General features: G+C 37.5%; 1 protein-coding gene across 1 annotated transcript; it reads right to left on the bottom strand.

Annotated features, from left to right (window-relative positions):
• Positions 1–16367: 16367 nt before the first annotated feature.
• On the bottom strand, positions 16368–65957 carry LOC144367616 (olfactory receptor 2AE1-like). The gene is made up of 2 exons (XM_078024694.1): positions 65261–65957; positions 16368–16582 (listed from the first exon to the last, which is right to left on the bottom strand). The coding sequence occupies exons 1-2, from the start codon at positions 65955–65957 to the stop codon at positions 16368–16370; spliced, it is 912 nt and encodes a 303-aa protein (XP_077880820.1).
• Positions 65958–72089: the final 6132 nt, after the last annotated feature.

Here is a 72089-nt window from a genome sequence, read left to right as displayed (position 1 = left end):
CAACCAGAGAATAGATTTTCTTCAAGTTCAGGTAGAAGAATTGGCTGACATAGTACTTTTAGGCTGCATTGACCAACGTGCACATTTATGTATAACCTCTGTCAGATTTAATGATTCCAGGAATGCTTCTCACATCATTGGTGGATATCTGGCCGGAAATTGGTCCATGGAAGCGGAAGACATGATCCAGTCTCAACTAACCCAGATAGCTGTCTTGAATAGTACCCGTGTCGATCCCGTGACTCTGGGTCAATTCACCAATTGGATATCTTCTGCTTTTTCCTTTTTTAAAGAGTGGGTGGGAGTAGGCATTTTTGGTGCACTGTGTTGTTTTGGTATGTTCCTCTGTTTGTGGTTTCTCTGTCGCCTTAAGGCTCGTAGTGCTCAAGATAAGGCTATGATCATACAAGCTCTTGCTGCTTTAGAAACTGGCAACTCGCCACAGGTCTGGCTTGCGCATCTTAAGCACTAAACTTTTGACATGGTCATTGCACCCCAAGTTATTATAACATTGCACTGGGATTGACATGTCTTTCCTCGTTATTCTCTTAGTGTCAGAAAGCCCTTGCACTCTGCCGGTCTTGCTACCATTGCACGCAGATGGGTTTCTACACTAGTGCCTTTGACATGGTCGTTGCACCCCAAGTTATTATAACATTGCACTGGGTACGACATGTCCTTCTTTTGTCTTTCTTTTAGTGCTGGAAAGCCCTTGCACTCTGCAGGTCTTGTTGCCATTGCACGCAGAAGGGTTTCCACACTGGTCTTTATCTATCACTTTAAAGTCTGTGCCTTTCTTTCAGGGTGCTGCCAACTTGTTTGTAGTTGTACTTCTGCATGGCCACAGTTCAACCTCAGCTATTCCCTCTTATTCACCATCGTCATGATACAGGATGCGAGGCAAGGCACTGCACTTGAGTGATCCATTGAGAAGAGGGACCTCAAGGGGAGCATGTCCTATTGCATGCGGGTTTGACGTGTCTCCGCCCCACCCCACGAAAAAAGGCGTCGGCTGATATGGTGTCAGATTTGGGGAAGGCGCCCCCTGGGGCTGGCCCATACTATGCAGCCACTTTTGCACAGTGGGATAGGACCTCTACTCTCGCCTGTATTGTCTTAGTGAAACAAAAAGGGGGAGCTGTGGTGAGCCGTTCCTGCGGACTGTGGTCGCCATTACATGATGGCGCTGGCTTCGTTGTGGTCTGTGAAGGACAACTCCATATCAAAGAGAGTTGGCATGTTCCCAGCTCCTTATCAGAGAAAGTTGGCGTGTCATTTTCTAGCACCCTGTGAGAAGGGTACACGTGGCAGCTTCGCATTGGGGTTTGCGGTGCTTTATTAAGGCTGGGAGGGGCATCCGAGGGAGTAGTAGAAGAATTATTAGAAGAATATCAAGGGCCTGAATAAACTGCTGAAAGAAGATTCCTGAGTCGCGTCTTCCTTGCGGGCAAGGGGGGTCGCGACATATGATTATATCAATAGCTGCAGAAAAAGCACTAAAAAAACACAACACCTCTTCATGTTCAAAACACTAGAAAAACTATAGAAAATTTGTATATAAAAAATGGAAGAGTATTCTGCTGTCATGTATAACTAATTATGTGATAGCCAAGCCAAAGTGACTCCATTGTGTTTTGTAACTCCATTTTGTAAAACAGCCATGCTGAATAGAAAGGTCATCACTGGGGCATTGTTTCTGTAACTAGGGTAATGTGGCTCTGTTTCTGTAACTGAGGTGAAAGGGCTAGTTGTGATTGGCTAAGCTTCTGGCCACCTGACTGCATACTCCTGATTCTGTAACTTGGCTTTCTTGCATTGGCTAAACCCACAAATGCCTCTTTTGTGGTTTTAAGGCTTAAAAGTAGTGTAAACAATGTGATTCTGCAATCTGTATTTGGGGTAAAAATGGGAGTTCATAACCCACTTGAATCTAATGTATGAAATATAATATGTCAAGAGCTTTGTAATGTTTTGAATAACTAATAAAAAATGAAATTAAAAAAAAGAGTAGTGCCCTTAAAATTGTTCTGGGCTGATCAGGGAACAGACTTTATGTGTGCTTTAATAAAGGTTTAATTTGATTACATACTAGAGTTCTGGAAGTCAATTTATGAAATCCCAGATGTTGCTTTAACTATAAGAATTAGAATATACAAACAAAAATAAAAAATAAATAAAACTAGGGACAGTAGAAAAATACTTCAATATTGTGAAGGTATCTATGCTAAACCCAGAGACAACATCATTCTAGATGAAAAAAAAATGAAGAATTAAAAAAAGACAAAGATGCACTCTCCCACAACTTCTATTAAACATAGTTGAAACTGTAGCCAAAACAATCAGAGAGACAAAATAAATTAATTTGGTAGAAATACGTAAAGAAAAACTCAAAGTATCACTTTTTTTTTCAACATGATTCTATATTTAAATGTTCCAAAAAATTCACCAGAACACTTCTAAAACTATTATGAAAATTCAGCAAAGTAATAAGATATAAAAACAAACCCATAAATCAAAACATTCCCATATACATTAGTGATAAATCCACTGAAAGAGAAATTAGGAAAACTAACCCACTCATAATAACCACAAAAATATGAAATACTGGGAGCTGGGAATTTGGCTCAATGGTAGAGTGCTCATCTGGCACTTGCAGGGCACGAGGTTTGATCCTCAATAAAAATTGGTGAAATAAAGGTGTTGTGACCAACTACAACTAGAAAAAAATTTTTAATTAAATACTGGGAATCAATCTAACAAAACAGTTGAGAGACCTCAACAAGGAAAACCATAGAGCACTAAAGAGAAGGTGAAGAAGACCTTGGAAGATAGAAAGATCTCCCATGCTCTTGGAAAAACAGAATTAATATATTCAAAACGGCCAAACTACCAAAAGCATTATCCAGATGCAACACAATTTCTATTAAAATTCTTCACAAAAATAGAAAAAGAAATCATGTCATTTATTTGCAAAAGTAAAAGACCCAGAATAGTCAAAGAAATCCTTAGCAAGAAGGATGAAGTAGAAGGCATCACAATACCAGACTTTAAATTACACTACAGATCAATAGTAACAAAAATGTCAGGGTATTGGCACAAAATTAGAAATACAGACAAATGGTACAAAAGATAAAGACAATCCCAAACGAATATGGTTATCATATATAAAAAGCTGCCAAAACCCATCCCTTAGTGAAAAGACCCCTATTCAAAAAGTGGTGCTGGAAAAACTGGAAATTCATACGTAAGAAAATGAAATTAAACCACTATGTTTCACCCTGCAAAAAAGTCAACTCAAAGTGACCCAGAAGCTGAGGGAGTAGAAAAAAATGCACAAAACAAAAGAAAAGGTAGGCCCAAACACTTATTATGTTAACTTAAGACTCCACTTTTTAAAAAAAGGCTCCTATAGCTCAAGATGTAATATAAATAACCAATGAATGTGATTGATTCAAACAAAAAAATGTTCTCATCCACAAAGGATACAATTATGTGAAGAGAGAGAGTACAGAAAAGAATAAAATCATTACCACACACCTCAGATAGTCTTAATCTCCAGGATACATAAAGAACACAAAAATCTTAACACCAAACCCACAAATACTCCAATCAATAAATGGGCCGAGGAAGTAAGCAGAAACTTCACAGAAGAAGAAATACAATTGATTAAGAAACACGAAAAGTGTTCAACATCTCTAGTAATTAATGAAATAATATCTAAGATTTCATCTCACTCCAGCAGAATGCCAACTTTTAAGAATATAAGCAATATTAAGTGTTGATGAGGATGTGTGAAAAATTGTACAATCATACATTGCTGGTGCTGCAAATTTTTGCAACCACTATGAAAAGCAGTATGAAAATTACTCAGAAAAATTGAAATGAAACCACCATTTTAATCAGCTATCCCATTCTTCAGTTTATTCTCAAAGGACTTAAAATCAGAATACTACAGTGATGCAGCAACCTCAATGTTTACAGCAGTTCAATTCACAAGAGCTTAACTACAGAAACAACCAAGATGCCCTTCAACAGATAAATGGATAAACAAAATATCCTACATATACACAGTGCAATATTACTCAGCCTTTAAAAATAATATTATGTAATTTGCAAGTAAATGGATGTAATTAGAAAATTATTGCTAAAAAGAAATAAGCCAATCTCCAAAAAACAAAAGCCAAATATTTTATCTTATTAGCAGATGTTATTTCATAGTTGGAGTGGTAGTGAAAAATAAAGGAACTTTGGATTATGTAGATAAGAGGGAGGAGAAGAGTTGGGGTGAGGGTAGAGAAAGGATCATACAATGATATAGACATCATTATCTTATATTCATATATGATTACACAACTTCTGTGACTGAGCACCACGTATAGTCAGAGGAATGAGAAGTTATGTTCCATTTGTGTGCAATGTGTTAAAATACATTCTATTGTAATGCTAATAACAAATAAAAATAACAATTTTAAAAAGTGAAATTAGGAATTTCACCCAAGGCCACCCTACTCTTGAGCTGCATCCCCTGCGCTTTTGATTATTATTACTCTTTTTTAGACAAGGACTCCCCAATTTGATTAGGGACTCTGTAAATTTCTGAGACTGGCCTCAAACTTAACATCTTTCTGAATCATTCTTACAAATTAAGTAGGATTACAAGTGTGCCTGACCACCCTGGATTTGCAACCACTTTTAATACCAAATGTGTAAAATTGCACAACAACCAATATTCCAACAACTAGTAGTCTAATAATTCAACACCGATACCGCTTAGTAGAGATTCCACAAGTTTTGGGTTCACGTCTGTCAAATTTGACTCATCTGAGTTATTAGTTGCAAGCCCCAGAATAAGATCTATATTTCTGATGAGTGTTTCATAAATCAGGGTTCCTACAACTACACACTCAAGTTACATGTTCTAATAAAACTAACTACTTACAGAACAAATAAAAACAATTTACTTATACATACCAGCTTCTATAAAATATGAAACTCAGGAAGTTGACAATGAAAAATACGTAGAGAACATGAAAAATGTTAGAGAGAAATAGAGCACATAGAAAATTTTAGTAAATAGAAGGTTGAAAAAATACCCTCTAGTTTTGGTATTTGCTTCAGTAGGAAAATCTCCCTTACCATCATCATTAAGAAAATTATCCCTATTGAAACTATGGTGATTCAGACACTCACACTACAATATTTCCATTTTTTTTTCATCAAAACCAATTAATTTAACACTTTCATATTTAGTGATCAGAACAAAATATTGTTTATACAACCTTACCTTAAATTTGTCTTCTATGTTCTACCCTTTGTACATTAAACCATGTGATGACAGCCTGTAGCAACATACACAACTTTTTTTTTTTTAAATCTTCTAAGTATAGGCTGGTTTTTGTGTAAAATACTTTTTTATTTTGAATTTTTATTTATTCTTTTGATAATGGAGCATTCTGCCACTGAAATATATTCTTAGTCTTTTTAATTAATTAACTAATTAATTAATTTTTTTGAGACAATGTCTTACTAAGTTGCTCCACTAAGTTTGAACTTGTGAACTTTTTGCCCTAACCTCCCAGTAGTTGTAATTATTGGAATGACGAAATATGCCAGTGGATATGAAAAATTTATTCTTCTTTGATGCATTCCACTTTCAACTTCTTTATTTACACTTCCCTCTAAAAACAAGCCATTTACAGGATAAATTTTGGGATGCATCAAGATCTTATATTTGATGCTTTCCCATTATTGCAATATCCATTTAGAATTTTAAAAATTCACTCATTATGCATATCTGAGTTTGTCTAATCTGATATTTTAGAAATAGCTCCACGACAATAAAAACATAGCCACATATATTATTAAGAACTAACTTAACTGTAATAATTACACAGGTGTTGATATTCACTAGGCAATTCATCAAACATGGCAGCTGTGGGCAACTTGGATTACCTTCATGTAGTGCTGACACTTAGTTTGTGTATGATTTTAATCTGAAATTACCTCTATCTTTACTCTTAGGAAAAATTTGCATATCTTTTTAATACCAGCCATAAATTACATTCCATAGCTAAGAAGAAAGTAAAACTAAAATGAGACAGTCTCTATCCAGCATTTAATTGGCTTAAATATTTGGTGACCACCCTGACCATGAGGCAATACACTATGCCTTCCTATCTGCATGTAGTGAGTTTTCCCTTGAAGACTCCTGCACAATTAGTGTAGAATTGTTTTCCTGATTTTTGTCATACTTTATTGTCATTCTGCATTATTAGAACTTTTAATCTTTCCTCACTAGATGGGTAAAAGAAAAATAATAGTGATCATTTTTCCCTTTCTCGTTAATTCCAGAAGCTAAGTGACTGAACTGCAATGTGTTTCTGGGGAGCTGAATCTAAAATTAGAAGACAATTATATTAATATTTCAATACATGTTATATTTATATAAAACCTATACAGTATATTCCTGTAATCTCTAGAGTAACCAGCAAGTCTGACCAGATGATCCATTTCACAATAAGTTGCTTTGTAGAAAGTAATGATTACACAGGTGTTGATATTCACTAGGCAATTCATCAAACATGGCAGCTGTGGGCAACTTGGATTACCTTCATGTAGTGCTGACACTCAGGACCAGTAAAAGACATGGCATTCATTGAAGACACATCACACTCTAAAGTTCTTTAAGGGGGCCCTAAACCTGCTATCCATTCTTTCAGAAGACAAATAGATAAGAAGTTATATGATTTTATATTTTGGTACCAAAAATTGAACCCAGGAGCGCTTAAGCTCTGAGAGACATTCTCCCTTTTATTCTCAAACTTGTGATCCTCCTGCCTTAGCCTCCTGAGTTTGGAATTGTATTCATGCTTTCTCACATGGCATTAGATTCCAAACTTTTTTTTTTACAGTTTCAAGTGATAACCCTATTTTTCTCTCTTGTGAATGTACACAAACATATTTTTTAAAAAATTTATCCAGAACTCAGAGAAAAAGATGAATTAAAATGTTATGTTGAGATGTACAATGGAGAAGCATACTTCCTAATATAGTGAGTTAACTGAGAAAATATGGCATTTAGGAAACTCATGCTTACCATACTATTGAAAAATACACAAAAAATGTTGGTAACACCTGGGAAGTAAATAGAAATTGAATACCTAATGGGCCACAACTACTCCCAAATATGAATTATTTACATCAGTCAGAATTCTCATGTCATAACTATATATTTAATATGTGCTCTGAAGGTGTGTGGCAAGGAGGTACAGAGTTTAAGCCAAGGCTGAGGCCAAAAATCTGGCACAGGTCATAAATGTAGTATCCTGTCAGGCCTCATTATGTGGCCCAGAGATGATGGAATATTGAGCCCTATCAAAATTTGACTCCAAACCTGACCTCAGGAAAGTTAAATTTCCCACAATTAGTTCTATTTTCAACTGGCCCCCTGTCTTCTGTTTCAGAATACCTCCCTGCAGACTTATCATTTCTACAAATACTCTAGCCCCTGAAGGTCAGAGTGAAAGAACCTGTGACAGAACCTCCGAGGTATCACAAAACCTGATGGATCTAGAGATTTAACTAGACCAGAGATAAAGATCTCCCAGAATTTTGAAACTTGTCCTCTATTCTTTGGTTGTTTATGATTGAATAATTACCATCACAATCACCTCTGATTGGATAATTTTTAACTGAATGGACAAAATACCTGCCTCAGACCCCTCTGCCACTGAGTGACAGGTGAAACAATTAGAACTCAGGGTGCTGCATCAATGATTGGCAGGTCCTTGGTTATTTTCTTTTTCAGATAGAGCTTTCTATGTGGAAAAAGACTTGGCCATGCAAGAGAACATTTATATTTAAGGTGAATATAAAGTTATGTCAATTATCAATAACAATAATATCAACAACATAGATTCACAAATGCAAATAGTACATTGAAAATTACTTTACATTTTTTTGGTTTTATAAACTTCATGCTTGGGCTTCATGAGGTTTATGTTTGTTTGTTTTATTAGTTCCAGGGATAGATCTCAGTGATGCATTATGGAGCCATATTCCCAGTTATTTTCAAAAAGTTTGCCCAGGTCTACCTAAGTCACTGAGGCTGGACCTCAGCTTGTGATCAACTTTTCTAAGTGTTCTGAGTCACAAGAATTACAGGTATGCACCAACACATTCAGCTCATATGCTGGAATTTTGGAGATGCATCAGATCTTGAAAAAATAGACAATCTTCTACAGCATCAAAGTTCAGTAGAAGTAAGTGAAAAATATATGTGTAAGTAAATTTTTAGAGTTCATAAGTAAAACAATTAAAATAAATAATTATAATAATTTATTACTAAATTACTATAAATTCTTATAATTTATAAGTTGTCACAAAATTGATACTTCATAGTAATTTAGAAATTATAAAATATCATAAAATTTTATTATATAATACAACTGATTATTATTTGTAAGTGAACCATAATTCTAACCCAATATATTTGAAATGTTATAATTTTAATATATTACTAATAAAAATTTTTAACAACATTTTAACATTTTTTAAAAAATAACTTTATTATATATTTATTTATTTATTTTTATGTGGTGCTGAGTATTGGACCCAGTGCCTTGCATAAAGTAGGCAAGGACTCTACTGCTAAGTCACAACCCCAGGCCTAATACATTTATTTCTCATTAAACATTCAATCCTCACTGTGTTTTACATTTCAAATACTTCTCAATGTATATCATCCATATTCCAAAAACTCATTACCCACATGTGAGAAATGGCTGCCACATTGAAAGTGTACATTACAGGGCTCTGGTTCTTCTTACCACAGAAAAATGAATGACTTAAACCTTCTTTTTTATCTTATGTCTTCCTGACCAATATCCCTCCTTTAGACCAAATGAGCAAGAAATGATTTCTATTAGAGTACAGGAGGGTGATATGAGATGAGAGTTCACAAAGGCAATCCATCTTTCCAAATGACTACCTGGCAAATCTCAGTCCTTTTAGATATTAGAAAGTGAACAAGGGGAAGGATTTCTATGTCTTCACATGTGTCTACACCTTGACATCAGGATTTAGATATGAAGAAAAAAATTAAAACTTTTTATCTTGCCATTGGGCCATGATCCTAGTAATCTGGCTATGGTTGTCTGGTTCATCTTCTTGTAATAAGTATGGTGTGAGTTTAAGTTCATGTCTGCACACATTTCTGCATAACTCAAAATCATTTAATATGACTTCCAACATTAAATCAGGGGGAAAATCTGTACTTCTTGCATGCCCAATTCAATTTAGTGATTTTGAAATCACCCAAGTGTTGAATATTGGATATATTTGTTGATTAGCTATCAAATATTACAAAGTACACAAAACTTACATATTCATGATTGAAATGATCAGTGTATGAGAAAGCCCCTTTTAAACTGGGTTAAGCTGGGCTATTCTGATTTCAGCTAGGAACCTTCCTGCATATGCTCTGCTATTTGACATGGTAGCCCTACTCCTGGAAGAGAGATGGCTGTCCAATGTGGCATTTTTCTTCTCATCCACATGACCTCTTTTTCTTCACAATCATCATCATATTAGCTTCTCTTCTTGAGATGGTGGGGTACACAAAGAAAATCAGGAAAAATTCAAGACACTTTAGGCCAAGGCATAATACTAGTACATTTTTATACTCACTATATTTTAATGGGTGTAATATAAGCCATTCTAGATTAAAGTATTGGAAAACAGATCCTACCTGTCAATAAGAACAGCTACAAAAGAACATTGTCAATTGCCTGGATATAGAGAAGGATGAAGAATTAGAACTGTTTTTGCAATTCATACCTTTTTTTTCTTTGCTTTTAGATGACATTTGTGTGACAATTCAAAATTAATCAAATTTTATTAAACCATAGGTACTAAGAGGCTAGTCAGGATTGGGAATCATAATAACTACTGCCTTCCTCAAAAACTCAAAGTTTTGCTAGGCAAAAATAATTATGCAACTTCTCTAGGAATTTAAGTAACTGAAGAATTCCACCTCTCCCAACACCACATATAAATAAATAAAACAAATGTCCATTGACAACTAAAAAATAATTACACTGAGCCAATTTGAAATCTAAACCAAATCACAAATTGTTCCCAATATCCTTTTTAAATATTTATTTTTTAGTTGAGGTTGGACACAATAGCTTTATTTTTTATTTATTTTTATGAGGATGAAACCCAGGGCCTTGCACGTGTCAGGTGAACCCTCTACCACTGAGCCAAAACCTCAGACCTGTTCCTAATATTTTGAGATACCTAATAATTTCACACACAGAGCATTTAAAATTCCCATGGAAATATATTATACATATAAAAACACACAAAGCATCCTATAAAGAAAGGTTCAGAAATTATCCAAAAGTTAACACTTTTTGAATCACCCTTGCTCAGGACAGACCATACCATTTTTTTCATCTTTGATCTCAGAAAGCAATCAAGATCTTGTAAACCAGTATAGAAATTTTTTATTACATAAATGTAAAATGTAATTAAATAAATGTTAAAATATACCAGTTATCCAAATTCAACATCTGCTTATTACATGACATGTTTTATTTCTTCTATGCTTCTACCAATTTTCCAACTTAGACCAGCCCCACTATTTCTATATTTATTTTTGGTGAGGTCAAATATATGTGCCTTTAATGTCACATATACTAAATATACAATTTTGACTAATAGAATAATAAAAAATCACCATTTTTAGCAGAAAATATTTATATCATCCCAAGAAAACTATAATTTTTTTCCAACAAAATTTTGTTTTCCAGAAAGAAGGTACTATACTGGATATTTAATCATACTTTCATTTTGCCTGACATCATTCAATATAATTTTAAATCCAGCTGTTAAACCATGCAGTATTAGTGAGAGTCTATCAGCATGTGTGCTTCAGTAATGTGTTCCTTTGTAGTGAGGACTACTATTGTATTTTATGGATGCACTACAAATTATTCATTTCAACATTCAAGAACATTTGACTTATTTCTTATTTTTTTTTCTTATTTTGGATCATTAGTACTACTGGTCTTTAAACAAAAATTTAAGTCAAATTATTCTTAAATAACTATTCTACTCAGTTTATTTTTTCTTAGTATTTCAATGACACAATATTTTATTTTTACTGGTTGCTATGAGAATAATTTCCATCTTAACAACTTAATTTAATTAGAATCAATATTATATGAGTTTACTAAGTACAAAATATATAAAAACCTTACTGGAGACTGTTTAGATTGTTGTATTCTTTTTGAAACTACTATAAATGTTTATCTACACATTGTAGTATCAAAAATATACTTTATATTTGTATTCAATATAATCATAGGTTTAAAAAACCCTAAGAGGAAGAAGAATTAATTATAAGTTTGCTAATATATGCCAGACACAGAAGTACATGCCTATAATACTGGTGGCTCAGGGTGCTGATGCAGGAGCATCATAAGTTCAAACCTAGACTCAGCAACTTAGCAAGGCCCTAAGCAACTTAGCAAGACCCTGTATTTCATAAAAATATAAAAAGAACTAGGCATGTGGATCCATGGTCAAGCAATACTGGGTTCAATCTCTGGTTTAAAAAATGCTAATATATTATAAAACTCAGGAAGGTAAAAACAGTGAAAATGATATACCATGTACAGAATTTAGTAGGTAATACTGAGAAATTATAAAAATGTATTAGTGACATTTTTGTCAAAATATTAGTTGATAAGTACTTCATGGAAGATTTACTTTTCTATATGCCACATAATCATAGGTATGTATTTTCAATGTTATTATTTATAGTCTAAGAAACCTTTTAAATAGCAGGATAAATTATTTGTTATTTGACTGTTTATTGTTCTCCTGAATATTTTTCTCTCAGCTTTTTAAAGTTATTGAAAAGAGAATTAAAATATAGGTTCAATGTCACTGAACATTGTAATGTAAGAAGTGCACAGATCTCTTAATAACCCTGATGAAAACTCTCAGACAAGTTAGAGATGAAAAAGAGTTCTATATGTATATAGTAAAATTAATTTAAGTCTTGACTCTCGTTTTTTTTATCCACACATATGACAACTCACCTTAGAGATCATTCAAACACAAACTCATCACCTTATTCATATTGTCCAAAGCTTAAGCACAGGTGCTTTGTTGGCTTTTCCATGCCTTCTCATTTTTCTTACTTTTACATACTTAATTTTTTGTAACCTTGAAAATATCCACTTTGAAAAACTCTGTTATTTGGAGAAAGAACAAAATTAAGATAGCAAGAGACACAAGGAAGCTACGTATACCTTATTTTGACCAAGTCAAAGACATTGGTGGGAATCTCACAAACTGTACTACCTGCAATTCAAAAACAAAAAGACATGACCACAAATTAGACACAAACACATTTACTCAGAAAAAGTGTTAAAAAAAACCAAGAGCCAGCAAAACCCCTGTTCTAAATCAAGTAGAAAACAGAAGTAAAAAATAAATCTGCTAATGTAAGAAAAACAATTCTGATCAGAAAATTTCTGTCATAATCTACTCTTTTGCTCACTGCAAATAATAAAACATATTACACTTAGTTTTTGGAAAGACAATATTTTATAAATACCTATCACTTTAGCATAATTCCATTTATTAACATAGCCAAGTAAAGTCCAGAAATTCCTATTGCTACTAAGTGACAGATTAAAAAAACAGAAATTTATTTTTATAGTTATGGATGTTTTTATTTTCATGAAACAGGATTAATATCAAAGTGTTAAAAAAAGCTACATTCTTTCTAGAGGCTCTAGAAGAGAATCATTCTAGCTTTTAGTGACTGCTTGTGTTCCTTGTTTTATAGTCACAAGTATTTCTCATGGTGATGCAGCCTACAAAAGTATAAAGACAAACTAATTTTCTGTAGAACATGATGGTACTGTAACAGGTTACAACCTTCAAACCTCACAGAATCTGGAAGTCATAGCATCATAGATGGCAGATCCTCTAATGAGCTGATCTTTGCACAAAATGTTAGATAGAATTACAGCAAAGGAAATATCATGCCCAAGAGAATAAGAAAGTGAGAGGACCCTGGGTCAGCAGAATGGAGCAGGACAGGGTAAAGATCCACAAATTTTAGCTGAATAAAGAGTGGTATCATATACTGCTTCAAAAATCCTGAAGAGACAAAATCCATAGATGACCAAATATAAGTTCATTCATTTGAGAGAGTGAAACTCTGATGCGGAACAGAAGACAGTATCATGTCCAGGGAGTAGTCTTATCATGTTTTGCCTGGAATGTGAAAATTTTTTCAATCATTTTGGATAATTCCAATTAATAATCTATTTACACTTTGTGCATGACCTTGTTCATCCTCTTACAATACAAGTGCATGGTACTTAACTGAATACTCTGAAGGGGAAATCTACATATACCATCTATCACTGTTACTCAACTTCTAAGACATTTCCCTGTAAATTTTTATGTATTTATATCTCTGAAGGCCATTTAAAAAAATTAGTTCAATGTACATCCAGTTATCAAAGCTGGAACATGAAGTGAGAGAAAATATTTGTAAAGTGCATATGTAACAAAAGATTTGTATTGCAGAATAAATGAAGTGTTATACTTGTGAGGAAAAAAAGACATACCAAAAGAGTAAAGGACAATGAAAGTATTTGCAAATGGACTTCACAAAGAAGGAAATAATCAACTGGCACATAAATATACAAATAGGAGTATAAATCATTACTATCAAGAGAAGTTAACACAAAAGCCAATACACTATTGCATATCCATGAGGAGGAAAACATGAAATAAAAAGGCAAAAAACATCTAACAAAATAAAATGACTTAAAATTACAAACATGTTAAGCAATGGCAATTTTCAAATCTTTTGTTGGTGATAAAAATTTTTAGAGCCACTATGAAAGTTTATTTTGTACTAAATACATAGTCATATATTATGAGCCATGATTCTATTCTGACAGAAAAAAATTACCAAAATATTCTGTGAATACTCCAAGTGGTAGCTGCCACTGCTGCTTTCACCAAAAAACTAGACTGCAACTGTCATAACTTTCCACAGTCCAGGCCCCCTAACTCAGAGACATAGTACACATAATTTTCACAAGTCTATGCTCAGTCCCACAAAAATGTCAAAGAAAAACAAAGAAAGTGACATAGTTGAAAGTCAAGGATCTGAAGAAGTAGATAGTGGAAGAAAATAAATACTGTGCAGAGGAGAAGCAAATGTGGTGAAGTAGTAGGAGAATAAATCTGAGGAGCAAGAAAAAAACTGCTGAGGAGGCATAAGATTCAGAGATGAGAAAAAGGTGAATTCTAAGAGGGAGAAGACAGAAAATGTGACAGCATGACACTTATGCCACTGGCCTCATATTTGAAAATCCCTAAAGACCAGGAGTTAATGGGGTAATCAGACAAGTATGACACATATCTGGCTCCCTGCTATTGGAGATATATTAGATATGACACATTCATTTTTATTACTTTCAAGCCTTGTAATTTCTTCCTCTCCAGGCACTGTTCAACCAACTTAAATATGTTGTTGCTCCACTTTCTGACCTGTTGCATCTGAGGTCCCCAGCTTGATGCCAGTAACTCACATCCCATGCTTTTCTTTTTCTACAACACATTCCACTCATCCTTTTTCTCAGATAACCTGTCAGAACCACACTCTTAATGCCCCAACTCTGACATTCTGAGCTATTCTTCATTCTGATCATTGGATTACCCTCACATTTACTCCAACAATAAAGCATCACACAAGATTATGGTCAGGTTGGTTTTCTAGACAAGAAACAGTCTACCTCCTTTTTTGGTACAATTAAATAAAGAAATTGTCTCACTTCTGTCTTTTCTTTTTTTTTAAGGAGATAATAATTTAAGATCCTTAGATGTGACTAAAGAGTTGTTACCAAAACCAAGAAGATATTCTTTAGCATCATTAGTGTTGTATTCCTGATAGAAATACTAGTTATTTTGTATGTTTCTGAAAAATCTGTCATGTGTCTAAGTTAAAATTAATAAGAAATCACACTAGCTGGGGTTTTATCTCATCAGTAGACCACTCTTCTTGCTCATGTGGGGTCATGGGTTCAATTCTCAGCAATAAATAAAAAGACAAACAAATAAAATAAAGGTAATGTGTCCACCTACAACTAAAATTATTTTTTAAAAAAATCACAGACGATTAAATGATAAATTTACAATGAAACAATTCATTAGCTAAATATTTGTTTCAATATTTTGGGAAAGGCAATTTTTATACAAAAAAGTGTAAAGGGAAAATAATAAGAAAAAATTGCACACTACTTATATATTATTCAATTTAACATATATAGTTTTATATAATGATGCTTCACTTAATGATGCTTATACATTCTGAAAAATGTATCATAAAGTGATTATATTATTTTGTAAACGATTCAGGGTCCTGCCTCAATTCTAGATGCTATAGACCACTACAAACCTAGGTTATTATTTATCTATTAATGTACATGAAGTTCATCATTGATGATAAAAGATAGAAAACTCACTGCAATAATAGAAAAGAAATGACATCCTTTTCAAAGAAAGCTCCTGGGACACTAGAGTATCTGCTTGGTACAAAATGCCCCTAGTTTCTCTCCTGATATGACTTAACAGATCACTCACTTGTCAGAAATACTTGAATAAAAAAGGATAATAGAAGACACACCAAATTTATATTAAGAAATGGATTTAAACAGTGTATATAGTTGTATATGACTATAACACGAGGAACTTGGAAGAAATAATCATAAAAATTGAAGGATCAAGCTCAGCTTGAGCAACTTGGAAGATTACTCAAAATAAACTTTAGAAAGGACTGTGAATGTGGCTGACTACTGTGGCATGTCTGTTTTCAATTTCCCAAAAGAATAATACTAATAATACAAAAAGATGGTTATTTGTTTTTAAAGTTAAATACTAACTTTATAACAAAATTGGGGATATTAAAATAAGTTTCATACACACAAACAAACACACACACACAAGATTCCTTGAAAAAAATGTACGTTGAAGTGACAGGTTGGGAGAAAGTAACTGCCTCACATGTAACAAAATACTCTGAAACAGAAAAAAAGGAGAGTAAGGCAGGAGGATCTCAATTTTAAAACTAGTCTTAGCAACTTGTTCAGGTCAAAAGAAAATGAATGAGACCCTGTCTCAAAACAAAAAACAGAGGAGAAGGAAGATGGCGGCAAAGGGAGTGCATCACCCCAGTGCGCGGCATCACTGAGCGGGAGAAAGACGAGGTGAAATGGCTGAAGGCTATCTTGTTGGGAATTTCCAGTGAAATCGAGGTGCTCCAGAATCTAGTAGACGAATTTCCATCGCGCGAGGTTTGGCTGCGGGAGCTCGATTTCTCCACACGGAGGGTGGGTCGCATAGCCTGATCGGCGATCGCCCTGCGGCTGGAGTCTGTGGCGCCTGCGGGGAAGTGGCGATGTTCGGTAGCAGAGGTGCAGCGATACGGATTCAGGGGGGCTCCCGCCAGCGGTACAATGGCCGCGCTTAATGCTGATTCCGGCTTTGAGACAGAGGAGAGAAGTGGTCCAGTTCAGTTCCCGACACCGGTCGGACCACGGAGGAGGTCAGCAGCCGCCATCTTGGAGAAATGATGTAATCATCCCTGTTTTCTACTGATCTCAGCTCATTCAGCTACGGAACAGGTGATTTCAGGCTGGTATTTGCCTGCGTCTCGAAGACAAATTGCTCAGGCTCGGGACTGGCTAACCTGTGGAGAACACTCCTGGGGGCTCGTTTCTGGCAAGGCATGTGCCCGGCTCTGAGCGGCCAAATTCTGGTTCCTGGGGCTAACTTGGCCCAGGGCTAGGGAACCTGCGGAGACTGCCTGTGGAGGCCAGCTCCAAGTGGAGCATGCGCTGAGCTTGGGGCAACTGGATTCTGACTCCTGGAACAGTTTTGGCCTGGGGCTGGGGAACCCGTGGGGGTCGCTCCTTGGAGCCAGCTCCCAGCAGAGAGTGCGTTGGGATTGGAGAGGCCGGGTTCTGGCCCCCGAAGCCGCTTTGGCCCAGGGCTGGGGAACCTGCGGTGACTGCTTCTTGGTCTGGGTCCTGCTGGGTGCTGTGGGGGCCAGAGGGGCAGAGTGGAGCTGCCGCCTGCACCCAGAACAGGCCAAGTGACCCGCCGGCGTGGTATCACGACACCCCAACTGCAGCTGGGGCCTAAGAGAGTAGCCGCCCACGCCTAGAATAGGACCAGCAACCCCACAGCGGGGTAGCCAATTAACTTCATTTGGAGTAGCGGCTGTGCAGAGCTGCCTCTGAGCCTGTAGGGTAGGCAGACTTGTGACCCCCTGGCAAGACAGGCCCAGTAGCCTGCCAGCATGGTGGGCACGTAGCACCAAGGCAGTCATGTCACACTAGTTGGAGTTGGGGTGGAGCTGGGCTGCCACCCGGGTCTGGAGGGGGCTCAGCGACCTGTTGGAGAGGTAGTCAGGTACCCCCATTGGGAGTGGGGGCTGTGCAAAACTGCGACCCACCGGCCTAGAGGCCTGCCAGCATGGTAGACACGTCACACCAATTGGAGTGGGGACTGAGCAGAGCCGCCGCCCACATCCAGATCAGGACCAAGGACCCCAGGGCGTGGTAGTTACGTCACCACAATTGGAATGGGCCCAGAGCAGAGCTGCCACCTGCGCCTGCAGGGGGGACAGACCTGTGACCAAATAGCGTGGTAGACAGATCACCCTAATTAGAGGAGGAGCACAGCCACTACCTGCCCTGCAAGGGAGACTTCCCAACTATACAAGAGCAATATAAATAAATAGGGGGTAAATTTCAAAAACACAACAGTTTCACCAAGCAGAAAGAAATGCGAGCAGAATGAAAAGAGACAAGGAAAGAAAGGGCCACAAGCAATGCAGGTCAACTCAACTTTAGAAGAGGTAATAGCTGCAACAGATGGAATGTCAGATAAAGAGTTCAGGATATACATGCTTCAGATGATCTGGAGTCTCAAGACATGAGACAGCAAAATCAGACAATGAAAGATCACATTGACAAGGAACTACATAAACAAATGCAGGAAGTAAAAGATCAATTTCACAGGGAGATAGAGGTAATAGAAAACAAACAAATAGAAATCCTAGAAATGCAGGAAGCAATAAAACAACTTAAAAACTCAATTGAGAATACTACCAGCAGAGTAGATCACTTAGAAGATAGAACATCAGACAATGAAGACAAAGTATTTCAACTTGAAAAGAACATAGACAGTTCAGCAAGTCTGCTAAGAAACCATGAGCAGAACATCCAGGAATTATAGGATAATATTAAAAGACCAAATTTAAAAGTCATTGGGATACAGGAAGGCACAGAGCTCCAAACCAAAGGAATAAACAATCTACTCAGTGAAAAAATACGAGAAAACTTCCCAGACTTGAAGAATGAGACAAAATCCCAAATCCTAGAAGCCTAAAGGACGCCGAATGTGCAAAATCATAAGAGATCCACACCTAGACACATTATAATGAAGATGTCCAACATACAGAATAAGGAGAGAATTTTAAAAGCTACAAGAGAAAGGAAGCAGATTACATTTAGGGGTAAACCAATCAGGATAACAGTTGATCTCTCAACACAGACTCTGAAAGCTAGAAGATCCTGGAATAACATATTTCAAACACTGAAAGAAAATGGGTTCCAACCAAGAATTGTGTATCTGGCGAAATTAAGCTTCAGGATAGAAGATGAAATTAAAACCTTCCACGATAAAGAAAAGTTAAAAGAATTCGCAGCTAGAAAACCATCTCTTCAAAAAATCCTTTGCAAAACATTACAGGAAGAGGAAATGGAAAATAACATTGAAAACCAACAGTGAGAGGTAGGACAGTAAAGGGGGGAAAGTAATCAAAGAGGAAAACAAATCAGGTTTAGTAACATTAATAAACAAATATGGCTGGAAGAACAAACCATATCTCAATAATAACCCTAAATGTTAATGGCTTAAACTCACCAATTAAGAGACACAGGCTAGTAGAATGAATCACAAAACAAGACCCAACAATATGCTGCCTACAGGAGACGCATCTGATAGAAAAAGATATACATAGACTGAAGGTGAAAGGTTGGGAAAAATCATACCATTCATATGGACTGCGGAAACAAGCAGGAATGTCCATACTCATATCTAATAAAATAGATTTCAAGCCAAAGTTAATCAAAAGGGATAAAGAAGGACACATCATACTGCTCAAGGGAATCATACACCAACAAGACATAACAATCATAAATATATATGCCCCAAATAATGGTGCAGCTATGTTCGTCAAGCAAACTCTTCTCAAGTTCAAGAGTCTAATAGACCACCATACAATAATCATGGGAGACTTCAACACACCTCTCTCACCCACTGGACAGATCTTCCAAACAAAAGTTAAATTGGAAACTATAGAACTCAATAACACAATTAATAACCTAGACTTAATTGACATATATAGACTATACCACCCAACATCAAGTAGTTACACTATTTTCTCAGCAGCACATGGAACCTTCTCAAAAATAGACCATATATTATGTCACAGGGCAACTCTTAGACAATATAAAGGAGTAGAGATAATACCATGCATCTTATCTGATCATAATGGAATGAAACTGAAAATCAATGATAAAAGAAGGAAGGAAAAATCAAGCATCACTTGGAGAATGAACAATAGGTTACTGAATGATCAATGGGTTTTAGAAGACATCAAGGAGGAAATTAAAAAATTCTTAGAGTTATATGAAAACACAGACACAACATATCGGAATCTATGGGACACATTGAAAGCAGTTCTAAGAGGAAAATTCATTGCTTGGAGTTCATTCCTTAAAAAAAGAAAAAACCAACAAATAAATGATCTCATACTTCATCTCAAAATCCTAGAAAAAGAGGAGCAAAACAACAGCAAAAGAAGTAGAAGGCAAAAAATAATTAAAATCAGAGCTGAAATTAATGAAATCAAAACAAAAGAAACAATTGAAAAAACTGACAAAACTAAAAGTTGGTTCTTTGAAAAAATAAATAAAATCGACAGACCCTTAGCCATGCTAATGAAGAGAAGAAGAGAGCAAACCCAAATTACTAGCATATGGGATGAAAAAGGCAATATCACAACAGACACTTCAGAAATACAGAAGATAATCAGAAATTATTTTGAATCCTTATACTCCAATAAAATAGAAGATAGTGAAGGCATAGATAAATTTCTTAAGTCATATGATCTGCCCAGATTGAGTCAGGAGGATATAGACAACCTAAACAGACCAATAACAATAGAGGAAATAGAAGAAACTATCAAAAGACTACCAACTAAGAAAAGCCCAGGACCGGATGCGTATACAGCAGAGTTTTACAAAACCTTTAAAGAGGAACTAACACCAATACTTTTCAAACTATTTCAGGAAATAGAAAAAGAGGGAGAACTTCCAAATACATTCTGCGAGGCAAACATCACCCTGATGCCTAAACCAGACAAAGACACTTCAAAGAAAGAAAACTACAGACCAATATCTCTAATGAACCTAGATGCAAAAATCCTAAACAAAATTCTGGTGAATCAGATTCAAAAACACATCAAAAAAATTATACACCATGATCAAGTAGGATTCATCCCTGGGATGCAAGGCTGGTTCAATATAAGGAAATCAATAAATGTTATTCACCACATCAATAGACTTAAAAATAAGAACCATATGATCATCTCGATAGATGCAGAAAAAGCATTCGACAAAGTACAGCATCCCTTTATGTTCAAAACTCTAGAAAAATTAGGGATAACAGGATCATACCTCAACATTGTAAAAGCAATCTATGATAAGCCACAGGCCAGCATCATTCTGAATGGAGAAAAATTGAAGGCATTCTCTCTAAGATCTGGTACAAAACAGGGATGCCCTCTCTCACCACTTCTGTTCAACATAGTCCTCGAAACACTGGCCAGAGCAATTAGACAGACAAAAGAAATTAAAGGCATAAAAATAGAAAAAGAAGAACTTAAATTATCACTATTTGCAGATGACATGATTCTTTACATAGCAGACACAAAAGGGTCTACAAAGAAACTATTAGAGCTAATAAATGAATTCAGCAAAGTGGCAGGATATAAGATCAACACGAATAAATCAAATGCATTCCTGTATATCAGCGACAAATCCTCTGAAACGGAAATGAGGACAAGTACTCCATTCACAATATCCCCCCAAAAAATAAAATAATTGGGAATGAACCTAACAAAAGAGGTGAAAGACTTATACAATGAAAACTACAGAACCCTAAGATAGATATAGAAGAAGACCTTAGAAGATGGAAAAATATACCCTGTTCATGGATAGGCAGAACTACCATCATCAAAATGGTGATATTACCAAAAGTATTACTTATATTACCATAAGTTCAATGCAATGCCAATCAAAATCCCAACAGCATTTCTTGTAGAAATAGATAAAACAATCATGAAATTCATATGGAATAATAAAAGACCCAGAATAGCAAAAACAATGCTAAGCAGGAAGTGTGAATCAGGCGGTATAGCGATACCAGACTTCAAACTATACTACAGAGCAATAGTAACAAAAACAGCATGGTACTGGTACCAAAACAGGCAGGTAGACCAATGGTACATAATAGAGGACACAATAACCAACCCACAAAACTACAACTATCTTATATTTGATAAAGGGGCTAAAAGCATGCAATGGAGGAAGGATAGTATCTTCAACAAATGGTGCTGAGAAAATTGGAAATCCATTTGCACCAAAATGAATCAGAATCCCTTTCTCTCACCATGCACAAAAGTTAACTCAAAATGGATCAAGGAGCTTGATATTAAATCAGAGACACGGAGTCTGATAGAAGAAAAAGTTGGCTATGACCTACATACTGTGGGGTCAGGCTCCAAATTCCTCAATAGGACACCCATAGCGCAAGAGTTAACAACTAGAATCAACAAATGGGACTTAATCAAACTAAAAAGTTTTTTCTCAGCAAAAGAAACAATACAAGAGATAAACAGGGAGCCTACATCCTGGGAACAAATCTTTACTCCACACACTTCAGATGGAGCCCTAATATCCAGAGTATACAAAGAACTCAAATAATTAGACAATAAGATAACAAATAACCCAATCAATAAATTGGCCAAGGACCTGAACAGGCACTTCTCAGAGGAGGACATACAATCAATCAATAAGTACATGAAAAAATGCTCACCATCTCTAGCAGTCAGAGAAATGCAAATCAAAACCACCCTAAGATACCATCTCACTCCAGTAAGATTGGCAGCCATCATGAAGTCCAACAACAAGTGCTGGAGAGGATGCGGGGAAAAGGGCACACTTGTTCATTGTTGGTGGGACTGCAAATTGGTGCAGCCAATTTGGAAAGCAGTATGGAGATTTCTTGGAAAGCTGGGAATGGAACCACCATTTGACCCAGCTATTCCCCTTCTCGGTCTATTCCCTAAAGACCTAATAAGAGCATGCTACAGGGATACTGCTACATCGATGTTCATAGCAGCACAATTCATCATAGCAAGATTGTGGAACCAACCTAGATGCCCTTCAATAGATGAATGGATAAAAAAATGTGGCATTTATACACAATGGAGTATTACTCTGCATTAAAAAACGACAAAATTATAGAATTTGGAGGGAAATGGATGGCATTAGAGCAGATTATGCTAAGTGAAGCTAGCCAATCTTTAAAAAACAAATGCCAAATTACTCCTTTGATATAAGGGGAGTAACCAAGGACAAGGTAGGGACGAAGAGCTTGAGTAGAAGGTTAACATTAAACAGGGATGAGAGGTGGGAGGGAAAGGGAGTGAGAAGGGAAATTGCATGGAAATGGAAGGTGATCCTCAGGGTTATACAAAATTACATATAAGAGGAAAGGAGGGGTAAGACAAGATAATACAAGTGGAAGAATTGATTTACAGTAGAGGGGGTAGAGAGAGAAAAGGGAAGGGGAGGGGAGGGAAGGGGATGGAGGGGGGGAGGATAGGACAAACAGCAGAATACATCAGACACTAGAATGGCAATATGTAAATCAATGGAAGGGTAACTGATGTGATACAGCAATCTGTATACGGGGTAAAGTTGGGAGTTCATAACCCGCTTGAATCAAACTGTGAAATATGATATATTAAGAACTGTGTAATGTTTTGAACGACCAACAATAAAAAAATTTAAAAAAAAAGAAAATAAAGGTCCATTGACAACTAAAAATATTTTTTAAAAAATCATGAATCATTGGCAAAGGCATAGGTTATTCAATAAATAGTATTGAGATAACTAAAAATTTGGGGTTATGCAAAGACAAAAAGGATTATGCAAAGGATCATTCTTGTGGATCTCCCCAGGTCTCCCCAGAGTAAGTTGGTGGTATCCAGAGGCATCCAATTGCTGCTTCTCCCAGAGTCTACAAGTGCTGAACAGTTGGTCTTCCCAGACATTCTCTAAAGAACCAGGCACCAAGCTGGGGATAGTCATGCACACGTGTAATCCCAGCAGCTCAAGATTCTGAGGTAGGAGGATTGCAAGTTCAAGGCCAGCCTCAGCAATTTAGTGAGACCCTGTCTCAAAAGAAAAATAAAAAGGGCTGAGGATGTAGATCAGTGATAAAGTACCTCTGGGTTCAATCCCTAGTACCAAAAAAGAGAGAAAAAAATAATAAAAGAACTTGGCATTATGGCATACTCCTATAATCCCAGCTGCTCCAGAAACTGAAGCAGGAAGATCCCCAAATTCAAGGTCAACCTAGGCAAGTTAGCAAGATTCTGTCTCAAAATAAATTAAAAAGAGCTGAGAATGGATCTCGTTGGTAGATCACTCACCCAGCATTTGCAAGACCCTGGGTTCAATTTCAGTATGGGAGAAAAGAAAAAGAGCTGGCACCCAAATTCAGCTACACTTTCAGGGTCACTCCCATGTTTGACCACAGAGCACCCTGGTGTGCTCAAGCAAGAACATTTCTCTTCGGAATGGTAAACATGGGCCCTGTGCATCCTTCAGAACCTTCTATTTATGAATCCTGTTTAAGCCACAGAGTGTTTGCAGCTGCTTGCTTGGGCCCTTTGCTTGAGGAAATGGACTTAAACCCTGACCTTACATTATGCACCAAAATTAATTCTAGATAGTTAGCAAGTTAATAAAAGTAAATCACAACAGTAAAAGCAAAATTAAATAACCCTCAAATATCTGGAATGTGTTACAAAATCCCGGGCTTCATAAGAATATGACAAATCTCAAATAAAAAATATTAATCAAGTCACAAAAAAAAAAGAATGGGAACAGTGAAGCCAGGGAGGTAACATGTAGGCCCTAAATAACAAAAACAAAAACAAAAAACAAAACAAACTCCAATGGCTCTAATTACATATGCTCATCATCTCCTCTCTCACATTCCACAAAAGAGACCACAAAAGTCATAATAGTTAGCTCAAAGCAGCTGATTATTGTTGAGTTCCATCATTAGGCTCCCAATGCTATAGTGAATATCTGATATAAGTCCCCAAACATGAGTTTGAAAATTCCTGAGCCATTCAGACTAGATTTCTTCCAGGTCACTTCACTCACTGCTGTCAATTTAGGAAGCTGAGTTGATGCCATCATGTTTCCCCTCTAGTGGCCTCCATTGGGGGCCATCCCCACTCTGGGACTTCTTAACTGATCAAACAGGAGTATTATCCCACTTTTTTGTAACTCCTATATGGATGCCTTTTATTGCATCCCTGGTCCACATTCTCCGTTACTCATCTGCTGTAAGAGATTAAGAACACTGGTATATGGGAAACTGTTGAGTAAGAATAACCTGCTGGGCAGCTATATTTAAAGACATGTGCAATCTACGTCATGGTTGTATGTATTAGATTAATATTCCTTCAATTGTTCAAAAAAATGAGGCCATTTTTAAACAGGTTGTTTTTCACAAATACAAAATCCAAGGGTCCCATTTTGACCTTCAGAATGAACATGAGGAAATTACCTCAAAGAAATTGTACTATTGAACAGAATAAAATTAAAACATTTTCATTAATTTTACAATGCCACTGGAGGGAAAATAGATGCAACAAAAGCCTGAATATTACCCTTTATTTCAATTGTTACAACCAGGTTTATATTTTCTATTTTCACCTCATTATGAATACCTACTCTTGTAAAAGTGGATTTAAGATAGAAGTCAAAGGTCTCCTTGGGGCAATGTCTTCTACCCTCAGTCAGAAATAACTGCTCTCTTCCCATGCTCCATGAAACCAGGAGTCCCTCTATTTAAAAAAAATATTTTTATAGTTGTAGGTGGACACAATGTCTTTATTTATTTATTTATTTATTTTTATGTGGTGTTTAGGATTGAACCCAGTGCCTCACACATGCCAGATGAGCTCTCTACCACTGAGCCATAAGCACATCCCAGGAATCCCACTATTTAAAAGAATTCTTCTACTAGTTGGTTTTATTCATGCTCGTGTACTGGAATTTCATAAGCAAATATTTAAAATACAAAAAGGGCTTGGAAACTTCTGTCTCTTGAAGCTGTCATTAGATTTCAAATCAAGGGAGAAACAAATCTCTACACTGATGCTAACTTAAGAAATAAAAGTTCCAAATTTCTCCCAGGTCTTTGCTCAATATTTTTATCATTCAGCAGTAGTTGCATATTGCAGCGTGGAGCATTTGAGTGTTTGGAAGAGGGCTATTCCAGAGAAAGGGAAGATAACAGAGGGAAGAACTGAGTCTGAGCCTGTGGTAGCACCTGAGCTGCACTTCATGCATTTTACAAATGGTGCTGGGATGTGGGTGGAGGAGCAAGAACCACCTGTTCCACAGGATACAAGCCTCCTATATGTCTCTTCTAGTGCACATAGAACACAAAAGATAAACAATGACACAGAAAGTTGTGAAGACCCCTCTTCACAAAGTAATGCAAAGGGTGCATTACTTTTCCAAAGGTGTCCAGTTGTTTGTAATCTGCATCTACTGAACTCTTCTGGTTGATTAATCTAGGTTCAAACTGAGACTCACTCCGAAGTTCATCCTCCAGATCAGATCATATCACTAAACCTCCTAGTCACAGAAATGGGAGGTTTGAAGAGGATAGAAACTGGGATAGTTACTCACAGATAGAGAAGCACCAGGCTGATTCCCAAGAGAACCCAGGTTTCCATGGAATAGTTTGGGATCAGGTCCATCACTACTGTCCTTCCAGATATGTGATCTATAAGTGCCAAGCTTGCCTTCTGTGAGCAGCTGTGATTCAATGATGTCAAACTGGCATATTTACATGCTGGGAAAGAATGTGGGTCTGGGTGTTCAACCAATAGAAGAAACTATCTGTGCTACACCCATTATTGCAGAAGCCAGGTGCCCCCTCCACCTTGGCAGTTGGAAGTGTGATATAGAGACATGCCTATTTTGATCTTTGAGCTCAGATTTTATAAAAAATTATCTATAAAAACTTCGATGGGGCTGGGGTTGTGGCTCAGTGATAGATTGCTCACCTAGCATATGTGAGGCACTGGGTTCAAACTTCAGCACCACATAAAAATTAAATAAAGATATTATGTCCACCTACAATTAAAAAATAAATATTTTTAAAAACTTCAATCAATCAGTGTAATCATTATGCCCAAAGGTAATTGCTTCTTATCAGAAACTCAAGTGAAACATTAGAATTAAATGTCCTCTACTTCGTTTTTGTCTCTATGAGTGGTTTCATTACAAAATCCTTGAATTCCACCCAAAAAATTATATCTAAATAACTACTCATGCACTTTCCTCTGCTTTCAATGCCCTCATGCCCCATAGAAGACATTTTAAAAAAATAATTTTTAGTTGTTGATGACATTTATTTATTTATTTCTATGCAGTGCTGAGAATCAAACCAAGGGTCTCACACATGCTAGGCAAGCACTCTACCACTCAGATCCAGCCCCAGCCCAGAAGACTCTTAATGATCCTTTAAAACACAGCTCAGTCAAAATTTCATCTGGTAAAGGCTTTCAACACCACCTCTTCACACGGAGCCACGTCCTCCCCTGGACAACTTCTAGTATCCCTGGAACACATTTCTCTTGTTGTTGTTCTCTTAAATGTCCTACAACATAATTGGATTCCACTTTTGTTTAACTTTCCAGAATGTGAACTTTTCTGGATCAGAATCTGTGTACTATCCACTATTATGCCCCTAGTCCCTAGCAGAGTTCTTTACAAAGAGCTGGTATCTGGGACGTTTGGTCATTGAGTCAGGTAAGGTTGCTGAGTCTCTGCAAGTTCTTTCCCTTGGAGTCTCTGGTGACAATTTCATCTTCCTGGTTTATTAATACAGAAAGATGATTTGGCTTGTTTGGGCCACAGCCACCTTTCAAGCACATTCAGGCTGTGTGCCAGTACCCTGATGGCTAGAAGTCCATTAAAAAAAATTGGGATGAACAACATGACACTGATGGATGCACTGAGTAATGTCAATCCATGCTACTTCCTGTGCAGACAGTAAGAGATCCCTGCAGTAGCCAGCATGTAGATTGTAGAGCAAAAAATAGCCTCTGTCTCTGAAAATAATGCATGTCCATGACCAATGGGTGTGAAAGGAAGAAGAAAACAGCATCCTGCATGGCCAGATGAACCACAAATCTCTACCCACCAATCTCATTGCAGATATCACTACAGAGAGCACATAAAGCACCCAAAACTCCAAAAAAAAATGATCCTAGATTTTTCATTAGGGCAAGAGGTGTCTGAGCAGGTGGCTTCCTGCTTTTTGATAAATGGGTGATTGTGGGTGGAGAGCAGACCCTGAGAGCTGGTTTAGGAGGAGTCTTGTAAGAACAATTGTCACTTCTGAGACTCTCAACAGATTCCTGATGAAAGGGATGCCATGTCTGAGTGTTTGGAAATTATACCAGTTCATTATCTCAAGCCTGAGTCAAATTCTTTGTCTGATTAGCCTGAGAAATGGAGGATTAGGTAACGAAGTCTCCAAGTTCTCAAAACATAACAGAATGAGAAGACATTCAAGTCTTGTGTGCTTCCTTCTCTCTTTCTTCTTACTCTGCACCAACTGATACTCACCCTTCACCAAACCCTTCCAACATCTCTGGCATGCATTCAAACAAGGAGAGATTACAGTGTCATTTGATAACTATTGACAATTTACAGGCTTCAAACAGACTGAATTTAGAGGCACCCCATCTGAAATTGGGAATGACTTCCTCATGCTGAGAGTAGGAGTTGGAGGGCCATGGAGCTTCCACCTCCCACCCTGACATTCACCAAAGAAAATGGAAATGAAAATTTCCTTCCTTCTGGGACAACACAGACTAACTAAATCTGCATCTGTGTATTTCCTTCCTTTTTTTCCAGATTGCTCCCTCTTCAGATCAACCAAATATACACATGTCTATCACCTGGCTTTTGTTTCTGTAAATTATAATTGTGTCTGTGGGATAGGTAAGGAGAAGAAATCTAACTGCTTCCTCCTGGGCTGATCGAACTGCATCAAATTCAATACACATTTTACCATCTTTTGCCTATTTATCATGTTGGAAGGCAGCTAAATCCAGTCAGCTAGGATCAAGGTAGCTCCCAGGGTTAGGCTGTCAGTAACAATTTTACCATAACACAAAATCTTTTTTTATATTTTCTGTATATAAAACCTCTATGGAACTAATATAATTTCATCTTCCTTCAAATAATGTATTTGGCTATTATGATGAAATAACCAGGGCTATTGTGATTTTCCCCCTGTCTTTCATAGCTCTGATCCTGGTTGGACTGGTTGGGATTTATATCAACAAGAATGGGTTAGTCATTCTTTGATATGAAAAATGCATCCAGTGCTGGGCCCCAACCTATGCAAAGGTTCTTGTTCTGCAAAGGGCAATCAAAGAAGTCATGGTCTAACCAGGCAGGGTGGCAGACATCTGTTGTCCCAGCTTTTCAAGGATTCCTTGAGCCCTGAAATTCAAGGAAGGCCAGGCAACATAGGGAAAAGTCATCAGAAAGAGAGAGAGAGAGAGAGAGAGAGAGAGAGAGAGGGAGAGAGAGAGAAGAAATAGAGAGAGAGAGAGAGATTTTCACTTGCCAGATACAAATATATACGCAAAGCCATGCCCCCAATGAATTACTTCCTCCAGTCCCACTCCACATTCCTCCAGTTCCCACTCAGTTAATCCAATCAGGGACTAGTTCACTGATTAGGTTAAGGCTATGCTATTAACCCAATCATTTCTCCTCCATACCTTCTTGCATTATCTCACACCTCAACCTTTGGGGAACACTACACACCCAAACCATAGCAGAGAACATCATACAAAGTAAGATAAGCCAGATTCAGAAAATCAAGGGTTTTATGTATTTTATAATATGTGGAAGCTAGAGAGAAACGAGGAAAAGAAGGGGAACTCAGGTAAACAAAAGAGAGACCAGTAGAGAAATGGAAATGGTGGAGGAAAGGGAAAACAAAGGGAGGGATTTGAGAATGAAATAGACAATGTATGCAATGTGCATATATGAATATAACACAATAAAAATCACTCATCTATGTAATTATAATGCACAAATAAAAATTTAAAGCCACAAGAGAAAAAATAACTGAGAAATATTAAATAAAGAAGTAAAGATATATTTGGTCTCACAGTTTAAGAGATTTCAGTCCATAATCACTTGGATCCATTGATTCTGGGCTGTGGTGAGGCAAATTGCCATGGCACAAGTGCACCATGACACAAAGTTGCTCCCCTCATGATGACTGGGAAGCATAAGGAGGGCAAGGTAAGGGCCAGGGATTTGATAAGCTCTTCCAGGATATGCACCAAGTGACCTAATTCCAACTAGGCCCTTGGCACTGTCCTCTCTACCACCTTCTGAAAATACCATAAAATTGTGAATCCATCTATGGATCATTCACAGATGAGATTAGGGAAGCTCATGATCAAATCACCTACCCAAAATCTCCACCTCTGCGCATTGCTGCATTGGGAACCAAACTGTTAACCCTTGAGCCTTTGGGAACATTCCAGAGTCAAACCATATCATGATATTTCCTTTATCCCTTAACTCCCTCCTACTTTGTAAGTTATGAAAGCAGAATCCACAGGACTTTTGGGGTTGGTTGTGTGAGAACTTGGGTATGCTTAGCTCTAATTCCTCATCTGACTGTAAATGGGGCTCAGTAAATATCCTTCAAGTCACAGGACTCCAAGAATCACCTGCCTCTCCCTACCTCTATGATTCTCTTGTATTTTCAAAAACATGCCATCTCCACATTATTCTCTTTATCTTGCATATCACTGAGAGTCCCCAAGACCCTCCAGTCTAGCCAGCAACCAAGAACTCCTGAGGAAAGGATATAACACAAAGACAGCAGAATAGACCTGACCTTGAAGAAGACATATGCCAAGGAGGTCCTAGCTTTAAAATTCTAAACTGATTTCTCAACTAGGAGTACAGGGTAAGGGGCATCATACACATGCACACAAACACATATTTTCCCACAAACAGAAATGCATACGTGCATACACACACACACACACACACACTCACACACACACACACATACACACACACACACACACACACCAATTTCGAGTTTTTTACTAGCAGTGATTGAACCTAAGGTTGATTAAACATCCAGCCATATCCCCAGAACATTTTATTTATTTTTATTTTGAGACAAGCTCTCACTATGTTGCTTACAGCCTTGCTAAGTTGCTGAATCTGCATTTAAACCTTCAAACACATGATCCTCCTGCCTTATCCTCCAGAGCCCCTGGGATTACAGATATGTATCACTGTGCCCAACACACACAGAGAATGTACCTCAAGCAACAATAGTGTTACTGAAAGCTCAGTCTTGTCCCTGGTGTCAATTCAATAAAAGGAATGGTCTTGAGAAAAGAAGAAAGTTTTATTATTCTACTGGGGAAGGAGAAGCACAGGGGACTCCTGTCCCAGAGGCTGTGATTCTGCCCATCAGGAAGAACAGAGGGTTTGGCAGATTTTTTGTTTGTTTGCTTTTGGTTTTTGTTTTGTGTAGTGGTAGATGGACAGAATGCCTTTATTTTATGTGTTTATTTTTATGTGGTGCTAAGAACTGAACGCAGTGCCTCATATATGCTAGGCAAGTGCTATGACTCAACCCAACAACAGAGGGTTTTTAAAGACATAATCCATTCCAGGTGTTCCCTGTGAGAGGTTTGATTCACCTGTTAATTTGGGAGATAGCCATTCTTATGGCACCAGTCCTGAAGTCCGAATTAGTTTGTTCTTATGGTGGGAGTATGCTAAATGACAGATGGATTACTCAGCCTAGGATGGGAAAAGATAATTCTGTTCCCCACCAACAAGTTATGAAGAGACAGGGGGAGATGAGGAAAATAAATCCTGTCCATTTTAAAATAAACCTCAGTGGCAAAGCAGCCAAAGACTGTATTCAAAGCATGAGGTGGATGACTGATACAATAGGTGAAATTTTTGTCTAAAAACTTCTAACTTTTTTTCTATTTCCTGAAATAAATTGAAGAGTATTGGTATTAGTTCTTCTTTAAAGGTCTTGTAAAACTCAGCTGTGTATCCATCTGGTCCTGTGCTTTTCTTGGTTGATAAACTTCTGATGGCTCCTTCTATTTTATCACTTGATATTGATCTGTTTAAATTGTGTATATCTTCCCAATTCGATTGGGCAAATCGTATGACTTAAGAAATTTATCAGGATTGGGGTTGTAGCTCAGTGGTAGAGTGCTTGCCTAGCATGCCTGAAGCACAGGGTTCGATTCTCAGCACCACATACAAATAAATAAAAACATCCATTGACAACTAAAAACAATTTTTTAAAAAGGAATTTATCAATGCCTTCAATATCTTCTATTTTAATGGAGTATAAGTTTTCAAAATAATTTCTAATTATCCTCTGTATTTCTGTAGTGTCTATTGTGGTATTATTTTTTTCATCATGAATGCTGGTAATTTGAGTTTTCTCTCTACTTCTCTTCATTAGCGTAGCTAAGGGCCTGTCAATTTTTTTTTATTTTTTCAAAGAACAAACTTTGTTTGTCAATTTTTTTCAATTGTTTCTTTCATTTTGATTTCATTGATTTCAACTCTAATTTTAATTATTTCTTGCCTTCTACTGCTTTTGCTGCTGATTTGTTCCTGTTTTTCTAGGGATTTGAGATGTAATGTGAGGTCATTTATTGTTAGCTTTTTCTTCTTTTAAGGAATGAACTTTATGCAATGAACCTTCCTCTTAGTACTGCTTTCATAGTGTCCTGGATTTTGATGTTTTGTCTATGTTCTCATTTACCTCTAAGAATTTTTTAAATCTCCTCCTTGATGTCTTCTGCAACCCATTGTTCACTCAGTAGCATATTGTTTAGTCTCAAAGTGATGGAAAATTTTTCATTTTTTATTTTGTTGTTGATTTCCAATTTCATTTCATTATGATCTGATAAGATGCATTATTGTATCTCTACTTTTTTGTATTTGCTAAGAGTTGCTTTGTGACATATTATATGGTCTATTTTGGAGAAGGATCCATGTGTTGCTGAGAAGAAAGTGTACCTGTTTGATGCAGTTTGAAATATTCTATTTATGTCACTTAAATCTGTTATTGATTATATTATTGAGTTCTAGAGTTTCTTTATTCAGTTTTTGTTTGGAAGATATATCCAGTGCTGAGAGAGGTGTGATAAAATCCCCCAAAATTATTGTGTTGTGTTCAATTTGAACTTGAGAAGAGTTTGTTTGATGAACATAGATACATCATTGTTTGGGGCATATATATTTATGATTGTTATGTCTTGTTGTGTATGGTTCCCTTCAGCAGAAGGTAATGTTCACCTTTATCCCTTTTGATTAACTTTTGGCTTGAAGTCTACTTTATTTAATATGAAGATGGACACCCCTGCTTGCTTCTGCAGCCCATGTGAGTGGTATGATTTTTCCCAACCTTTCACCTTCAGTCTGTGTATGTCTTTTCCTATCAGATGAGTTTCCTGTAGGCAGCATATTGTTCTTTTTTTAATACAGTGTCCTAGCCTATGTCTTTTGATTGGTGAGATTAAGCCATTAAAATTCAGGGTTACTATTGATACATAGTATTCCAATCCATATTTGTTTATTTTGGTTATTTGACTTGACTTGATTTTCTTCCTTGATTAGTTTTTTTTTAGGGTACTATCTCCCTCTACTGATTTCCATTGTTGTTTTTCATTTCCTTTTCATGGAATATTTTGCCAAGGATGTTTCATAGAGCCAATTTTCTAGCTAAAAATTCTTTTAACTTTTGTTTATCATGGGAAGGTTTTTACTTCATCTTCAAATCTAAAGTTTAATTTTGCTGAATACAAGATTCTTGATTGGCACCTATTTTTTTCCAGAACTTGATATATGTTTTTCCAGGATCTTCTCTCTGTATTTGTGGCATTGGGGTCTCAGGTGGCTGAGAGCCACAGCCTAGACTCCAGAGAATATCTCTCTGGGGCCTCCAAATATTAAGGCACTATTTCAAAATCCCAAATAAAACTCTGTCTTTTTGAAGTAAAGACAAAGGATTTATTCTGGCCAGGACCAAGGGAGCACAAAGCCACCAGTTCTGTAGTCCAATATATTGAATGCTGTTGGGGGGCAGCTTAAAAACACAAAAAAAAAGCACAAAGAAGGGAGGCAGGAGAGGCAAGTACAATCATAAGTACAATCGTTTTATAAAGTGGAAAGCACCAAGTTCTCAGAATTGGCACCTTTTTGTGCATAGTCAGGAAGCAAGCTTGCATTAGTTCTACAGTTAAGGACATTGTTGTCAGGGAGCAAGTTGGTAAGGTGGCAATTTCAGCTTCTATGTGAATGGGCTCATGCAGAAATGGGGACCAATTCTGCTGAGGGTAAATTGTCTGAGCAAAATTGGGTCAGACTGACTTAATTTTCAAATCATCCCATAAGAAATTCAATTATAATTTTTTTTCATAATGTCCTGTGGAAACATGTGATGCTGGGACCCACTGTGCCACATCCATGCATGCACATTCCATGTTCAGTGAGATTCATTCCACTCTTCCTCCCTTTTTCTGTCCTTTCTTTTTCCTTCTCAGGCCCCTCTATCTACTCTACTGATCTTTCCTCTATTTTGATGAAATTACCTCTCCCTTCTTGTGTTCCCTCTCTCTTTTTCTTCTGTATTTTTTTCTCCACCTCACCTGCCTTGTATTGGATTACCTTTCCCTTAGTAGAGAAAACCTTTGAACTTTAATGTTTTGGGACTGGATTATATCACTTACCATGACTTATCTTCATTTTAACCTTTAGCTTTGATAACCTGTAACAGAAAGGAGCAAAGATCTACCAACAAAAACAACTACTTTACAGATTTATTTTAGTGTTGTTCATATACTTACTTTTTTAGTGTTGTTTATATACTTACTTTCTAAGGTTCTTGTGGTCACCTGAGGTTGTTGTTTAATATTCAACCACAAGTTTGCTAGTGAGATAGTGTTGTAAGAAGCTATTGGATACGTGTCATCCTTGCTGACTTTGTTGGAATTGTGACATCTTCCAGCTGGCTGCCAGTCTCAGTCACCTCATTTACTTTCTCTAAGAACATGTAGTTGAAAGGTTTAGACTTAGAAGAATATAGATGTATTCCTATGGTCAGGTGGGTGAGTGATACATTTTTGTCTATGGTGTCTGAATTCATTAAATGATTTTGTCTCAATACTGTTACTCTTTCCCCTTCTTTTTTTCTGAATATTCCATGTATGTATTGATCTGGCTGTTTCCCGACTCTCCCAACCTCTGGGCATTTTGCAGTTCTAAAAATGCTTCCACTTTTTCAGTTTAGTTACAGTAATGACCATATGCCTCACTACTAATTTCTCTATAAATCTATATTTTATTACTAAAATGAAGAATTTGAGGCAGGATACTTTGTAAAGAAAAGGTGGCATTCAGTCACATCCATGCTGTCCCAAATTATAGAAATTCATCAATTGTAAGGCTGAATAGTGTAATCTCTTGTATACACTCCACCTTTCCTTTTATCCATTCACTAGTTCATGGACACTTAAGTTGATTTTTATTCTTGGTTGTCATGAATAATATTGCAATAAACATGGGAGTACACATGCTTCTCTGATACATTATATTTCATCTAGATAAATATCCAGAAGTGTGATGCTGAATCATATAGTAGTTTTATTTCTAATTCAATATTTGTTGTGTGCTTGTAGGATTAGCATCTTTTTCCTGTTACATGTTAAACTCCATGAGAGCAATAATTCTGACCTTTATATGCAGTGCTGGTGCATGTCCCAAACACAGCAGGCATGCAGCTGAGCCAATTCATAGTGTCACTGAGGTAAGGAACACACCACCTCCAATGCCAGGAGAGAATGCCATGGGACCTGTCACTTTCTCTACAACATCCAATCATGAGGCCCACAAGACTTGGTTGCTCCCGTCCTTCATCAATCAAAGCTAGATACCACCTGGTTTCCCAAATAGACCTAATCAAGTTTGCCCTACTGAGAAGTGTGGGCTCTTGAGAACAGAGTTAGAAAAAAATCTTGTTTCATTTTTAAAATTATTTTATTTTTTTGCACAGTAAAGATTAGAAATTGTGAAAATTGAATCTAACACTCATTTCAGCACAACACTGCCTCCCTGCAATGAGAGCAAACACTTAAACAGTGGAAATCAGGACAGGTTTCCCATAAGAGGAGAGACTTGGGCTAACAATGTAAATGATAATATCAGATTCATGGAGATCCTTACAATATTCTGAATCCAGTGATGGAATCTGAGCCTAATGCCCTGTGAATATTTTATGAGACTCCACATTGATGATATGAAGAACACTGAGACAGAAACTCAGACATTCAGTATTGACAAAGACACTTATTATACTTGGATGGTTGCTTTAGATATTTCTTTGTCATTATTTCGGGCCAGAACACCTGAATCTTAGTCATTTTTGTAATCTCAGCACTTAAAGCAGACCTCTAAATGTACATGGAGGTGCTTCAGTACAGCAAAGAGTAGATGGGAGATGAGGAGTGGTTTGGGTGCTTCCTATATATGTTCAAATAAATTGTCAGTTTACAAACTTTTTATGTTAGCAAATATTGCTTCTGGGGAATCAAATGACATAAAGAACATGTCTCTTATTATTATCCCCTGTAGAGTAAGGTCATTTTCATGAGTTGGGAAATATTTCTGACTACATTTTATTCCAAGTAATGATAGCTATTGCTTTTTCTATAGAGTCTAAGCACCCTGTTTAGGGCCTAAAATGACAATGGCAGAGGAACTGTCACATTGGACTTGGTAATGACACAGTATTTGTAAGTATATGCTTTGGAGGAAAATGAAAACATATGAATTTCCACAGGGGATTTATTTCCAAAAACAATAAGGAAGGCATTGGGATTAATTTGCCAGATGTTATGAATGACATTCTGTCCTTGTTTGAATGCAGTCTGTGAACCCCTCTGATGGGGATCATAGAGGAAAATCCTACTCATCAATACCTTCAATATGTCCCTGATTTTTCTCCCTCTTTATCCCTGAAGAAGGAGGGAGGGAGGGAGGGAGGGAGAGAGAGAGAGAGAGAAGAGAGAGAGAGAGAGAGAGAGAGAGAGAGAGAGAGAGAGAGAGAGAGAGAGAGAGAAAGGGGGGAGAGGTGTTTTTACTTCTGTAAGTGGCACAGGGGAGCTGCTGAGGGAGTAACCATGGGATAGGAACTGAATCTCAACTGATTAAGCTGTTGCAGTCATGGATCTGGCTATGTCTGATGTTGACCCTGTCATAAAATGGCAAGTTTTGAAAAATGACAAGCAACAGAAGACTTTTCAAACTCCATGTTAGCTTGATCTATCCTACTTTCTTGTGATCCAAAGCTGTTGTGAAGCCATTTGCAGTCACTGAGCCTCGGTTTCAACCTCTGTGAACCAGGGATAGTAGCCTCACTCTACGAAACAAAGTCCATTAAAGTCAAGGAGAAAAATCAGGAGTGTGTAAGAATTTCCTGAGCTATAAATCCCACCATGCCTGGTGATTGTCTCTTAGCTTTCCTTTCCTATCCTTTTATTCCCTATAAAGATCTCTGTCACATCCATACTTAATCACATTTCTGCAGAGTTAGAATTTTCAGATATTCCACAGGAATACCACAGGTATGGCTGTATCTGAGCCCATTTTTTCTGTCTTCTGCTCACCTAAGGCTATTCCTGGGTAAGGAGACTCTGTTCCAGGAGACTCTACCTGATACAACACCTCCCCTTGGCCTTGAAACAATTCATGGATAAATAGATGTGTTTCCTTATTGCACTTAAAATAAGGAGCTGTAGTGTCTATCTAGTGTTTCCTGAAGAAATCTTTGACTCAAAAGTGACAAATTATGATGGTCAACATTTCATGCTGTTTGATAAGCTGCAAAGCAAAGAAAGGAGGTAGCCAGTATTTAGTATTGAGTTGACCCCTTACACAGGTCACTGTTCAGCAGCCCATATACTTAAACCCAGAATAATGGGATGAAATGGAAGTGGTGATCTGTAACCATTGAACTTACCTGATTGAAGTGTTTATTGACTTCCCACAGAATAAGTGCTAAAAGGAGGTCAGACTGAATGTGTACATAATTCTTTTCCAAATACCAATGTGGGGAGGGAACTTGGGTTCTCCAATATAGGTCATGCATCACCTATAGTTTTCTTTGGAAAGTCTGACAATGATGAGAAAAGATAAAGAGGAAGAGACATGCTAAGGTGCAGCTCAAGTGTCTTCAATTTTGATGTGTATTAAGAACTATGAAGGTTTTTTCCTTGCCATGGATCATGGGGTTTTTTTTCAGAATGAACTTATACAGGACATAAGTCAGAATGATAATAATGAGCTTGTGTGATTTCCAAACACTTGTGGGGTCTCTACCATTAAAGATATGGTGAAAGCTCACAAGTGACAGAGATATCAATTACACAAAGTCCCCTGACCAGTTTCCCAGGTTTCATCATCACCCATTGAGTAATCACCATTCATCCAAAACTGGAACCCACTGTCTCTGACCCACGGATCCCTCACCTAACCTAGAATCATATTTTTGGATTCTAAGGTGCTGTATAAGCTGCCTATAATGACATCTTCCACCACTGGTAACTAAGGTGTTTGGGGTCTAAGTGGCCACACAGATCACTCTTCTTTTCTGTCCATTTTCTCATTATGCCAGAGAGATAGGGCCATTCTTTTTTCCAAAATCACTCTTAATTCTTTTCTGTGGCAGACACCTTTGAGGGACTTCCCAAAAGTCCCTCAAAGGGAGAGGGACCTTGGGAAGCAAATGTCCCTTGATGAATTGATGGTGCTCACTCGGCTGTCAACTCCATATCAACCATGACCAGTCTCTTCTTCAAGGCCCTTTGTCAACAGAACCCTGCTGGATCCACCTGAACTTACAAGGATAAAGGATGAGGCATAGGTGAAACCTTCTGTTAGGTACGTAGAGTAGAGCAGATGCCAAGGACTTACAAGGGAAGACATGCAGATGCCCAGGCATCACACTCAATTCAACTCAACCAAACTTTCTGGATGCCAACTCTGTATCAAGTATTCTGCTAGGGACTAGGAACATAACAGTGAATGATACCCATTTTCCTTGATAATCTGGTGAGGGAACTAATCATAGAAGTTCCCAAGGGAGGCAGAGCACAGAGAGGCCAATAATAGAAACGGAGGTGGGGGAGACAGGTAGAAATTACCCAGAGGAAGACATGATTTTAATTGTTGGAGGCAACTGCTGAGGACACTTTCTACTAGAGTGATTTTATGCCTGAGTTGTGTAAGTGTGATTAGGAGCCTTCTATGGGGCACAGAGTCAATTTAGGCTGAGGAAACTACTTGGGTAATGATCTGAAGATGTGACTTGTTTATTTAATTCAAGTATTTTAGAATGAGGGGAGCAATGGAGAGAATAGCAAGTCAAGAAATTTAATGCCAGTGGGTTCATTTAAATATCTAATATGAGTAAATGACGTTAGGCATTAGGACAACACTAAGAGAATTGCTTATTAATTTTACACAGAACATGCACTCAGAGGAGGCCAAAGTAGGGGTGTTTATGACCCTTTTCCAATTGCCAGGGTATAGAGGGCATTCAACCCCTCCAACTTCAGGTGGGGCACAGGTGGCCCTACTCCTGGCCAACATACTATCTCCATCCCTTCTTCCTTAATGTAAAAATGCAGGCTGGCCTCACCAAATACATCTGGGCACAGAAGGGAAGCTCTTCAGGGACAGCCATGCATGGGGCAGCCCTAAAGGTTTTCATCTTCAGCTGACAGGAAAACTCAGCGTAGAGAATTGCCTGTGGGAAGCTGTGATAGTCCTGATCCCCCATTTTTCCATGGAGACCTGGATCCTCTTCACAATCATCCTGGTGTTCTTCAGTCTGTGAGTAGCTGTCCAGCCCTTCTCCTCTGTAACCCTGGAATTGAGGTGGTTATCAGGGCCCTAATTTTTTAATGTGTTTGGACGGTCAAAAGAGATAATGGAGGGAAAGTTGCTAGAAATGCATAAGCTCCTATTAATCTTAATCAAATCCTTAGTATCTTCTTGAGTTCCTATCCCTTCCCTGAACTTCCTATCCCTGTGTCTATGGGGGCTATTGACAAAAATAGTTTCTGGGATGATCTGATTAACTGAGTTTTAGACCCAGACCAATGATTCAGAATACAATGGAGGCAAATCATATGTATGTGTGTGTGTGTGTATATATATATATATATATATATATATATATATATATATATATATATATTAACCACCATGTGCAGTGGGAAACTCACCCCTTTCTCTATTCCCTTTGGGAATTCTGGGAGCATCTGGGTTATTTGGAGATTTGTCTTATTATCTTTACCTTCTACATTATGTCTGCTGGAGGAGATGTGTGGCTGTCTTGTGGATATCAAGGTTTCCTGTTTTCCTCCCTCCTAATCTCCAGCATCATTTATAAAAGGCTCCACAGTGCACCCCATACCTAGTGGGAAGGTCAATATTCCACCTTCTCTCTTTTCTGTGATCTTCCCCTGGAATCTCCATTCCCTCCTAGAACTCAATTTCTACACCGTGCAATATGCAGAATTATTTCCTCTCAATGTTGAAGTTTTAGAGCACAGTCAGCTGTTGTAAATATGGAGGAGGAATCCCAGAGCTCAGCTGGGCCTTGCTGAGGAATGCCTGTGGATTCTTCAAGCACAAGTCTTTTCCTGAAATAAATTTTATGATATTTTACAAAAGTTACTAGATTTTTACAGAATACTTGACACTTGTCTACTTTAAAGGCTCATCTCTGGAGAAGAAGATGTTAATTCAACCATCTGAAACACATCACAGTTTCTCGTTTGATATTGCACAGTGCACCTCTTGCTATGAACAGGAAGAAACTTGACCTTCAAGGGGCACCTCTATTGTAACCGAAAGGTCTCTTGGGGAACATTCCTTTCATACACATAGAACTTTTCATACCTTTTCCATTTGTCACTATGGGACTAACTTTCTGGGAATAATAGCTACAGGCTTCACTGGTTGCTGGCAGCCTCTTCCCTCTGTATCTCTTCTTTCTTAAGTTTGCTCCATGTCAGCCACATTGGAGTAAGAGGTTTGCAGGATCCAGAACCCACAGCTGTGGAAATCAGGACATAACATATCAAAGATGAGTTGCAGGCAGGCCTGCCCTAGGGAGCATCATCCCTAATAGATTTCATACAGAGGTAATTGATAGACAGAGGCAGCAAATGAATGGCTTTGTAACTGACTCTCTTGATAAGTGTGAGCATGGCTGGCACTGTGCTGACCATGCAAGCATCATTGGTTATAGATTTTATGAGGAGAGGAATGGCCTCAATATTGGTTCCTTGGTAACCCATTCTTGTGCCCAGTGCCACTCAGGTGAAATGTGGAAAATCAGCCTTCCCTATATATCAAATAATATGAACTGTCTGATGACAGCAACTTGAGTATCTCTGAAGGTATTCATATTTCTCTGATGTCATGGGAAGCCTTGGACCCAGTTGTCATTATATATAAATAAGAGCACTGGGAGCAATCCCAGATCTTTCTGGGAAGACAGATCTAAGGGCCAGACCCTAAAATTGGAGCATGCTTCATAGAAAAGGAAAATTATAAAACCCTCAAGAACAAATTGTAAGAGGAATGTAACAACAGGTTATTCATGCCTTTTTGATGTTGAGAAGAGGCACTTAAGCAAAATCTTATCATTCGAGAAAAAGAAAAAAATCTTCCCATTTCTACCTCATTTATTATTCCATGAATAAGAATCATAACTTCATGGAATAATCCATTTCACCAACTGACATAGGCAAATCAAATGCCCTGGCAGAATTTTAGACTGAAGCTCTCAGGAACACTCTAGTTTTGGGATGCTTATCAACTATTCATTTTAGGATGGAAGCATAAAGAATTCAGGCTCTTTTAGGTAATCATTAGTTCCAGAAGGTCCATCAGTGGAGGTGGAGGAGGAGAGGGTGAGTGAATGCAATTATTGCTTTGGGGATTTTGCTGTCATTTTATCACCTACATGTCACCTCCCTGGATTGACTGCTCTGGTTCCTGAGTCTGTGACAGGCAAGCCCCACATACTTTCACAATTCCTGTGACATGGCTTTTTTTTATATGGTATAGCTATTGGACATCCTTATGTGGACTTTTTAAGGAGCTGGGGATTCTGGGATCAAAACCTCTTTGTTTGGGGGAACTATTCTGGCTTGCTGTAAGGTAAGTCTTGCTTGAGTTCCCGTGTTGCTTCTCCTGGTTGCAAAGATCCACTTAGTTCCATTTAGATGCTGTTCCTTGGGAAAAAATGCTGAGGTTTCAGAAACTGTGTGTGGGCTCCACAGAGTACAGCCAGGATTTTCCTGGGGCTCTAACCTCATTTCTTTGGAGCCTAGTGTTTGCCTATGTACACAGCCCAAATCTCTGGCACATCAAGAGTATTTTGTTTGTTCCAGTGAAGGACTCCATGCATTTTCTCTCTGAAAAGGCAATAATTTCCTCTCCATCTATCCTAAATGAACTTTTCAGTAAATGTATCTCAAAATCCACATTTATGTGTCCGACTTTTGTATAGTTAAAATTCACAATTGCATTTTAACAATGGAAAGTTTTATTCTTAACTTTCAGAAGTGAAAACTCAGAGCAAGTGTTGAACTTCCCCTGTCCTTGTGTAGAGGTGGCAGTTCTCCATCTCTCCATACTGAGTGGGAACTCAGGAGGCAAGTTTTCTGATATTTGCTCACTTACTCATTTTCTACTCCACATTGGAGTAGAAAATGAGTAAGTGAGCAAATATCAGAAATATCAGTATAGATCTGAGATATTACATAAGTCTGTTGGTCTAAGCAGACTACTGGTGTCTTCAGGTTCCTAATTCCATGAGAACTCGAGGAGAGAGCTCATGAGGTAAGAATAAAGCATTCCCATGGAGAAGATGAGCATATTGTTGGGTCTTGCTTTCTAATCCAATCTGCCAGTCTAGGTCTTTTGACTGATAAATTTAGGCCATTAACATTCAAGGTTATTATTGAGATATGATTTGTATTCCCTGTCATTTTACTTCTGGTTTTTAATTTGATTTAGTTTCTCCTTTGGTTGAATATTACTTTAGTGTAGTTTATCCCTTTGCTGGTTTCCACTTTTTTTAACTTCATTCTCATGAAATAATTTGTTGAAAATGCTCTGTAGCTCAGGTTTTCTAGTTGTGAGTTCTTTCAATGTTTGTTATCATGGAAGGTTTTAATTTCATCTTTAAATCTGAAACTTAATTTTGCTGGATGTAAAATTCTTGGTTGGCATCCATTTTCATTTACAACTTGTAATATTTTATTCCAGGAACTCCTACCTTTGAGTGTCTGGGTTGAGAAATCAGTTGAGATCCAAATTGGTTTCCCTCATATGTAATTTGATTTTTTTTCTCACAGCCTTTAAGATTTTACCTTTATTCTCTATGTTAGTCATTCTCATTATAATGTATCTTGGTGTGGGTCTGCTGTAATTTTCTACATTTGGGGTCCTGTAAGCCTCTAGTATTTGATTTTCCATTCCATTCTTTAGGTTTGGTAAATTTTCTGATATTATATCATTAAATTCTTGTGCATTCCTTTGCTTTGTATGTGTGCTTCTTCATCTATTCTTATAATTTTTAAATTTTGTCTTTTCATGTTATCTCATAAATCTTGGATGTTCTATTTATGTTTTCTATCTATCTTCTCTGCGGAGTCAACTATATCTTCAAGATTATATATTTTGTCTTCATCACCTGAGGTTCTGTTTTCCAAGATGTCTTGTCTATTGGTGATGCTTTCTAATGAATTTATAATTTGGTTTATTGATTCCTTCATTTTTAGGATTCTGGGCTTTTTTCCAGAATCTCTATGTGTTTCTTGAAGTAATCTTTTTTGCTACCTGTATTTTGTCTCTTATCTCATTATTGGAGTGATCTATTGACTCCTGTATTTGCTATCTTACATTATTCCGTGCCATGAAAAATCACTTTAATTATGTATGTTTTGACGTCCTTCTCTGACATTTCTTCTACTGTGCTGTCAATATATTCTATTATTGTACTATCTTGGTTTGTTTGGGGTCACTTTCTTCCCTTGTTTTTTTTAATGTTGTTTATGGTCTTCTTCTATAGCAGTATAGATCTGAAGTATTACAGTTTCTACTCTATAATCTTGTAATGTCCCTGCAGGTTACCAATACCTCAACTTTAAGGGGTATATTAATATTTTCAGCATCCAAAGCAAACAATATACAGCCTTAAACTATATAATTTCTACTTAGACAATTATAGTTTTGTCACAATGAACAGAAATAATTTATTCAATTAGTATCCACATTAAAAATAGGAGGCTTGCATAAGGGTATACAGTTTTGAATGATGAACAAAAGGGAGGCTGGCTATAGGATGTGAGATTTGTGAGGTAGAAGGTGAGAATATAGAAATATTAGGTCCTATGGAGAGTGAAAGAGGTATCAAGAGAAGTAGGCTAGCAAAGATACCTCTGGTGTAACCAGGACAGGACCTTGGTGATGGTCTTCCAGGTCCTGGCTGTTGTCTCTAGATGGAATCTTGCCAGAAGTGGTAGATGTGGTTTGGTCTTTTCCTCCACATGTACATGGTTGGTCACCTCTTTCACACATGCAGCTGTGGTCAATCTCCTTCTCCTCCTCCATGTGTCTGGCAGAGGTCAGTCTCCTCCTCCTGCCCACATTGGGATGGGGTAACTTTCCTCCTCCTCTGTGTATCTGGCTGGGGTCAGTCTGCTCTTCCTCTGCTCTGGGGCTAAAATCTGTCTGTTTAACCTCCTTCATGTGTGGGGCTGGGTTGGTCTGTTCTACCTCCTCCACATGTTGTCCCAGGAGATCTCTCCAATATCTCTTTAGTTTCACCAAGCAGTTTCTGATGGTTAGCACTGTTTTCTAAATGTATAAGAAATTTAAGGATATCCTTTGATTTTTGTAAACCCATGCAGACCTATGATTTTTGTACTGTACTCTGGATTCTAAACTCTACTGTAAAAGTTAAAAATAGTAAAATGTAAAGCTTAAGAGAGCACTCTGCCATGTTGATGTTCTCCAAACTAAAATTATCTGTAAAATTATCTGTAAAAGTCTCAGATATGTATAGAAACAACAAATTGGATTGATATTTTTTCATGTCATTTAATGTTTTACAATCAGATAAAATAATCTGTTGTCAATAAGTTATATATAAAATTTTGTGTTACTCTTCACATTACAATTGAAATTTCAATGCACTTTTAAAAATAATGAGAGCCTGATCTGTTTAAGGTAATATTGTAAAACATAAAAACATTTTGCCACCTACCCAGACAAAAGGAAAGCTAATGGCCCCTTTAATTAGCCTTTCTCTGATCCAGGTTTTAAATGTAATGTACTATTGTGTTAACTAATGTTCATATAGACTCAGGAAATAATATATGCTAACTTTATAAAATGAAATTTAAGAAAAATGCAAAAACAGCCTCAAACCTAAAACACTTTACCTAAAATTTGTCAAGTCCCGCCTTACCTGAGATAAAACTCTGCCTTCCACCTACTACATGTTAAAATGGCTCCAAAATGAGCTGGACTTCAGCTCATTTAAAGTTATGTTTAGAAGAGTGATACTTTTTTCAAAGATTACTATGATCTCAAAGAGGAATATAATGTATAAGATAGCCAAACTTCAAGATAGCTATTACACAAACTAAGCATGATTTTAGTCTTGTTAATTTCATTATTAAATAAAACAAAGACTATGACTTTTTCTATGTCAAATGGTTTTACAAAATATTAACCTCTAGTTGGATGGGACCTTATTTACTCATCCTGACTACCCTAATGGCCATGAAGGTAAATGAACACACAGGGTGGATTTATCTCACCTGAGTCAAGACAACAAAAATATCTCCTGCAAAAGAATGGACAGACTAAGAGACCTCAACCAACCTCTAAAGATAAAACTAAAAAAAAAAAAAAATAGAAGAAGTGAAAAGTTAATTGTGTATTTTTCTCTTACTCAGACTGTGTTCTATGTCCCAGAACTAATAAAACAACATATTTTGTGAATCAACTTTATATATATAAATCACAATATATTATAAAATAGTATATATATTCATTGTATTATATATATATATATATATATATATATATATATATATATATATATATAAAGCCATTACAACCCCTTACCTCATTCAAAAGAGGGAAAAGTTATGGGCCAGGATATATGTGCCTTAACCAGACAAACTCCATTTTACTCTGAGACTCCGTTTCATGTAAGAAATTCTTTTGCCAGGAGAAAACCCTGCCACTGCCATCCTGATCCTGCTTAGCACATCCTGCTTAGAAATGCAAATGTTTTTCTTCCTCTTCCTCTTCTACACTGTAAAATTATTCTCCTTTTGGTTCCCATTTTTCTTGGCAATGTACCCTAACCACATAGAATGATTGTCTAGATATTAGTAACCATTCTTTCAGTTGTACTCATTTAGGGTTGTTTTGATCCATTTTCCTCTCTGCTTATGATTTTAGAGCTTATGATTTATGTGTATGGTTTTCAATCATAGTAACAGACACTTATGTTTAATGCAGAACACGCTTTACTTGTGGTTTTTAACTATAAATTATGTGCTCCAACCCTTGGAGTGGGTCAAGTAGTGCAGACAGTGATGAATAAAAGTTCCAGTTCCTATATTGAGTTTGACTCAGTGATTTATTGTAATCTCATTAAAAAAAACAAAGCACTAATTTTCAAAAAGTAGAAATAAGACTAGTAGAATAGAGAAAGGTTAACAGAGGGAAGGAGAATGGGAGGGACAGAGAAATTACTATGGTCTGGAGTGGAGCAAATTATATTCCATGTTGTATGATTATGCACATCAATTTTAATGGGAATCCTGTGTTGACAGTCACTGGGTATTTCTTTATAGGAATTATGAGAGGGCAGAAGTGGACTCTTCACCACCTCTCCGGTGAGTCAGTGGAAGGGGTTAGTTGGGGTAGATGATGCCCTGTGTGACTCCTGAAAGTTGGTAAGGAATTTACTTTTTGGAAAACAGATTGGGGGACTGGAGATGTGGCGCAAGCCGTAGTGCTCTCTCCTGGCATGTGTGCAGCCCGGGTTCGATCCTCAGCACCACATACAAACAAAGATGTTGTGATGTTGTGACTGCCAAAAACTGAAAAATAAATATTGAAATCTCTCTCTCTCTCTCTCTCTCTCTCTCTCTCTCTCTCTCTCTCTCAAAAAAAAAAAAAAGAAAGAAAGAAAAAAAGAAAAACAGATTGGGTCATTCCAGGAGAAGACTATCCTATACAGACAAAACAAAACAAGAACATGTCACCTTTAGGGAGCTTGGGATGTGATAAATGATAACAATCCCTTAAAACATCTTATGAAGGTATAGAGTGAGACAAGACTAAAGAGGCCAGCATGTCTTAGTGAAGAAGAATAAGGTGTTGCTGAAGGCAATTCGGTTTTATCCTGTGGATGTTGGTAGCATTTGGAGGGATTTTAGTACAAGAGAAATGTTAGCTGGGCATTGTGGTACACTCCTGTAATCCAAGTGACTCAGGAGGCTGAGGCAGGAGGATCACAAGTCTAAAGCCAGCCTTATCAACTTAGTGAGGTTATAACCTAGTTAGCAAGACCAGAATTCAAACTAAAAAGTAAAAAGACTGAGTATCAAAATCAATAAATAAATATTAAAATACCCATTTTACAAGGCTCTTCCTGGTGATGAGCAGGGCATTCCCTAGATAAGACCAGCCTATAGTCCCATCAATCAAGTTATAAACTCACTGTCCCATGTGGAGAGGAGAGTGTGCAGGTTTTGCAGTGCTTTTCAACAAGACCGCATGATGGTCATCTTCTCCTTACTCATTTTCTCTTTCATGAATTCTGATTTCTTTTTGATTTATTGGCTTTGTCCTCATTTGCTTCCTGCTTTCCTGACTATCAGAATGATTCAGATTATAAAATTACTGAACTATTTCTACCTCTGACTGTCTGATGACTCCAGAAATTCAGTGAATTCACATTTACTAATAAACTAAAGGCTATCTGTGGATTTGTGTTCACAAGCAGTTCTGCCCCATTTTATAACTATGTTGGGAGAATTCTGGGAGGTGTGGAAAGAAATATTTATCCCATGTGAGGCTGACACATCAATCAGGTTTTTGAAAGAATCCCTTGCACCTTCAACATAATTTGGAATCACAAGTTCTGGCTCCAGGGCCCCACTTCAGGATTAAATTGCCTCAGCAAATTTCTTAATCAGTGTTGGTTTCACGGCTATAACAGGGGAATTAAAACAACCCAACTCTAGATGTCTCACAGAGTAGAAATAGGATCCATCATTAAGAGAGATGTAAATGAGCTTTCAAAACTATGAGGTACTCTGTTCCCTTATTGGTTATTTTTAAAAGAAGAAAGGCTCAGGGATGGAGTAGGAAGTGAGCAGCCATGATGAAATCTCCTTACTCTTAATCTCAAAAAATCTTCAGAAGCATTCCTCTTCCAGTGTGAGGAGGGGAGATAGGATGTCCCCCACGGGGCTAAAATGGTATCTTCAACTTGTGCCTTTGTAGGAGACAGAGATCTGGGCCACATTCCAGTCCCTTAACTCATCCTGTGTGGCAGTAGGTGAGGCTGAGCCCAGGTTGCAAGGTTAAAACCCTGGGCACTAGAGTTAGATTATTTAAATTAGAACAGTGGCTCTGGTAGTAATTAGCTAGGTAACCATGGGTGGGTGAGTTACACTTTGTGAGACTTAGTTTACTCATTCATAAAATAATGGCTATAACCACACAATTCTCATAGAGTTGTTGGATGGATTGTGCCAGTTAATGAAGAAGTTATTAGAACAAAAAAAAAAACACACTAGGAAAAATAGAGGAATTAATTGAATGTCATCTTCCTATGTTCATATATGAATACAAGACAAATGAAACTCCACATCATGTACAACCACAAGAATGTTATTCTAATTAAAAAATTATACTCCATGTATGTGTAATGTCAAAACACACTCTAATGTCATGTATATATAAAAAGACCAAATTAAAAAATATATATAAGTAAATAAATACTAGCTATTCTTTCCTGAATTATTGATTTCTCTGTGTGGTGCGTTTTTTTTACACTCCCAGTTGAGATACCTCTGTACATTTTACAGGTCAGAACATCTGTGGCAAGTATGTCATCTTTCACTTCCAGTTAATTCCACATTTTATGCATCCTGATCATAGGATCTCTTGGTTTCTGCATGAATTGGAGAAATTTGGGGACTATAATATGCAAGATACTTAGAATAATGAGGAAGGGGTGTGTTTCATGCAAAACCTGAGAGGCAGGCAGTGCTGAGTGGGTCTTTTGATTGAGATAGCAAGGCTTTTAGACCTCTTAGGTAAACATCTCCCTCATGAGGAAAGAGGTCCAGGCATACCCAATGCCTCACACTTTCCATGCTTCCAGTCCCATTGATCCCATTGTTTTTACATTTTTCAAAGAAGGAGTGATTTGAAGAAAAGAAAGGATGAATGTGTCAAATCCTGCTGCAAGATTCAGTAAAGGGTTCTTTCACTTCAGAGAATTTATCCCAATTTGTAATTCAAAATCTGTATGAGTGGAATTTTTGTTGTTGCTCTTTAGTGTCTCTTTCCCCAGGAAAGGTTAAAATTCATGAAGGTCAAGGTTCTGCCTGGCTTATGTGTAATGCATGGCTCAGATCCTATACACATCAGGCATGCATCCCAGTCACCCTGCAGTGACACTGGGTTGAGGTATATACTTCCTCCAGTGCCAAGAGGGAATGTCCCTAGATCTGACCCTCTCCTCACCAACACGAACAAAAAGGCCATTCCCTCTCCCAGCCACAAAGCTTACATACCTGCCCCTCAACACTGGCAAAATGAAGATAGCCCCTACTTTGAAGAAAGGGCATTTGAGAACTGAGTTACACAAATAATATTTCTCATTTTTTTCATTTCTTTCTTTTTACTTTTTGCATATTTAATATTATGAAAAAGCCAGGTTTGGCCACTCACCCCAAAAAACAAACCCAAATGGTAATTGTGAAAAGCAAGAAAAGAACTTTAATACTAGCCACAATGGGATACATGTTTTAGGCATATATTCAGCGTGCTGACATGACCTTAAGGTTTAAATAAAAAAAGAATTGAGGAAGTGGGGAAGAGGTATGCATTTTTAAGTAGTCTTGGCCAAACTGTAGTCTGATAGATCATTATCACAGTTCTAGCACTCTGAGAAGTCCTTATCACTTGAAGTGGGTAAATTTAACTTAATGCACAGTATGTTCATCTACCAGACCTGGAATGCTAGAAGGGGCAGTTTAGGTCCCATGAAATCATTGCTCCTGTTGCGGCAACAGTCTCCTCATGGTGATCTGTCTATAATGCTGTGTCATTTCTGGAAGAGATTGAACAATGACTGGAAAATTCTAGGCACCACACCAGGTCTCTGAAACAAGGTACTGTAAAAGCTGATGATTGAATGTTCCCTTCATCTTGCCTCAGTTTTCAAGGGGGTATCAAACAGATTAGGTAAATTTGGGTTAATAAATGTGATATTTCCAGTTTTTACATGAGCACTCCTTAAATGATTAACATGTCTATGTGCAGAGCTGAGCAGTCAAAAATATTAAGTTAGTAAATGATACCAAATAAAGGCAGAACACCATGCTTTATCCTGCTTTTAGTTACCCATTTAACAGCTGTTGACCTCAGAATCACTGCATTTACCAAAGGTAGCTTCTTGAAGCTCCTATTATAAAAGGACAATGTAAGAAAGTACATGATTCTTTGCCAACTGCAAAGAGGACACCTGACCCTCCAATTTCAGGAAATGGAAAGAGTGACCTTTCTTCTGGCTGTAGTTCTTGTCCCACCTCATTTCCCAGCACATAAACTGGCCTTGCACAGCTTGGCACAGAAGGGGTGATCTGCAGGCACAGTTCTCCAAACAGCAGCCCCCAGAACTGAAAGGAAAATTCAGAAGACAAAACTGTTGAAGGAAAGTGGTGATGGATCTGATCCCAATTTCTTCCATAGAGACCTGAGTCCTCCTACTTATCAGCCTGGTGCTCCTCTATCTATAAGGAGCACCATTAGGAGCACCAATCTGATTAGGCCCCAAACTCCAGAGGAGAGGAGGCTAGCAGCACTTAAGAGTGAAATTCAGATAGAAGTCCACACAGGTTATATTGGACTTCTGTCTGAATTTCACTCTTAATTGCTGTCTAGCCTCCTCTCCTCTGGAACCCTGGAGTTGGAGGCCTAATCAGGTTCCTGTTTCCCTTATGTTTGGAAGATCAAAGAAATGATACAATTGAAATGGCTATGAACACTTACGAAGTTCCTCTTCATCTTAGGCAGACTTCTTGAGCTCCTCCCCACCTCTAAATCCATATTCCTTTGGGTAGAGGGGTTGGTGGGGATGATCTTATTGGCTCTGAGTTTTAATTTAGAGTAATAAACCAGAATTAAAAATATACAGTTAATTAATAAGTTATTACCATGTACAGTGGAAACTTCACCCTTTCGAGCATTGGAAATTTCGGGGACAACCAGTTTTCTTGGGTTTTGCCTTTATTCTCTGGATTTTCTGTCTTGTGCAAAACAAATGTAAAAGGAATATCTCTTATGCATGTGGTGATTCCTGACTCCTCCTGCCCCCAGCACTGTTTATACAATGAACCAATTACACCTGAGACTCCTCAGGAGGCTAACTGCACAATTTCCTGTTTTCTATAAACCACTCCTGGCACTCCCCTCCCTCCTAAAACTCAATTCTTCCACCCTGCGATACACAATACTGTTTCTTTCTATATGATGAGTATTTAGAGTAGAGTATACCTGACAGAAATTTTAAGAAGTCTTATTATTTTGCTTTTTATTGATTAGCATAAGTAAACAGATGTATTTCCCCCAATATGAAATCTGTAAGCAACCTGAATAACACCCCAAAGCCAATTTGATTTTACAGTTTTTCCTCTATACTCCAGCATGAATACATAAATAAATATCATTAGTAGAAAATTGCTCTTAATAATGAGATCATGATATCTTGAAGTTGAGGGAGAGAGAGAGACATTACTTTGATGTGTGTGTAGGAGAGATTCCATGCAGGTTATATTGAAGTTCTGTTTGAATTTCATTCTTAAAAGTAGGGAATCATAATAGCATGAAAAAGGAAAATGTAGATCTACTTTCAATTCTCTGAAAGTAAAGATATTAATTCAGGGTGTTATAGTGACATAATCCTCTCTCTAATGACATTTTCTAATAAATTCATGTAGCTTAATTTTCTTGTATTTAGTTACATGATTTGTACAGAAGTGTATGAAACCTACATTGCTTTCAACATTCTCCTCTAAATAAGTAGCATCAAGTGCTTATTACAGATGTTTGGAACTCATCATGGGTTCTTGTTTTATGTTGCATATTTTCTGCTGTGTCAACAGGACTGTACCTGAACTTTGGAAGGTACTTTCATGTAGCTGAATGGAATTGCAGGGCTATTGAGTCATTTATACTTGCCACGCTTTCCTTCTCTGCCACTATGGGGCCATCTATACAGAATTAGATATTCCATGATTAAAACAGCTGGTAGTGGGCTGGGATGTAGCTCAGTGGCAAAGCATCTGCCTTGCATTCACAAAGCCCTCGGTTTGACCCCGAGTTCCAAAAAAAGACAAAAAAAAAAGAACCCCACCAAAAAAAATTAGATTAAAACAGCTGGAAGAAATCTCTTCTTCACCTTTTCTTCTTCCTCTGGTCTCTCATCTTTGAGTAATGCTGGGGTAGGGCAGGAGTTTTAGGATCCAGAATACTCAGGAATGGGGCTGGTCAACATGACACATCTGAGTTGCTGTTTGTTATTCAGCCCAAGGGGGCACTAGCCTTTGTGGTTTTTCTTACACAAAGAGTTTATGAATGGAGATAATAAACAAATTGCTTTGTGATTGACCACTTTGGTGAACATGAGCATGTCTGGCTCTGTGCTGACATTTGACCATCACCAGTTGGAGGAACACATTCAACAAGAACAGGAATAGTCTGGAGATGATTTTTCAGTCACTCATTCCTCAAAGTAGCACTTAAAAAATGTAAGGGAAATCAGTCTTCTTTATGGCTCAATTCAACCTGATTGTCTGACAACAGACTTGGATGTCACTCAACAGATCTCACATTTGTGTTAGGCCAATGGAAGTCTCATTTTTTTAAAATGACACATTTTTCATTCAATAGAAATAAGAATACTATGACTGCTTCCAAGTGCCCATGTGAAGTCAGATTTAAAGTAGTGCTGGATGCTGAACCAGGGACATGGCAGAGAGAAGAAAAAGCATAAAAATTTGGTGGACAAATTGCAAGGAAAAAAATGCCACCATATTCTCTCAGTGGATTCCCTAAAATTGAGTGGACTTCGTTACCCAAAATCTCATCATCAAAATAATGTCAAAACATCAGACCCCCACCCTTTTTTACCTAGACTAGAAATTTCTACATTAAGAAAGTGTCATAGCAAATAAAATGCCCTGGCAGAACGCCAGCCTGGAACTCTCAGGAGCACTCACTTATGGGAATGTTTAGCAAGTACAAAACCAAGAATTTGGGCCATGAGGTCTAAATATTTTTTAGCTAATTATTGTGCTTTTTGGGTTGAGAGGAGGGTGTTCTCTAACTGGAATTGGAAAGGAGAGAATGTGCTGATGGGGTTTTCAATATCATATGTCATCTACATGTTACCTCCCTCTCTGCCTGGTCCAGTTTCTGGGTCAGAGACTGGCCAGTCCCTTATCTATAGAATGACAGTCATGGTGACCTGGGTTTCTCTTTCACTTTATAGAAACAGAACATCTTCACATGGGCTATTTAAGAAGATGAGAATTTCTGGGCCAGCACCTCTGCCTCCCTTTGGAACTTTCTGCACTACTACAAGGTGGTTGTTGTAGCTAGGGTATCTAGGGTATTGATGTCCATCTCTTTCCACCATCTTTCCTGCCCTCCCACACCCTGCCCACCCTGCCTATCCTTTGCCCAATCAAAGTTCTTCAATTTTTCCCATGTCTCCCCCCTCCCTGTCTTGGATCAGCATCCACTTATCAGAGAGAACATTCAACCTTTGGATTTTGGGCATTGGCTTACTTTACTTAGCATGATATTCTCTAACTCCATCCAATTGCCTGCAAATGCCATGATTTTATTCTTTTAAGGCTAAGTAATACTCCATTTGTATATATACCACAGTTTCTTTATCCATTCATCTATTTACAGGCATCTAGGTTGCTTCCAAAATTTAGCTATTGTGAATTGAGCTACTATGAACATTGATGTGGCTGCATTACTATAGTATGCTGATTTTAAGTCCTTTGGGTAGAGGTTAAGGAGTAGGATATCTGAGTCCAGTAGTGGTTCCATTACAAGTTTTCTAAGGAATCTCCTTACTGCTTTCTTGATTGGTTGCACCAATTTGCAGTCCCACCAGCAATGTATGACTGTGCATTTTCCCCTACATCCTTGCCAATATTTATTGTTGTCAGTATTCATGATGACTGCCATGTTGACTGTCATGTGATGAAATCTTGAGTAGTTTTGATTTGCATTTTTCTGATTATAAAAAATGTTGAAAATTTTTTCATATATTTGTTGATCTATTATATATTTCAAAAGATCAGAAGAAAAGCTTCTCTATGCTCAGATTTCCTCTCCCAAAAATCTGAGACTTTTTAAAATTAGATTCTAATTCTATAATTCTAGACCTAACGTCCACCTGAGAATTCTATACTGCTGTTCCCTCTGTAAAAGCAATCATTTCCTTCTCATACTTCCCCAGTCAACTACTTACTAGAAAAGAGGTAAGATCCACATTATTGGAGACTCCTTTTGCAGCATGAAAATATCACCCTTGAAACTTAGCAACAGGAAGATTTGTTTTTCAGTATCATAGCAAAAACCTAGAGCAAGTATTTAATTTGCTGACATGCATGTATATTGGTGGCATTTCCCCTTCTTTCCTACACTGAGCAAAGAAACTTGAAGGTGACTCCATTTTGTCATTCATCACTCATTTTTCTCACTTGACAACATGTTTGAGGACCACTGTTATGTTTCAAATATGAGGTGTCCCCAAAAGCTCATGTATGAGACAATGCAGGAAAATTCAGAAATAAAGTGATTGTCTTATGAAAGCCTTAATGTGATCAGTGCATTAACTGTTATAACTGTAAGCAGGTAGGGTGTGGCTGGAGGAGGTGGGTCACAGGGTTCTGCCTTTGGAGATTATATTTTGTCCTTGGGGAGTGGTGTTCTCACTCTGCTTCCTGGTGCTGGGCCCTGAGCTGCTTTCTTCCATCACAGTTTTCTGCCATATTGTTCTGCTGTACTGTAGACCAGAACAAAAGAATCAACCATCTTCAAAATGAGATCTCTGAAACAGTGAGCCAAATAAATTTTACCTTCTCTAAATTCTTCTTTTCAAGTCTTTTGGTCATAGCAGTGAAAAGATGAACTAAAACAATCACATAATCTTTGTAAAATTAAATTCACTGGTGCCTTTAACTTCCTAATTTTACCAGTATTCTGGGGGATTCATAAAATAAATGAAAAAAATCTGGAAAAAAAAAGTGAAGTGTCAATGTGAATATTCCTGGGAAACTCACTCACTTTCCCTCAGTTTTAGTTTTTTCACATTCATGTGGAGGAAAAATTCATGTGTTGGCAGGATTCCAGAAGCAAAAAACTCACACAATAACACTACAGAAACCCAGAGTTGCTCCATATTCATACTCAAAAACTTTTGTTTTTCTTCTTTCTCCTCTAAAAGTTGTACTTTTATGTTTTGCATTTGAATCTATAATCTATGTCACATTCATTGTTAAACAAGATGAGGTTTGGTTTTGTTGTCTCATTTTGTTGACCTGTGACTGTCCAGTTTCTCCAGCACCATCTTTAGAAAGACTGTGCTTGCAGCACTTCCAAGCTCATTCTCTGAAGCCAATATCACCCTGATCCTAATACCAGGCAAAGACACCAATATCTCTAGTGAACATAGATGCAAAAATTCTCAATAAACTTCTGGCAAATTGAATGCAAAAACATGTCAAAAAGATCGTGCACCATGATCAAATGGGACTCATCCCAGGGATGCAAGGTTCATTCAACATATGAAAATAAATAAATGTAATCATCACATCAATAGACTCAAGGATTAAAATCATATGATCATCTCAATATGTGCAGAAAAAGCATTTGACAAAATACAGCATCACTTCATGTTCAAAACACTAGAAAAACTAGGGATAACAAGAACATATTTCAATATCATAAAGACTATCTATGTAAAGCCTCAGGCCAACATTATCCCAAATGGAGAAAAATGAAAGGCATTCCCTCTAACAACTGGAAAAAGACAGGGATGTCCTCTTTCACCTTTTCTTGTAAACATAGTTCTTGAAATACTGGCCAGAGCAATTAGACAGACAAAGAAATTAAAGGGGTACATATAGAAAAACAAGACTTACTTAGCATTATCTACTGATGATATGATTCTGTACCTAGAAGACCCAAAACTCTCCACCAGAAAGCTTCTAGAAATAGTAAATGAATTCAGCAAAGTAGCATGATATAAAATCAACACCCATAGATCAGAAGCATTTCTATAGTCAGTGACAAATCCTCTGAGAAAGAAAACTGCCTATTTACAATAATTTTTAAAAAATAAGATACTTTGGAATCAACTTAAAGAAAGAGGTAAAAGATCTACACAATAAAAACTACAGAACCCTAAAGAAAGAAATCATAGAAGACCTTAGAAAATAGAAATATCTACCTTGCTCTTGGATAGGCAGAATTAATATTATCAAAATGACATTACCACCAAAAGCACTATACAGATTTCATGCAATTCCAATCAAAATCCCAATGGCATTCCTCATAGAAATAGAAAAGACAACCATGGAATTCATCTGGATAAATAAGAGACCCAGAATAGCTAAAGCAATTCTTAGCAGGAAGAGTGAAGCAAGTGGCATCACTATACTACAGAGCAATAGTAACAAAAACAGCATGGTATTGGCACCAAAACAGACTGGTAGACCTATGGTACAGAATAGATGACACAGAGACTAACCCACAAAATTACAATTATCTTATATTAGACAAAGGTGCCAAAAACATGTATTGGAGAAAAGATAGCCTCTTCAACAGATGGTGCAGGGAAAACTGGAAATCCATATGCAACAAAATGAAATTAAACCCTTTACTCTCTTTCATTTGTCTAATTGTTCTGGCCAGTGTTTTGAGAACTATGTTAAATAGAAGTGGTGAAAGAGGGCAATCCTGTCTTGTTCCAATTTTTAGAGGGAACGCTTTCAATTTTTCTCCATTTAGAATCATGTTGACCTGGGGCTTAGCATATATAACTTTTACAACATTGAGATATGTTCCTGTTATCCCTAGTGTTTCTAGAATTTTGAACATGAAGCAGTGCTGTATTTTATCAAATGCTTTTTTCTTCATCTGTTGAGATGATCAATGGTTCTTATCTTTAAGTCTATTGATGTGATGAAATACATTTTTTGATTTCTGTATGTTGAACCAACCTTGCATCCCTGGGATGAACCCCACTTGATCATGGCACAGTATCTTTTTGATATGTTTTTGTATTTGATTTGCCACCATTTTATTGAGAATTTTTGCACATTTATTCATTAGAAATATTGGTCTGAAGTGTTCTTTTTTCGAAGTGTCTTTGCCTGGTTTGGGAATCTGAGTCATATTGGCTTCGTAGAATGAGTTTGGAAGTGCTACCTCTTTTTTTATTTCCTGAAATAAATTGTAGAGTATTGGTATTAGTTCTTCTTTAAAGATCTTGTGGAACTTGGATGTATATCCATCCATTGCTGGGCTTTTCTTGGTTGGTAGACTTTTGATGATGTCTGGTATTTTATCACTTGAAATTGATTGGTTCAAATTTTGTATACCATCCTGATTCCATTTGGACAAATTATATGACTCTAGAAATTTATCAATGCCTTTGATATTTTCTATTTTATTAGGGTACATATTTTCAAAATTATTTCTAATTTTCTTCTGTATTTCTGTAGTGTCTGTTGTGATATTTCCCTTTTCATCATGTATGTTAGTGATTGAGATTTCTCTCTCCTTCTCTTCATTAGCATGGCTAAGGATCTGTCATTTTATTTGTTTTTTCAAAGAACCAACTTTTTGTTCTGTCAATTTTTTCAATTGTTCATTTTGTTTTGTTTCAATTTCATTTATTTCAGCTCTGATTTTAATTATATCCTGTCTTCTCATGCTTTTGGTGTTGATTTGTTCTTCTTGTTCTAGGGCTTTGAAATGTTGTGTTAAGTGACTTATTTGTTGACTTTTTCTTCTCTTAAGGAATGAACACCATGCAATGAGCTTTCCTCTTAGAACTGCTTTCATAGTGTCCCAGAGATTTTGATATGTTGTATCTGTGTTCTCATTCACCTCTAAAAACTTTTTAATCTCCTCCTGATGTTTTCTGTAACCCATTGTTTTTTCAATAGCATATTGTTTATTTTCCAGGTGTTGGAGTGGATTTTATTTCTTACTTTATCATTGATTTCTAATTTCATTCCATTATAATCTGATAGAATTCAGGGTAATATCTCCACTTTTTTTATATTTTCTAAGAGTTGCTTTGTGGCATATTATATGGTCTATTTTAGAGAAGGGTCCGTGTGCTTTTGAGAAGAAAGTATATTCTCTTGTTAAAGATTAAAATATTCTATGTATGTCAGTTAAGTCTAAGTCATTGATTATATTATTGAGTTCTAAAGTTTGTTTGTTCAGCTTTTGTTTGGATGAAAGATGTATGTTAAAGTTACCCAAAATTATTATGTTGTGGCCTATTTGACTCTTGAACTTGAGAAGAATTTGTTTGATGAGCATAGCTGCACCATTGTTTGGGGCATATATATTTATGATTGTTATGTCTTTTCGTGAATGGTTCCCTTGAGCAGTATATAATGTCCATCTTCATCCATTTTGATTAACTTTGGCTTGAATTCTACTTTGATTGATATGAGGATGGAAACCTCTTCTTGCTCCCACAGTCCATGTGAGTGGTATGATTTTTCCCAAATTTTCCCCTCAATCTGTGGATGGATTTTCCAATGAGATGAGTCTCTTAGAAGCAGCAAATTTCTGAGTCTTTTTTTTAAAATCCAGTCTGCCAGTCTATATATTTTGATTGGTGAGTTTAGGCCATTAACATTCAGGGTTATTATTGAAACATAATTTGTATTTCTAGCATTTTTTTTGGTGTTTAATTTCACTTGGTTTCTCCTTTCATTAATTTTTTTCCTTTTAGTATAATACCTCCCTTTTCTGATTTTTCTTGTTGTTTTTTAATTCCTCTTCATGGAATATTCTGCCAAGGATACTCTGTACTAGAGACTTTCAAGTTGTAAAATCTTTTAACTTCTGTTATCATGGAAGGTTTTAATTTTATCATCAAATCTAAAGCTCAGTTTTTCCTAGATATAAGATTCTTGGTTGGCATCCATTTTCTTTCAGAGCTTGATATATATTATTCCAGGACCTTCTAACTTTCAGAGTTTAAAACTCTGCACATATTCTAATCGGTTTCCATCAATATGTAGTCTGATTCCTTTCTCTCATGGCTTTTAATATTCTCTCCTTATTCTGTATATTAAGTATTTTCATTATAATGTGCCTTGGTGTGGATTTGTTATAATTTTGTACATTTGGCACACTGTAAGCCTCTTGAATTTGTTTTTCCAATTGATTCTTCATGTTTGGAAAATTTTCTGATATTATTTCATTGAATAGATTGCCCATACCTTTCGTTTGGAACTCCATTCCTTCCTCTATCCCCACAACACTTAAATTTGGTCTTTTTATGCTATCCCATATTTCTTTGTTCTGCTCATGGTTTCTTACCATTTTCATTGTGTAGTCTTCATTTTTTTCAAGATTATATATTTTGTCTTCATTGTCTAAGGTCCTGTCTTCCAAGTGGTCTAATCTGTTGGTGATGCTTTCAATTGAATTTTTAATTTGGTTTATTGTTTCTTTCATTGCATGATTTCTGTCTGTTTTTTTAAAACCTCTATCTCCCTATTGAAGTCATCTCTTGCTTCCTCTATTTGTTGATGTACCTCTTTTTCAAATGATCTTTTGCTGCCTGTATTTGCTCTTATATCATCTCTTAGTTCACAGAACATTTTAATTATTTACATCCTGAACTCCTTCTTTGTAATATCTTCTGCTATGCTAGCCATGGATTCTAATAATGCAGTATCTTGATTTGTTTGAGGCACATTCTTCCTTTGCCTTTTCATATTGCTTGTGTGTCTTTCCTTCTAGCACTGTGTATCTAGGCGTTACCTATTTTACCCTATAGGCTTATTGTGCCCTGTATTGAACCCAATACCTCTTCTTTGAAGTTAAGGACAATGTTATCAGATCTCAGTATAAACAAATATACACCATAAAAAAACAAATGTTTGCTAATAAGTTGTTTACAGTTTGTTCACAATGTACAAAAATAGTGAATTCAATTATTATCTACAATATACTCAGTAGGTTTGTAAAAGGATTTACAGATTCTGATGGTAGACAAAAAACCTGGGTTGAGGAATAAGATGATATGGTGAGGAGATAGGAGGTGAGGATATAGAGTTGTTATGCCTTAGGAAGTATGAAAGAGAAATCTAAAGAGGAAAATTAGTAGCAGGAGAGAGGAGAAGAAGTACATTTGGGTAGACAAGTAAGTGGGAAGACAGTAGAGTACATAAAACAAACACACAGACATATCAAGAAAAGCAAAAAATATAAAAATAGCAGAACCTGGTGGTAAAAAAAGAAAAAAAGATTTTGAAAACTTTAAAAAATAAAATAGTATTAAAAGAATGTACAACATAATGTAATATACTATTCAGACGTTCCAGACATCAAAATCCTAATTCATGCAAAGTACTTGGTTTCACATATGTTGGGGATGTGAGGGTGGGGAGAAAGGAGAAGGAGAGGGAAAGAGAGAGAGAGGGAGAGAGCGAGATGGAGATAGAAAAAAATATTAAAGAAAGACACAGGCTTGTTTTGGTTGTTTATAGTATCTTTCCTGCTTCCTTTCTCATACAATAGGTGGGGTCCTCAGTTGTTAGCTGGTATCTCTGCCCTCAGTATGGTGAAAGTAACCGGGTGTCATTGTGCAGAGTTATCAGCTACTGGGGAGAGCAGAGAATTAGAAACTGAGTACCATGAAGATGGTGACAACTGTGACCCAAGATGGAGCCGCTTACTTTCAGCAGTGGGGTGTCTGTTCTGATGGAGGGAGTCTGGCGATTGTGTTGGATGATGAATTCATCAGCAATCTCTGTGGCTGGCAGTGTCAGCTGACTTCAGAGCCTGTGTGAAGTTCCTGGGTGCTGGCAGGCACTGTTTGTAGGGGATTATGTCATTGCTGTGGAGTCCCAAGATGGCAGTGACCAGGGGATTCCACACTTTGGTAGATGGGGGTCCACACAGGGGTTGTAGACTGAGTTATTACTCATGGGAAGCTCCAGGTGTCCTCCATGGAAGAAGTGTCTGTGATTTCTGCTTGAGTGGGTGGCCAAAAGTTCTTTGTGGGGGCTGCTGCCACTGCGATGGATGGTCTCACTCAGGTATCCATTGGTCCTGTGTGGGCTAGTAGTTGGGAGATACTGAGGAGACTGCTGATGCTGAGGCCTGCAGTCCTGGACAGGCAAGGTGCTTCCTGCATGGGGCAGGAATATTGCTTGCAGAGAAGCCATATTCTCACAACTTGAACCTCAGATCACTGAGCAACGCAGAATTCTGCCTCCCTCTGGCCCGCCATCTTGGAATTCCCCCTTAATCATCTTTTATCATCTTCTCTTCACTCTCTGCCATAATTGATTAACTTATGGCTCTCTCTCTCTCTCTCTCTCTCTCTCTCTCTCTCTCTCTCTCTCTCTCTCTCTCTCTCTCCCCTTCCCTTCCTCCCTCCATCTGTGAACTCTTTGAGCTCAGAGATGCATCTCACTCACCCTAGTGTCTCTGACTCCCCTGGCACAAGGGAAGCTGCCTCATGGCATGTGATGGGAGCAAGAACTAGCGATTGGTCAACAGATAATTCTGACAGTGTATGGATCTGTGCAGGTCCTATTTATTGCTGCATGTGTAGCAGAAGGAGGGAGGGTAAAATGGCACAGATTTAAATATTCTTTGTTTTCTCAACTCAGAATCTTTGGGGCCTACAGCACAGCATAATCACTAGCACATCCTGTTACATAGAGGAAGGATGCCACACTATCTTCATTCACATTGAGTGGAAGAGGGGCTGGCAGGGGCATGACACAGGGCCAGCTGCAGTCAGAGACAAAGTTAATGTTGATTCCCTCAACAATCCACAAGATTTCTTTGTGAAAAAAAGTGAAGAACATCAGAGATTTAAATATTCTTTATCCACTTTTTCTTATAATTAGTATGGGACTAGCATTTTTTTTCTTTTTTAAATAACAACTTTGTTAAGATATCATTTACATACTATATAATTAACCCTCTTAACATTTAAAATTCCATAATTTTCAGCGTGTTAAATGATGCATGCAGCCATCACCATTGTCAAAACTCAGAAAAATAATTATCTTTTAACTTCAGCTTCCAAAATCCTTCACCATACACAAACAGTTCTTTATTTTTCTGTCTCCGTAGCTTTGCATATTTGGGACACATTATAAAAATAGAGTCATATAATATGTAATCTTCTGTGATGTAAATGCCTATCATTTAGCATTTTGTTTTCAAGTGAAATATATATATCAGTACCTCATATTTTATGACCAAATAATATTTTATTGTATTTATATATTACAATTTGGTTATCCATTCATCATTGATGAACATTTGGGTGATTTCCACCTTTTGGCCATTGAGAATAGTGCTGTTATGAAAAACATTGTGAAACTTGTTTGTGAACTCTAGTTTTCAATTTCTTTTGGTATATACTCAGGAGTGAAATTTCTGGATTATAAAATAATTCTGTGTTTCACTTAATAAAGAATCACCAAAAAATGTTTTCTATAATAGTTGTACCATTTTGCTTTCTCACCAAAAATGTATGAGACTTCAATTACTTCATATCTTTTCTAAGACTTTATGTTTCCACCTCTAATTTTAGACATTGTAGTGAATGTAAGATAGTTTTGTGTGGTTTTGATTTGTATCTTCCTGTTGGTTACTAGTACTAAGAAATATTAGTTACTTTTTTATTTGTTCTTTTTAGGTGTACTTGACAGGAGAGTATATTTTGACATATTTATACAAAAATGGAGTACATATTATTCTAATTAGAATCCCAGCCTTGTGGATGAACACAATGTGGAAATTCACTGTGGTGAATTCATCTGTGTACATAGGAAAGTTAATACAGATCCACTATTTAAAAGAAATATCTATCCATGGGCTGGGATTGTGGCTCAGTGGTAGAGCATTGGCCTGGAATGTGTGCGGCACTTGGTTCAACTCTCAGCACCACATAGAAGCAAATAAATAAAGGTCCATCCATAACTAAAAATTTAAAAAATCTATCCACGTCTTTTGCCCATGTATACCCCAAGCATTTGTCTTTTCATTTTGAGTTTTAAAGAATCTTTATATATTCTTCACAGAGATTCTTATTAGATTATAATTTGCAAGAGGTTTTTCCTATTCTATAGATGTCTTTTCACTTTCTTGATATTGTCCTTTGAAGCACAAAGTTTTTAGTTTTTTGCAATTTATTCCTTTCATGGAAGCTGCTATATACCTCAACCATTAAAATGAATGAACTAGATTTCAAAATCTAAAATCTATTAATCTCAAAGCTGTAAAGTTCATAGAAGAAAAACAATGACAGAAGATGCATGCAATATGAATGATATTTATAAAAATGTTAAAAACTCAACATGTCACAGAAACTTACATTTGAATGATGTGTGATTTATGTGTTTTCCTTTTATTGTTTGTGCTTTAAGTATCAAATCTCAGACTCCATTGAGGTCATATGGACTTACATAGTTGTTGTAATTTCCTGTCAAGAATTGCATAGCTTTAACTCTTTTTTTTTCAGGCAGAAATATTTATTGCATTAGATAAAACACCAATGTCAACCAGCAGACACCTCCATGCTAAACCACTGAGCTTCGTCTCCAGCTCTCTTGCTACAAATTCACATTTTAAAAAAAAATCCACAAGCCAACATGATTTTATCCCAGGCATGACAGTGAATAGATGCTCATGAAATATGTTGTTGAATGCACAGATGTATATATAATTTTACTATCCAATTTTGACACAGCTTATAAAATAAATCAAAGGAATCCCAGATATACAAGGCTAAAAGTAGTTTTTATATGTTAGTAGAGCTTTATTATCTGAAATTTACCTTTTCTAATTCTTTTTGTTTTGGTGCCTCATTTACTACTTTTAAGTATGCTAGTTTTCATATTCCTCTTAAATTAAGCAGGGAATCATTACTTCAGCCATAAAAACCAATGTTCTAAAGATTGTGTCAAGAGAAAAGCCTGTAGAATCTGAATCTCCCTAAAGATTTATGCTCTGTTCTTAAAGAAGGATGTATGTCAGAACAAAAGAGTGTCTCTGGAGTGTAAAATTATTTGCTCTGTGAATAAAAATTTGAATTGAAGATAAATTGATGCTGCTCTTGAGTTACTAGTGATGCTGGAGCTTCTCTGGGCTTGGTCAGTGTCTCTATACAGTACTCTGTGTTGTGTAACGAAAAGGAGGTAACCATCTCATTGCCAAACATAAAGACTCATCCTCTCTGGTTCTTTTGGGATTCTCTCCACCCCTCTCCATATCCTCACCTCTTTATTCCTTCCCTTATAAATTCATAAACACTGAATCAAGAACTATAAAAGTCTATGAGTATAAATTTTGTATCATCTATTCTTTCTTTCAAAATACCCTTTACTTCCCATGACTCTGATATTAAGCAACAAATTCTAATTTTATACTCCTTAAATACCCTCTAGTGACATGATTTACATATGTCTTATTGATAAATAATAACAGAAAGGTCCTTATATATTTATCTTAATATGTTTACAGTGTCACTGACCGTTATATGTCTTCTTTTAATGGGATTTCTAAAGATATTTCTCTAATACTCTGAATGACTGTAGACATATATACGATGCTGCTTGAATTCCTGCAACTAAGTTAAAGTAGTGAAGTTATATGTAAACTACTTTATTCTTGGAGGAGTCAGAGAACATCAGGTATCTGGATTCTTGAAAATTCTTAGAGATTTACCCAGAATAACATCTACATTAGGGACAAACACGGATATAGTCGTTGGAAGATAAAATCTCTCCTCAACACTCTCCTCAGAGCCTTAGCTACATTCTTATTCTGGAGAATATAAATCAGAGGATTCAGTGTGGGAGTAATGATGCTATATAACACAGAACCAAATTTGTCTTGCAGTGGAGTGCACGGGGACCTGGTCCTCATGTATGAAAAGTTGCAGGAACCAAACCAGAGAGAGACCACAGTGAGGTGGGAGCTGCAAGTGGCAAAAGCATTTCTCTTACTCCCAGCTGAACGCATCTCAATGACACTGTGCAGGATGAAGCCATAGGATGTAGAAACCAGGATGATGGGGAGGAGAAGAAGCATGATAGTGCTGATGTACACTGTGGACTCATAGACAGTGACATCAACACAAACCAACTTCATGACAGCTTGATACTCACAGTACAAGTGGTGTATTTTCCGAATCTCACAGAAAGGTAAGTACATCAAGATGAAAGTGTGAATTAGAAAGTTCAGAGAAGCCCCTAACCATGACGTGAGGGCCATCAGCAGTGCCACCTTTCTGCTCATGAGCACATTGTAATGCAGAGGATGATAGATGGCAACATACCTGTCATAGGACGTGAGAGCTAGCAGAAGACACTCAGCACCACCCAGAGACAAATAGAGGAAGTGCTGGGTGGCACAGCCCATGAAGGAGATGGACTTCCTGCTAGACAGGTAGTTGGTGGCGATCTTGGGGATGATTGTGCAGACGTGCATCTTGTCCATGAGGGAGAGCTGGCTGAGTAGGAAGTACATGGGGGTGTGAAGCCCACGATCCACACAGATGAGGTGGATGGTGAGGGTGTTGCCACTCAGTGCAACATGGTAGACCACCATGGTCAGGCAGAAAAGGAAAAGGTGGGTAAAGGAGTCTTCAAAGAGCCTTTCAAGGATGAAGTCTGCCAGAGACCTCTGATTCCTCAGCCACATTGTCCCAGGGAGTGGAGACAAAGTGTGATGCCAGAAATATGGGATCCTGTGTACAAGGTGATAAGCACTTTGATCCAATAAAACATTTGTGAAGAGATTTTTCTCTATTTTTAATTATCCAGCAGCTGAAATTAATAAATTCAGTTTTTTCAAAGCAAGAGAAACCTAAAATTTGTCATCACTATCGTGGTCATTTGAAATTCCAAGACTCTATTAAGGGCCAAATTTTATGACTCTTCTTACTAAATATAGGCATATGTATGTGTAATCATATGTGTGATTTGTATTAGTGTGTGTCTGTGTGTGTATGGTTGTTGGATTATGTTTCTTATTTTACCAAGCAGATTTTATCAAGAGCATCTGAACCGCTAAGACATTTCTATTAATACATGTAATTGTTAAGGATAGTGTTACAGAACTTTGGCCTTATTCTTTTGTGGAAGCTGGTTAAGGAGTTGGTATACTGCTGTCATGTTTAAGTCTGATGTGGAAATTTTAAGTATACAGAACAAGCCGTAGAAAGGGAAGATAATACAAAGCAAGGCAGACAAGAGACAGACAAAATACAAAAGCATGAGCTGTGACCCCACAAGAGAAAACAAACAAACAAACAAAAAAGAGTCAGTTCTGCTCGCCTATGGAATTAGGCACTGGGGTTCTTTTTTTTTTTCTTTTCTTTTCTTTTTTCTTTTCTTTCCTTTTTTTTTTTTTTGCTCCTTTGAATTCTACAAAATATTTGGATTTCTTTTAGCATGATTAAAAAGCATAAAATAGGCCTCAATTCAGTCCCCATACTTCCCTTTTCCCTTTCCTCCTCCCTTCCTCTGATCCCTTCCCTCTACTCTGCTGATCTGCTACTTATTTAGAGTTTTTTTATTAGTTACTTGTGGATATACATCCAGATGAGATCCATATGGTATGTTCATATAGGTACATGGGAAATTTAGGTCAGATTTCTAATGAAGCTGAATGCACACCCCTAGCCCAGAATTCCAAGAGCCTAAAGGAGAATCCTGGGGAAGGTAGAGCAACTGCAGGCCCAGCCACTGCTCCATACCACTGAGGTGTGAGCCAGCAGATCACCAACAACGTATTAATACTATAGGATGGCTGCTTCTCTTCTGACCTCTAATCTCCCAGGGATCTCCTCTAAGACCCACCTTAACTAGAAACGAGAAATTAGAGAGAATTTTAGGAAATGTAGTTCATCCTAGCCAACCTCCCACTTCACAAAGTCACTGCAGTCCATCTTCTGCCCTTTTGGCACACATTCACAAACTCCACCAGTCAAGTTAGCCTCCAAATACAAAAATGATACCTGTGTGACTAAATACACTACATCCAGCATGAAGGCAAACATGTTAACTTTTTCTCCAGGAGAAAATCCAAAGTTCTTTATTTTGCCTAAGGAAGATATTCATTCCTCTGATACAAGTGTCCCCTTTAATATCCTGGAACTTCAAAATTGTTTGGATAATATATATGAAAAAGATTCTTATGGAAACTGTTGGGAGTTGCCCCGGTTCCAAAGATGGCTCCAACCATGCTTCTCTTCTGGTACTAACTTCCTCATGCCCCAAGAAAGCAGCAGGAAGAGCTGCCCAATGGTGAGCCTTGCTGACCTTCATGATCCTTACCCACCAATCAGAAAGTGCCCCGTGCCAATACCCTGCTCTGTTGAATGGCCTCTGGCTCTATAAACGTGCAAACTTGTTCCTCAATACACAGGTACTTCTCCAATGATGAGCCTTGTCTAGTGGTTCTTTCAGAAACAACATTATTACTACCCCCCGCAGGATAGATCTTCTTATCCAAAAAGGGTTAATCTGTACTTTGGATATTAACTCCTGTTTCCTCACTCAGTCCTGGCATATGCCCAATAGATCCATGAACAAACTGGCATCAGGAGTAAAGATAATTCCTGGATTCAGCATGATGGACTTACACTCACCAAGGCCAATCTGTCTGATGCCACTGCTGGATATTTACTGCTAACAGCAGACCAACCTGAGTTCCCAACATGGCACCATTCCCTGGGGTGATCAGCCAGCCCCTCCATAGCACATTGATGACATTGGACCACATTCAACATGAAAGGGACTCTCCTTTTTTTTCTGGACTGGACACTCACTCTGGATTTTGCTTCCTCACCCGAAGTGCTGCTGCCAGAACTAACATCTCTGGACTCACAGAATGCTTTATTCACCATGATAGTATTCCATGCAGCATTGCTCCTGATCAAGGAGCTTGATTCACAGCAAATAATTGTGCAATATAGCCTGTGTTCATGGGATTTGTTATACTTAACATAGGTCCTCCATCTTCATGAAACACAGAATCTGATAGAATGGTGAAATACCCTTGTAAGACTCTGCCTCAAGCAACACCTAGTTGGAAACATTTCTCATTGCTGGAGCAATGTCCTCCAGGGTGTGATACATGCTCGACGTCTGCATCTAATTTATGGTACTGCATCTCTCACAGCAAGGATTCATAAGATCAGAACCCAAACATTCAATGGATAGAAATGAGAGTGTGTTCTCTCCCTATTATATTGATGTCTATGATTCACCAACATTATTTGTTCCTGTACTTTTCAGTTTTGCTGCTTTAAAAAATTATTAGTGACAAAGAGAGAGATTCTTCTACCCAGACACAAAGTGATTCCATTTTCTGAGAATTGAGATTGCCCTACTGCCACCTTAGGATGCTCATTATAGCTGAATCAACAGGTGAAGAAGAAGGTCACTCTGTGGCATGGAGTGATTGATCCCTACTAGGAAGGAAAAACTCAGTTGTGACTACACAATACAGAGAGGAAGAGCAAGTTTCACATAGGACATTTAATCAGTGCCTCTTTGAACTTCCAGGTCTGTGATGGAGGGCAATTGGAAACTAAATCCCAAGTCAAGTCACACTGATAAGGCCTCAGATCCCTCAGAGATGAAGGTTTGAGTCACCCACCTGACCAGGAACAATGACCAGCTTTGAACCAAGGCAGTATGGACTGTGGAGTGAAATAGGATAGTTATAAAGACCAGTAATGACCATGTGGACAACCCTCAGGACACAGACTGCCATACTTTTGCATTTCTTCTTAATGCTGATAATAATTTGTATATTTATATTACACAAATTAAGTGTTTATTTCATTGTCACCCTCTCATCAAACATGAGGTGTGAATAGTACCTAAAATCATATCTCAGTATTTAAATAACTGGATATAAATGAAGAAGTATGCATCAGTAGAAACAGAATAATTTCACACAAAATACAAAAAAATGGATTTTTTTCTCTTAATGAGAAAAGGATTGTATATTTTATATACACTTCTTGGGAAAAGTTGATGACGTCTTAGGTTATACATAAAATAGTCATATCCAATTAGTTAGAAGGATATATTATGTTGTCTTCATTTGAATATTGACCAAAATTTTTACAAAATGCATGAGTGCTGTGTTGACAAAAAACAAAGCAACCATACCTATGTCCTGGGTAGATTTGTGAATCAACAGATTACATAAAATGCTTAAAACTAGGTTTTTCATGTTGATTCAGCCACACTTGCCAATCTTCCCTCTCTCCAGTTCTCTCACAAACACTAATCAGAATGAGAAGTTGATCTCCATGGGGAAATTAGACTCAAAAAAGTCATAAACTATTAGAGCCTTCTATCACTTCTTATGTCTTACCTCCTAAATATCTTCCTATACTTTCACAGATTCTAAATCACTCATGTACATTAACAGGAAAGACCCACCACAATTGAAGTAAGTGATCATGACAATTATAAGAGTGAATACCAGTAATTAAAAATAATTATGTGAATATAAAAAATAAACTTCAAATATAAAATCAAGAAACACAAACTTAACACATTCTGACCAAATTTCAACTCTACCTTTAAAAACGAGTTCACATTTATTTTTCTTCTGACCTTGGGTAGCTCTAGGATTATGACAGTCATGTCATACTGTTACTTCCTGCTCAGCTTCTGTGGACTGAGAGCAATTTCAACCCTAGTTCTGAAAGGTTAATAAAATAGGTACTTGTCACTCTGTTTTTCTATATGCTTAACAAAACACTGTTGAAATCCTGAGAACTGTTTGCTAATCTTGTTCCCAGAATGTGCTGTCCCCAACTGACAAACTGCAGGATGCACTCCCTCACTCGGTTGCAGGCAAAATGCCCACTTGCCTTGACCTGTCAATGAACTTCCCTCCCCACCCTCTCCAAGGAAAGTATATAAGCTCTGCTTAAGCTGTTCTCAGGGCTCTATCTCTCTTTGCTCTAGTGAGCTCTGAGCCCCAGCATGCTGGCCCCCAAATAAACCCTTTTGCTGTTGCATGAGACAGTCTCTTGGTGGTCTCTTCCTCCTACGTTTTGCCGGTCCCTGACATTTGGTGCATTGGCCGGGAACTGCACATCGTCGGACAGGTAGACCCCAACAGACTCCTTTAGGGGGTAAGTAAGGCGTCTCTTCTTCTTCTTCTTCCTCTTCTTCTCCTCCTTCTTCTCCTTCTTGTTTTTCCTTTGCAATTGCTCAGAGCTTGGTTTTTGGCTCAGTGGACAGCATGAGCTCTCAGAGCTTTTCTGGTTTTTCATTTGGGTTGGCAGAGTGTGGTTGCCAGTGGAGAGCATGAGCTCCCCCTGGCGGTGGTGGACAGACGTGTCCTGAAGCCACAGACCACATCTTTCAAGGGATGCCTTGGAGGACTCTGGGGGGGATGGAAGTGCCCTCATCTGGGAGGGACGGAAGTGCCCTCATCTGGTATATTCTGCTGCCAGCCCATCTGGTCTTGCTGGCAATTCTTTCTCTCAGGTTGAATTCACTGTCTGTTTTTAATCTTTGCCTCTGAACTTCTGTTACATGGTTACTGTGTGTGTCTATGTTTGTGTGATTGTGTCACGTTTGTATTGTCTCTATTTGAGTAGCTCCCAGTATGGGACAAAGCCATTCCACACCTCTGTCCCTGACCCTTGATTACTGGACTGAAGTCCACTTAAGGGCTTAAAATCTTTCTTTTTCAGTAAAACGCTGGAACTGGCAAACTCTCTGTGCCTCAGAATGGCCCACCTTTGGAGTCAGTTGGCCCCCAGAAGGATCCTTCTACTTCCCACTAATTTAAAAAGTCAGAGATATTGTCTTTGTCTTTCAACCGGGACCACATATCCATCCAGATCAACAGCCGTATATCTTAACTTGGCAGGACCTCTGCAAATCTCCTCCTCCATGGGTGAAGTCTTTCCTTGTCCCTGGCCCTGCTCCTACTCCTTCCCCCATGATTCTGTCTCTCAAACCCTCTGCTCCTCCTCCATCCTCTGTTCTCCCTAAATCTCAAGATTTGGCTCTACTGGACTCTCCTCCCTCTCCATATACCCTGCCCTAGTCCCCCAACCCCCAACACCCTCTAAGTGATTCCCCTGCTGCTGACTCAGCCTCTCCACCATTGGAGGAGGCTGAGCCAGCCCAGTGCCCTCCAGATGACTACCCCACAGCACACACAGCCCCTCTTACCCTAGAGGAACCTGGCCCAGCTAAAAGAACTCAAAGAACTCACCGGCGTTTTCACACCAGCCTACTTGGGATGACTGCCAACAACTCCTAGGGACTCTCTTCATGACAGAGGAACAAAAGAGAATCCGCCTGGAAGTTAGAAAAAAAAATATCCTCAGACCAGATGGGCAACCGACACAACTTCCCCTTGAACTGACCCAACTGGGACCCCAACACCTTTGAAGGTAGGGAGCATCTGTCCACTTATTGCCAGGCTCTAATAGTGGATCTCCGAGCAGCTGCTAGATGGCCAACTAATTTGGCCAAGGTAAGAGAGATTATTCAAGGGCCTAATGAATCTCCCTCTATGTTTCTGGAGAGAATTATGGAGGCATATAGGAGATATACTCCTTTTGATCCTCAGGCAGAGGATCAAAAGGCATCTGTCACAATGGCCTTTATTGGGCAAGCTGCCCTGGATATTAAAAGAAAGTTACAATGCTTAGATGGATTACAAGATATGACTTTGAGAGATTTAGTCAAAGATGCCGAGAAGGTATACTATAAGAGAGAAACTGAGGAAGAGAAGGAACAAAGGAGGGAGAAAGAAAGGGAGCAAAGGGAGGATGAAAGA

The sequence above is a fragment of the Ictidomys tridecemlineatus genome, chromosome 10 (assembly GCF_052094955.1).
Source record: "Ictidomys tridecemlineatus isolate mIctTri1 chromosome 10, mIctTri1.hap1, whole genome shotgun sequence".
In the NCBI taxonomy this organism is placed as follows: domain Eukaryota; kingdom Metazoa; phylum Chordata; class Mammalia; order Rodentia; family Sciuridae; genus Ictidomys; species Ictidomys tridecemlineatus.
The sequence above is the reverse complement of the archived record's forward strand: the minus strand, read 5'-3'. Positions and strand labels throughout refer to the sequence as shown.

Bases quoted from the DNA above. Each gene is read 5' to 3' on its own strand.
- LOC144367616 (XM_078024694.1), bottom strand. From the start codon at position 65,957: ATGTGGCTGAGGAATCAGAGGTCTCTGGCAGACTTCATCCTTGAAAGG. The intron at 16,583-65,260 runs GTAAGAGAAATG...TCTGTCTCAAAG, and splicing joins TGAGATGCGTTCAGCTGGGA to CCGGAATCAGCATTAAGCGC.